At 44.6% G+C, this 60948-nt stretch overlaps 1 protein-coding gene across 3 annotated transcripts; it reads left to right on the forward strand.

Moving 5' to 3' along the window:
* Positions 1–20681: 20681 nt before the first annotated feature.
* On the forward strand, positions 20682–60439 carry LOC141048772 (methylcrotonoyl-CoA carboxylase beta chain, mitochondrial-like). Of its 3 annotated transcripts, none has more exons than XM_073544761.1 (12): positions 20682–20854; positions 26402–26598; positions 27387–27565; positions 28822–28902; positions 28996–29174; positions 41029–41221; positions 41909–42000; positions 46065–46221; positions 46324–46446; positions 53111–53253; positions 60055–60136; positions 60247–60439. In XM_073544761.1, exons 2-12 carry the CDS (start codon positions 26406–26408, stop codon positions 60328–60330), a joined length of 1506 nt encoding a protein of 501 aa, XP_073400862.1. In that variant the 5' UTR covers positions 20682–20854; positions 26402–26405; the 3' UTR covers positions 60331–60439. The 3 variants fall into 3 exon arrangements, with proteins under 3 accessions (XP_073400862.1, XP_073400860.1, XP_073400861.1); XM_073544759.1 differs by lacking the exon at positions 20682–20854 and adding an exon at positions 21473–21763; XM_073544760.1 differs by lacking the exons at positions 20682–20854; positions 53111–53253; positions 60055–60136; positions 60247–60439 and adding exons at positions 21473–21763; positions 51809–52008.
* The last annotated feature ends 509 nt before the right edge of the window (positions 60440–60948 follow it).

The raw sequence follows: 60948 nt of genomic DNA on the forward strand, positions 1-60948 counted from the left end.
TAGTAAACTTTTTTAAAATTTTAATAAACTTGTTTAATAAAGCTTTGAAACCATAAAACTGAAACCATAAAACTGGTCATTTTTATTTAAATACACACATTATAAATCTGTGTAGTGTGTGGTGGAAATACTGCTGGAGGGGCTGCGGGACACTTCGACACTGAGAGTGTGGAGAGAGGACTGGGATCGTGGTGGGGAAGGAACAGTTAGAGGTGAAGGTGTGGAAAAAACTACAGAATGGGTGGACATGTGGGAAGCAGAAGAGGTGGTGGGTGGTGGAGTGGAGGGTTGGGCAGGGACTGTAGGAGCAGATGATGTTGATGGCAAGTTGTATGGGGAAGGAGTTTGGTACGGGGCAGGTTGCTGGAAGTGGTGAGATGTCTGGTACGGGGCAGGTTGCTGGAAGTGGGGAGATGTCTGGTACGGGGCAGGTTGCTGGTACTGGGGAGTTTGCAGGTACTGGGGAGGTTGCTGGTACTGGGGAGGTTGCTGGTACTGGGGAGGTTGCTGGTACTGGGGAGGTTGCTGGTGCTGGGGAGGTTGCTGGTGCTGGGGAGGTGGATGGTGGATGGTGCTGGGGAGGTTGCTGGTGCTGGGGAGGTTGCTGGTGCTGGGGAGGTGGATGGTGCTGGGGAGGTGGATGGTGCTGGGGAGGTGGATGGTGCTGGGGAGGTGGATGGTATATAATAGGAGGGGGAGGATGGAAAGTGGCTGGAGGGGGTGTAGATGTAATAGGAGGGGGAGGATGGAAAGTGGCTGGAGGGGGTGTAGATGTAATAGGAGGGGGAGGATGGAAAGTGGCTGGAGGGGGTGTAGATGTAATAGGAGGGGGAGGATGGAAAGTGGCTGGAGGGGGTGCAGGTGGAGGAACTACTGTGGTGGGAGGAGGAGGTTGGGAGGTAACTTGCTGGAGAGCAGCGTGGCATGAATGCATTACATGCATCTGCTGGGCAGGAGAGAGCGTTTCCATGCGCTCCACAACAGACCTGAAAAAGGTGTGGTTTGGCGAAGATCTTGCTTCTGAATGCATGGTTTGCAGAAGTGTCTTCACCTCCAGAATGCTGGAGTTGATCTGCTGATAGCCTGCGGAGATTTGCTCTGACAAGACTTTTAGACAGTTCTGGAAATATGCATTCAGATGCAAGAACTCTGGCGCATAAGTCTTTTCCTGACTCCTCTGCTGCTGCCGCCCAGTACCCGCAGGTGTACTAGAGGTGGCAGGGGCAGAAGGGTGGGGTAAAGGGAAAGCGATCTCCTCACCAGCAGCTTCATGTAATGTAGGCGGCCACGATGCTCCTGTGCTGGTGGATGGGACAGATTGGTCGAATGTGTGGGAAGGCTGGGAAGGTGCAGATGTACCGGGGCGGTCGAAGTGTCCCTCGGTGCCGGTCTCCTCAGGGATCGCCTCAGAAGGGTCCAATCGTGCAGGCTCCCGAGTGCTGCTCACCGTGCTGTGGAATAAAGACAAAAAAAAACAATTAAAATACTGACATGGTATGGCCCTGGCTGAAAAAAAAAATTTACATCTAACATTTTTTTTCACATGTGGTGTGTAATATTTACCTTCTGGTGACCATTGTTTCCCGGAGGAACGACAGGGCTTCTGCGTACTTGTACTTGCTCCTGCGTCCTCCAGATCCACTCGGGGCCCGCATCTCTTTATTGAACTCCTTCTTGAAACGATCCCTCACAGACCGCCACCGATTCACAATTCTGTTCCCTGAAACGAGAAAGGACAAAGTGGTTAGTATACAACATCAGTGTTTCCCAAACTCCAGTCCTCATGGTCCCCAGGGGTCATGTTTTCAGGATTTCCATAGTAAATAGAAATCCTGAACACATGATCCGTGGGGACCACGAGGACTGGAGTTCGGGAAACACTGGTTTACATCAAGCAACCGGTACTGTATATACTTACGCTCTTTAATCTGGGCCCGAACATCGAGGTCCTCCCAGCGGCCCACAAGGAGCGAACAGATTTCCTCCCAGAGTCGTCGGGTAACGATAAGGTCAGCGTGGCGGCGGTCAGCCATATTCCAGAGCGGCTCCCTTTCTCTGACAAGATCGATGAGGTGGTCCACATCGAGTCCTCCATCCTCACCGTCAGAGTCGGGAGCACGCTGTGAAGGCTGTTAAAGAAAAAGACAAAAATAACATAATTAGCCTCCACAAAAGAAATGAAATAAAAAGTGCAAAAAAACAAAGCAAAAATATTTATACTTACACGCTGGTGACCGCCGCGTTGCTGTCGCCGACGACCCTGGGAGGCACTGCGAGGACCTCTTGGCCGAGCACCAGATTGGGAAGACTAGAGAAGAAAACAAAAAATGTTATGTCTTTGGATGTAGGCATTTGTTTGCTGTGTGTGGTCTGCAGAACATTGTTTTCTATGTGTTGTGTGTAGTGTGATGTTGTGTTTGATGCAAAAAACTTACCAATTGTGAGCCCACTCCAAGTGTCTGTCCACCCCTTCCTTCTTCTTCTGGGAGCTCCTCTTCATCTTGTGAATCCTGTTTTGAAATAAAAGGCAATGAATAGACATATATTACAGAGATGATGGATTTTGGAAATAAAAACTTACCGTCAAACGCTGACGATGCGAGGGAGGGCTCCCAGAAGATGATGTGCTGTCTTCCTGGTGGCCACACTCCATGCCTGTGGGTGGTGTTCCAGCTGCTGCCATTGCTGCTGCTGCTGCTGCTGCATCTATTGGGCGGCTGTTGAATAAAGAGAAACAAAGGGCCAATGAATATCTTGATATTCAATAGCCCTAGTTTGGAGGAATGGGGGATTTGATAATTACCGTCTCTCATCTGCTGCTGGCCTCCCCTCCTCAGCATGTTCCATTTGCTGCTCCATTTGGGGTGGTGGTGCTGATGGTGCTGCAGTGGTCTCCTGCCTTCTCCTGCTGCGCTTGGTTGCTTTCTTGGGTGGCATGTTGGGTGTGGCTGTGGGTCCCACTGTCTTGCTTTTATATATGTCTTGTGGGCAGAGCTACTGAGCATGCTCAGACCAAAAAAAACGGATCCGGCCACCGGATCCGGCTTTCGCCGGATCCGGCGCATTGCGGCGCTCATAGGCTTTCATTGTGTGAAAAAGCCGGACCCCCCGGATCCGGCGAGTCCGGCTTTTACGCCGGAGACAAAAAACGTTACAGTAGCCGTTTTTTCCAGACGCCGGATCGCGACACATTGCCGGATCCGGCGAAAACCGGATGAAACGCATGGCCATTCGGCGCGATCCGGCGCAAATGCAAGTCAATGGGGGGGAAACCGGATCCGGCATTGCATTTCGCCGGATCCGGTTTCTGTCAAAAGCGCCGGATCGCGCCTGACGGCGAAAACCTGATGTGTGAAAGAGGTACTGATCATGAGTTACATCCTGTATTAAACTCCAGAGCTGCACTCACTATTCTGCTGGTGCAGTCACTGTGTACATACATTACATTACTGATCCTGAGTTACATCCTGTATTAAACTCCAGAGCTGCACTCACTATTCTGCTGGTGCAGTCACTGTGTACATACATTACATTACTGATCCTGAGTTACATCCTGTATTAAACTCCAGAGCTGCACTCACTATTCTGCTGGTGGAGTCACTGTGTACATACAGTACATTACATTACTGATCCTTGCTGTGGAGTCCCTACTATAATTTTGTAAATACTTTTGCAATCAAATGACTCTTGTAGTGTTACTCGGGACATAGAAGGAAGTCTGAATAGTGACCAACACAAACATTGTGGTTTTAATTGAGCACATCTTTATTAAATTAATAAATAGAAGTTTTATCATAATGTCATAGAATCTTTAGTTAGGGTTTATTTGCTTTATGGCAATTTGTAAATAAACAATATTATCCGCCCTGCGTTGCTTCCTCTGAACAGCTGAGGTCTAGTTTATTTTTCTTCTCCCTTTCTTCTTAGACATTTTTCATTGAAAATTAATGGCATAGATCATGAAAGGGAGGGTGCACTGGTATTTGTAGTACACACTGACTGGCCAGGAAGCCACCAGGGCACAAGTGTTCCTAGAAGGTGTAGTGCACTGATAAATATATATGATGGATACATGCAGCTGATTTACACCGACGGCTGCAGGTTTTCCTTCTTGCCATATAATGAGGCACAGCCCCAATTCCTGTGAGTTCAACAAAGCAACTATCACAATTATGACACAAGATTCCCCAGATTCAATGAACTAATGAATGTTTCCTCACTACTGCAGTGATGTCATGTCTGGGATATATAGCTCACTGTTGCACAATATAGGGATGAAGTCTCCTCTGGACGCCCTTTTGACAACTGCACGACAGTGAAGTAAACACTAAGCCCCATTACACCACTGATAAAAAGCCGAAATACGATGGGTCTGTAGAATTGATAACGTACAGGCTGAGAGTTTTTAAAGCGTTAGTCTCATTTTCAGCAGGTTATCACCTATTCATCTATCTACTGGATGGGTGATAACTGTCTAGGGGTCCGAGCTCTGGAGTCCCCACTGATGTCACAAATAGGGCTCTGTACTCACCATGTAACCCTATTACCCCACATGCATGCCACCTTTCTATTCACTGTCTATGGGACTGCTGAAATAGCTGAGCATTGCACTCGGCTATCTTCGTCCTATAGACAATGAATGGGGCGCTGGAGGGAAAGCTGCTTTCTTATTAGACATTTTTCTATTTTTTAATTCATCATACTGTTCCATAGATCTCGGCCTTGTTATTTAGGGCTTATTTTTATGGTCTTATCCAAGGGGGTAAAGCTGATAGGATTCTATGGGGGGACATCTTTAGACTTCTCTGCATAGTTATCCTGTTAGTCTTGCCCCCTTGTAAAGACCATCAAAATTAAAAAGGTCCATAGCTCCAGAATAAAAAAAAAAACAGTGAACAACAGTTACAACTGGTACAATTAATATACGGTGTAAGATTAATCTTTAATTACTTGGTGCCACTTATTCCCAAGATACTTTACAATCCAGAGAACAAATGTACAAATCAAATCAGACGTTACTGAGTGATCAACAATCTAACAATCCACTGGCGGATTGACAGAAAAGGGCCCCTATGCAGCAACAATATATGGGCCCTTACTGTTTGTTTCTCTTATTCATTCTCGTCTGGACTATTGTAACTCCCTTCTAATCGGTCTCCCTCTTACCAAACTCTCCCCCCTCCAATCTGTCTTGAATGCTGCTGCCAGGATCATATTCCTGACCAATCGTTACACCGATGCCTCTACCCTGTGCCAGTCATTACACTGGCTACCCATCCACTTCAGAATTCAGTGTAAACTTATTACCCTCACCCACAAAGCACTCCATGGCTCAGCACCACCCTACATCTCCTCCCTCGTCTCAGTCCACCACCCTACCCGTGCCCTCTGTTCTGCCAATGACCTGAGGTTAACATCCTCATTAATCAGCCGCGCCAATTCTTTGGAATGTACTACCCAAGCTAATACAATTAGTCCCCAATCCCCACAGTTTTAAGCGTGCCCTAAAAACACATTTGTTCAGCCTGGCCTATCGCCTCAACGCACTAACCTGAATATTCCTGTGTGGCTCATTTAAAATTTTTTACCATATCCAGGTTCCTTGCATCATGTTCTCACACGCTTTTTGCATTTAATAGCCCTCTGTGTCTGTACTGTTACATATTTAGGCTGTTCATGCAGCAACAGGAACATCCGATTCTTACACTAGGGAAGGTCCAAACAACAAAAACAATAAAAGCAATTGTAGATTGTAAGCTTGCGAGCAGGGCCCTCATTCTTCTTGGTATCTGTTATGATCTATGTGATTATTGTTATGCTGCAATGTCTATTGTTTGTACAAGTCCCCTCTATAATGTAAAGTGCTGCGGAATATGTTGGCGCTATAGAAATAAAATTATTATTGTTATTATTATTATGGGCCCTTTACAGCCCAAGAGCTCTGAAAAAATGCAAAATTGACCTGCTGTGGAGGTAGAAATGGGCCCCCTTACTTCTTGGGACCCTGTGTGGCTGCACAGGTTGCACCAATGATATGTCCGCCCCGTAATAATCCAGATATTTACAATGTATGAAAAACTACAGAATACTATCCAGAAAGGAGTCTAAAACACAAAATAGGGGTGAAATTATTTTTTTGTGTGTGTGCATTTGATTAAAAATAAAGAAATATTGTAGTAATTGGGACTTAGCTGCAATACCACCCATATCCAATAAACAGGTGTGGCGCTGATTTTTATTTATAGATTTTTTTTTAGAAAGTCATGTTTTCTAATCCTGGATAACTTTTTTTTACTGGGCACAATCATGTGTGTTTGCATATTATACTAGACTGAGCAGCTTTGGAGGACCTGGCTTGTCCTGCAGTCCTCAGACATCGCATATGGTATGAATGTCTGTAATGTCTGTGGAAATAATGGCACCATATAAATGAGTAAAATAAATAACTAAAAATATATTGGATGAACTGATACTAATGCTTCCTATGCCCTGTAAAATAGATTACAGGTGATTAGTGGGGGTCCCAGCAAGGTGATGGCAATACTTTAAAATAACTTTATTTTAATGGGAACCTTTTCTTTACTTTTTTTTTATATAGCGCTAGCATATTCCGCAGCGCTTTACAATCTGCACACATTTATTGTTGCTGTCCCCGATGGGGCTCACAATCTAGATTCCCTATCAGTATGTCTTTGGAATGTGGGAGGAAACCGGAGTACCCGGAGGAAACCCACGCAAACACAGGGAGAACATACAAACTCCTTGCAGATGTTGTCCTTGGTGGGATTTGGACCCAGGACCCCAGCGCTGCAAGGCTGCAGCGCTAACCACTGAGCCACCGTGCTGCCCCCTTCCAACATGAAGGCTTTGTCCCCCTCTAAATTTGTGCGGCGTGGCCCCCTTTTTGCTATGCATGCTCCCGACTGCAGACAAGGCGTCACAGTTAATTCTCCTCAATGTGAGATTTGCAATAAAGCAATTCTTGTGCTATAGAGCTGAGGATCCGGGGCAAAGTAAATGGCATAAAGGGCGAAGAAATCCAAATTGATAAACGTTTGTAATGAGTCCTTGGAGTTTGTCTATGTGACATCACAGAGGAGGATGCAGTCCTGATGATACATTGTAGCACATACATGCAGGTGATGTTACATCAGGACTCACTGAGGCTGATGGTGGCTTTTTGCCCTTTGCAGGGCTCCCTATGGTGGTGCTTTGCAGGCTGCAGTCTCGCTAATGACCTGTTTGCATTACACAACCCTCCAGTGTCTGTTAGCATTCCGGACCTGACTTTGCAGATGATGAGAGAATTCCACACAGTTGGACCCTGTCCAGTATTTCAGAGGACACTGTGTATATTCCTGCCAAACATTTGCCATCTAGCAAAATGACTCTTTTGTTAAATTAGGAGCACCGGCTTTAACCCCTGCTGGCCAGTAGATAATCAATTCTGATCAAACAGGGCAGAGTTTTTTTATTTTATTTTTTTTTGGTTAATGAGCAGGAATTGGCAGCGCAGAGCTTGTTGTTGCAAACGCTACTGACAGCAACCAGACCAATTAGACGGGTATCTTTGTTATGCCTGGGTCCTGTCGCTACTCAATTTAATTAAGTCATGAATATTCCAAGTCAATAAGCTCGACGGGAATAATTACTGCCGAAAACACAGACTCACAAAGCGATTTATGGAAAAATATGTAGAAGCGATTACCCATCAAGTGGTCAATTTACAATTCTGATCACTTATGGAAAGAACTTTAATATTTATAGAGCTTTTCCCCCTTAAAAAAAAGCAATAAGTCCTTCAGTTGCTTCCTTCAGTTTCTGCGAATGTAAGATGACAACCAATATGGCGGCCAATACGCCTCTCCCTGGACTTTCTGGCAAAGTTTCAATCGGTCGTTATATTAAATATTTTAGTCACAGTACAATCAAAATACACCAAAAAGTTTCCTTTAGTTCTGCTGAAATGAATTTGTTTCATCATAGGGTTATATGGTGAAACAAGTTTATGCAGAACAAATGTGGCCCCTAAAATGTGACTCCTGCCATGGGCTCGTCTAAAGGCCCCGTTACACATAACGATGTCCCAGCGATCCCACCAACGATCCGACATGATGGGATCGCTGGGACATCGTTACGCTGATCGCTGGTGAGCTGTCACATAGACAGCCCCTCCAGCGATCAGGACCAGCGAGCAAGCTGGTATCCAATGTAAACAGCGGGTATCCAAAAGCCGTGCAGCTCTTAGTTACCCGATGTTTACGTTGGAAACCAGCGTCGCTGATCGCTGGTCTCTCGCTGCCACACGCAGCGATGCGTGCTGGCCAGCGGGAGACCAACGATCAAAAAATGGCCCAGGACGATGGCGCGCGATCAGCGATACCCGGCAGGTGGGCCGGTCGCTGATCCCCGTCACACACAGCGAGATCACTCTGTGTGATGGGGCCTTAAGTCTTCATCCACATGTCACAGACTTGATGACGTTACTGTCTGGTGGGGATGTCAAGTTCTTCCTTTTCCGATCAAGTTTTGGTTGCACTTCTGTAAAAAAACAAGTTGTAGTCTTAGGGTATGTGCACACGTTGCGGTTTTTGCTGCGGATCCCCAGCAGATTTGGTCCTGCGGATCCACAGCAGTTTCCATGCGGTTTACAGCACCATGTAAACCTATGGAAAACCAAATCCGCTGTGCACATGCTGCGGAAAATTCCCCGCAGATTCGCTGCAGTTTATTTTACGCAGCATGTCACTTCTTTTTAGCGGAACCGCAGCTGCATTATACGTTCCAGGACATACAAATAATCTCTCTCTCTGGATTTCTAGATGGGAAAATTAGACCTTTGTGTAGAAAACATATTAGGTTGTGTATAGATGGTGGTGGGGGGTGGATGGAATAAAATAAAGCACTTTTTCTGTGTTAAATCCCCAGCTGCTCTGGTGGTCCCACTGTATTTTAGCTGCAGCAATGATGCCACTTTGCTACATGGCCCATCACTGCCTTCAGGGGTCTCACCCTCCATACAAGCAGCATAGCTATGGATATTGCAGCGTGGAGCCCAAGTGGTTTCCATCTTGTATGAAGGAGACGGTTTTGAAGAATTGCACTAAGAAAATACCAGTTTTCTAATGGTTGCAGGCAGAGATCTTACATATTGCACTTTGAGTGGTGGTAGACGGACTCTTTCTCAGGAGTCGGGGGGCTCGGGGTACTTGTTCCCTGTGCTGAGGAGCATTAAGAAGAGCCGAGGACCATGCATGATTTTTTAACAAAACCTCTGAGGCTTGAAGCTGAGCCCCGATGAGTTGCCAACAGGTTTTCTCTTTTTCTAAAACCTCATTGATAAAACCATTGTGAGTTGGTGTCATAGTCAGGAGTGAGGTCTGTGCGGCGGCGGCGGCGGCGACGACCTTGTGTTCATCATTAAATGTGCAATCAATCCTGGAAGGTTTTATAAGGGCATTGTTGCATCTGGCAGGATGCCGTCATCCCTCATTGATGTGATGTAAAGTTCCGCTGTCTGGCTCACGGTTTTCGCTCTTCCTCAGCTATTATGGCTTCTTGTGTCCTGGTGCGGTCATGTAAGGTAACATGCTCCTGATTTCTAAGCAAAAGTTCATAGTAGGAAAAAAAAGCAAGAAAAGAAGTTCAGAAAAATCCATTCACATGAAAATTGGTAAATCCCACAGCATCAATATCAAGCACTGCTACTCAGTCCATGAGTTGTTCAAAGTCTTAACATAATGCCCCTAGAAGTGCACAGAGCTTTCAACAAATGCCTCCTAGATACAGACAGGCCTACAAAGTTTTTTTGTTTTCAACTGCATTGGTACCTGCCTGCTTTACAACTTTCTCCATTTATGTAGCACATTACATATATTTTTTTGAGATAGGGTGATTTAGGGGTTAATGTTTGTAATTTCCCAGGGAATCTAGAGTGACTTAGCAGCTAATATTTAGTACTCCTGGTGGACTTGGGTGATGCTCAATGGCGATTTGGTGGCTATGGTTAGACTCTAAATCCCTGGAAGTCTAGAGTAGCTTAGCAGTTAATACTTAGTAGCCCTGGTGGTCTAGTGTGATGAAGATGTTCAAAATGATGTAAATTAGCTGTTGTGATGTAGAGTGATTGTGGGTTTAACTCTAAATCCATAGGAAACTAGATTGGCTTACAGGTTAATACATAGTATTCCTGGTGGTCTTGGGCGATGAAGAGGTTAATATTGATATCTATTAGCCGTGGTGGTCTAGAGTAGTTATGAGTTACACTCTAAATCTCTGGGGGGCTAGACTGTTAAGAAAGTTGATACTAATTGTTCAAATTATCCATGGTGATATAAGTTGATTATTGGTTAAAATTGAAATACCTGGAGGTCTAGAATAATTTAGTAGTTAATACTTACTATTACTGGAAATCTTGGGAGATGAAGAAGTTAAGAGATTTATATTAATTATGCATGGTGGACTGGGGTGGTCATGGGTTAAAATCAAAATCTCTGAGGGTTTGGAATGGCTTACCTGTTAAGACCGGGGTCAGACATGCGAGAAACTCAGACGAGTCTCGCATGTCAATACCCGGCACTGCCACCGCAACTCGGATCGAAGCGTGCAGCTGCATAGAAATACATGCAGCCGTACGCTCCTGTCTGATAGTATTGAAGTGCGAGACTCGTCCGAGTTTCTCGCATGTCTGACCCCGGTCTTAATGCATAGTATCCCTGGTGGTCTAGTATGTGGAAAAGTTTCATGCTGATATTTAGTCATGGGGATCTAGTGTGATAGTGTGATCATGGGTTAAACTTCTAATTAAAAATAAAAAAAAGAGTGGAAGTAACACAGCACTGCTGAAGAAGACTCAGTGTTAGTCTTGTAAAGTATTTATTTGTGATTACGGTATATTAAACAGGGCTTCATGTTTCGGCTTGAAACTATGCCTTCCTCCAGCCGCTTTTTTTTCCTTTTCTTTTCTACTACTTTAAGGCCATGTGTGCACGTTGCGGATTGTGCTGCGGATTTTTCTCCTCTCGGATTTGGAAAAATCCACAGGTCAAAAGACCTGCGTTTTACCTGCGGATTAGCCTGCGGTTTTCCCCTGCGGTTTGACACCTGGACAATGGAGCAGGTGTAAAACCGCTGCGGATTCCGCACAAAGAATTTACATGCTGCGGATTTAAAACTGCAGCAAATCCGCGCAGCATGTGCACAGTGTTTTTTATTTTCCATTGACTATAGTGGTACTGTACACCGCAGCTTTCTGCTGTGGATCCGCAGGGCCAAAAACGCTGCAGATCTGCAGCAGAATCCGCAATGTGGGCACATGGCCTAAATCCTTCAGGGTCAAGAGTGGCTCAGCTGTTTATACATGCCGCCGCTGGTTGTGGAGATGAAGAGGTTAACATTGAGATCAATAGTCCATGGTGGTCTAAGTTGTTTTTTCTGTTGATGACTGAATACCTAGATGTCTACGCTCATTTGGTGATTAACAGTTAATATTATCCACGCCTCAACACTGATTTTCAACTTCAAAAAGGAAAAGTTGTAGAATTATGGAAATCACAAGACGGAGACATGTTACTGATCAGCAAATGATTAAAAATTGAAAACGAAAATGTTCAAAAATTTTGGATTTATTTAACACCAAAAATGACCACCACGTGCAGAAATCCCGGCACTTCCAGCCTCGTCTGCCGTCACTGAGGTTATTAATGGTCGTCTGAGGAAGGTTCTGCCGCTGAATACACTTAGGTAAATCATCAAGATCAGCTGCTGGCAGCTCCTGAGTAATCACCGACCAGTCACTTCAGAGATGTGCTCGATGAGAGACGAGTCTAGAGATGCTGCAAGCATGTTTAGGCCACGCAGGATTCTGACAGTAGCTCCAGCAACATGCGGCCTTAAGTTGTGTTGCAGAACAGCTCATGGGACAGTTTGGAGAAACGGCCATAACTTCAAGGAGTGGCCTCTAAATGGAGGCTAGAATGGAGGTCTGTCTTATTCAGCAATGAATCCTGCTTTTGTCTTGGACACAACGATAGCCGAAGATTGGACTGGAGACCACGTGGGAAACGCCATTTCCATTATTCCAAAACGTTTCCTTTTTGATGTTACAACTTCAATGTCATGGAGTGTACTGTATATGTAACTCAATGTTTTCTCTAAGGCCGGCATCACACTTGAGATTTAAACGGCCGAGTCTCGCATGGTAATATACGGCGCTGCCGCCGGGACTCAGGAGCGGGGCGTGCAGCTCCATGTATTGCTATGCGGCTGCACGCCCCGCTCCTGAGTCCCGGCGGCAGCGCCGTGTATTACCATGCGAGACTCGGCCATTTAAATCTCAAGTGTGATCCCGGCCTTATGCTCGTAACTGGGTACTAGGAAATGTCCCTAAAATGTTCCCCTAGGAAAACCCCCCAAAGGGCTCAAACTAAAGACACCTCTGAAGAAATGTGTACTAATGGTAGCAATTTTTTTTTAAACCAAAAGTATCAAAAAGGCTCATTCACTCGTCAGTATTTTCCATGTGCGAGAAAAACTGATTATTCTTATCAGACTTTGACCAGAGCTTGGTCATAGTGTGGTCCGAGTGTCATCCGTCTTTCTCATATGTGGAGAGAAAAAAAGAAAGCTTCTCCACCTCCTCATTTGTGACAGTCCGTGAAAATCAGACCGCCTTCGTATGAAATCCGATTTTTTTCACAGACCCATTGAATTGCATGGCCGATTTCCATCCAAACCTCGGGTTAAATTCGGACATAGCTCCGATATTTTCCGCTGACTATTTATGAAAACCACGGATAGCACTCGTATGAGAAAATCGGTAGTGTGCACAAGCAATTAGGGTGCTTCTTTTCGACTTTAGGTTTGGCGTTAACTGAAACATTCCCCAGACTGGCACAGTGATAAATTCTGAGCTCAAAAAGCAGAACTTGAGGTTGGTGGCGAGAAGAAGGGTGATGTGTGTTTAAGAAGAGGGAGGAGGGGAGAGAATAGTAAAGTGCAATTGACTCTGCAGGAATGCAGCAGTGCAAGTAATGATGGGGAGATCTGAGGCCTCTGCTTTCATGTACTGTAGCTATATCCTCACCACCCGCTGTGAAGCTGAAAGGAGAAGCTTTCTCTAAAATTCACAGCACTCACCCTGATTAATCCCCAGACTTCCTGCTGCGACTGAATACATTGAGCTAGGTATTCTGGGCTTTAGTGTGACATATATTCTGATTTTCTTTCAAAACCCCTAAAGGAAAGTGATACAGACGGTGAGGTTCTGGCGCACAAACAGTTTTGAAGTGTTGGAATGAACTAGGACACAGACGTCACTTTCTTAATTTGTCCCCATTCATGGCAGTCTCACATTCAGGCTGGTAAATCAAGGGCACGAAAAAGGTCCTCAATTAAAATTAGTTCTTAGGTTTCCTGGAAGAAAAGGAAAATTAGATTTACTTTTTTTTTCAGAGTATTTTTTATTCACTCTCAGTTAAACTTCGATACCAGGTGAAGTATCCTTTAAATAAGGGCTTTGGGAAAAATAATAATAATGGGATTTATCAAAACTGGTGCAAGCAACAAATGGAGCAATTGTACTGTATTTTAAGAAAGTACCAATGTAATTATAGCTTGGCCTTTACTCCATTATTTTTTTCTGCTTTTTGTATGAAATTGGGCATAACATTATTTTAAAATGTTATACATTGTTTTATATTTTTTACTTTTTTTTTTACTTTTTTTAATTTAACTGTCAGCTGCTTCTGATCTGGTCATTACCTCTCCCTATATAAACTGGTCAGACCTTCTCATCCCTGCCGGTGAAAGATTTGTATTCCTGTGCTGTGTGCTAAAGCTATGTGGTTGGAGTAGAGTTGTTGTAGAAGTGCTCTGCGGCTTGCTGTAGTACATGTGTGTTTATCTGCTGTTCCCATTTACTTTATTTCTGGACCTTCTGCAGGTGACTTCCTCAATTTGGGCTGAAAATCACAATGTCTTTCAGGTAAGTTGCAGCATACTTTTTGCGAGGAGCTAGGATCCGGTCTATGGCTCTCTGGAAGGTAGCTGGAACTCCTTGAAGCCTGAATGGCATCCTGGTATACTGGAAGCAACCATCAGGTGTCAAGAAGGCCATCTTGTCCTTGGCACTTTGGCACAGGAGGATTTGCCAGTACCCTTTCATTAAGTCCAGGGTAGTGATGTATCTGGCTGACCCTAGCATCTCAATGAGTTTATTGACCTGCGGCATCTGATATGCCTCAAATTTAGACACCTCATTCAGCTTTCTGTAGTTGTTACAGAAACGCCACTCTCCATCTGGCTTCGGTACGAGGACAATGAGACTGGATCAGCCGCTCCTTTGTCTCCTCAACGATGACGCCCAGGCTCAACATTCTTCTCACCTCCTTCAAGATCACCTCATGGTGGGCTTCGAGAATCTGATACGACTTTTGGTTCACCCACACTTAGGGTTCCATCAGGATTTCATGCTCCACAACCTGCGTACATCCTGGCAACTCCGAAAACAGGTCCTGGTTCCACTGAAACAATTCTTGGCACTGTTGCTTCTTGACTGGTGACAGTGTGTCTGCCACCGTGACATCCTCGACCCTGGCTTCAGGATTGGCCTCCTGGCGCGTAGCTTCCACTGGTTCCCTGTCTCGCCACGGTTCAAGCACGTTGATGTGGTACACCTGGGACGGCTTTCTTCTCCCTGGCTGCTACACATTGTAGTTGATGTCACTCAGCTTTTCGACCACCTTGAATGGCCCTTGCCACTTGGCCAGAAATTTACTTTCCATCATGGGGATTAACAACAAACTCGGTCTCCAGGTCTAAACTGTCTCAGTCACGACGATCGATTGTAGACCCTTGCATGGGCTCTTGTGCTTGAAGGAGGCTCTTCCCCACAATCGGCATCATGTTCGTGATCCTATCCTGCATTTGGGCCACATGATCAATGATCCGCTGGTGGGGTGTAATCTTTACTTCCCAGGTCTCCTTCATAATATCCAGAGGTCCCTGAGGGTGCCGTCCTTATACCAGCTCGAACAGTGAGAACCCTGTAGAGGCCTGTGGAACTTCCCTAATAGAGAATATCAGGTATGAGAGTAGGCAATCCCAGTCTCGGCCATCCTTCTCCAAAACCTTCTTAAGCATGGACTTTAGGGTTTTGTTGAACCTCTCCACCAGGCTGCGGATGGTACATTGATGTACTGAGTTGTGCAATTTGGAGAGTCTTACACAACTCCTTCATCACTTTGGACATAAAAGGAGTTCCTTGGTCTGTCAGGATGGTAGTCTTGGCCGAGGACACCAGGGTCTTGGTGTCCTGGCCTCCTCCCACAGAAAAATTGTCAGCTTCTACCGGCGTACCTGTTCGGGGTTTTGGCTCACAGTCAGGGATTCCAAAGCGGTGCAGCCCAGCTCCTGTACACTTAGCTTCTGTGCATAGGGTAGAAAGAATGGACACAGATACTGGTTCAGATGCCAAACAAACGATTTTACTTCTTTCTTCAATGGTCCCGGACACATCAGTTACATTACAGTCCACACAGCATTCCTCCTGCACTTTCCCTTTCTTGCTTTCTTTGTGCTCACGCACATTACGGGGTAGTAGCGCCCTTGGCGGTACCGCAGCATTCCTTCTGTAGAACCTCAAGACATAGGGGATCCCATTCATCCGTTTCGCCCCGGACTTACAAGCTTCAGCCCTATTTAAGATCTGCCACATGGTGAATATTCTGCGCCCTGCACGGCTTTTGGACCACGTATTCCTTCCCGTTCCTGCTGCTGTCTTAAACTGCAATTTCCCAGATGCTCCAGCCTTATCCAGCACCCGTCTGACTGTGCCCGTGCTTTTCTTCTGCAAAACGTTGCGTATCTGCTATGGCGTCCTGGGCCTAGAGCCCTTGTGGACTTGTCGGGCAAGCTCGGCCTTCTGAACTGTTCCTATCTCCTACACTTACTTAACCCATAGCATCTCCTCCTACAATTAACTGTTATGAATGGGAAACCAAGGAGGAAAAACAAGACAACAAGCGAAGTCTCAGAATACCAGAGAACTTGGTAACTATGCAGATTGCAGATCCCTGATCTTAACCGCACAACTAGCAGCAGTCGTGGAGCGTTCCCACGTTGGTCCTAGACGCCTCGTCACAACCGGAGAACTACATAAGCCTAAAGCAGGAAAAGAGGAAAACTAACTACCCCAGAGCAGACCCCAAAGGAAAGACAGCCCCCCACATGTATTGACGGTGAAACAAGATGAAAACACAAACAAAGGCAGGAAAAATAGGCTAAGCAAACGATGGGGCCCGGCTAACTAAAAAGTACAGAAAAGGAAAGACACTGTCTGCAATCTGCCAAAAACAACCTACAAAAATATTGTCCAACACTTCTGATAGCAAAATTAACCCTGAAGTCACTAGACTTCTAAACCTATATCAGCACTCTGGAATATTCTGAGACAGAGCAAAAAAGAGGCCAATCTAATAAGGGACAAAAAGCAGATTGGCAAATACTGATTAATAGGAGTAGAATTTCAGCATAGCCCCAGCAGGGGCAGGCTGATTACACAACAAACTGAATTGACCAACAAGCGCAAGTGTGAACATTAGCAAAAAACAAACTTAACTTGAGAAGACTGGAAGAGAGCTGAAGTCCAGGACCTGAGAAGCAGACTGAATCACCAGCACCCGGATAGGGCGTCGGCTGTCTTATATCCAGTCTGATACTCCAGAGATCCAATCGCTATCTTCCTCATCAGGTGGCAGATCACTACCACTTAAACCAACCGCACTACCTCCTGTCACCACCAGAGGGAGAACGGAAGGGGAACTCTCAACTGGTGGAGCAGAAAATGAGTTCATGACAATTAACCCTATATGAACTTCCTATCAGCTATACCTAACAAGGCCCACTAGTATATCCCCATCTAGTGGCCCACTATAGAACTACACTTACCCACATCTATGAACTCTATACTAATAGTGCCCTCCTCTAATGACGCCAAAGAATGCACTAGCTTACCCTAATCTATACATTAATATACAGGGTGGTCCAAAAGTAGGTGGACAGAAAATAATAACATTTATTTTGATTTATATATAAAATTATATTTACTAACACAAGCATAACATTGACAATTAAATTTTATTCTGAACAATAATACAAAAGCCCTTAAATTTTATCAACGCGGGTGATCAAACTGTTTTCCATCACAATTTGCACAGCTTTGAATTCTGCCTCTTACGCTTCAACAAACATTTTTGCACAACTCTCTTTGGTTATTAATTTCTTGAAATGCATCTCTTATGTAATTTTTCAAATCACTGACGCTTTTTGGTTTTCGACTATAAACTTTGTCCTTGAGTACTCCCCAAAATAAAAATTCCATTGGGGTTAAGTCTGCTGAACCTGCCGGCCAATCAAGTGGGCCTCTTTGGCCAATCCATTTATTAGGAAATGTTTCATCAAGATACGCGCGGACTACTCTTGAATAATGTGGAGGGGCCCCATCTTGTTGGAAATAAAGGTCATTTGAATTAGGCTGTTACTGTAACTGGGGAACAACTTGATTCATTAGAATTTCGAGATACTTATCTCATGTGACTGTTCCAATTAAAAAATTGGTCCAAAAACACCAAAACTTTAAATATCATCCCAAACATTGACACCAGGCACATACTGTCCACCTACTTTTGGACCACAATATATTACAGTCTTGACAGATGGTAACACATATATATTGTGGCAATACCAATGAGAAAGGCGGTAATACATGTACTCGTGTAGCAGTACCGCTAGCATTGTACACATCAAATAATTACATATATACAGAGAACTTCTTATAGGGGTGATCTTAAGGGCATTTTCCCTCTATCCCCTACAGCCCACCCAAGACATGAGAATGGGCGAGGTCTAGTACCCTATGCTTATAGGAACCCGGTACAAACAACTGCTCTATCACTTCCCCTCTCAGCTTAGGCCTCTTTCACACTTCAGTTTTTTGGCGTCAGTCAAAATCCGCCCTTTTGAGAAAAAAAAATGGATCCGCGATTTTTTGGGCGGAATCCGTTTTTTTCCATAGACTTGCATTAGTGGCAGATTGCGACGGATGGTCGTCCGTTGGATCTTCCATTGGATCCTCTCCTTTTGCAGAGTGCTGTTCCTTTAAATTTCATACACTGGCAGCTGCAATGGATCCATCCAAAAAACGGATCCGATACATCAGTTTTTTGCAAATCTGCAACGGATCTGTTTTTTTTCACACTTTGACGGTTTGGAACTGAAGTCGAACGACTTAAGTGTGAAAGAGGCCTTAGTGACCCGATATAACAGCTCCTCATTTAAGGCCAAATAGGGAAACCTGGTGTCTGCCCCTGGCTCTTGAGCAACCCCATTTATCTCAGTCACATTATCAAATGCACCATTTAACGTAAGAGTCTGCATTTGAGCAGTCCCAAAATTCCCCCCAGCAATTCCCAACTCAGTAATCTCTGCCTCATTGGTCACTGTTTCGTCCTTGTCACCAGCAAGGACACAAAGGGGGAACTCATCTGCTTCCGACTGCGATGGGGATTCATCATGGTTGACGCGGCTCCTGTCTGAGTCACTTGGTACCCCTGCCTTCCGCCATAAGTCCCAAAACTAGCTAAAGTCCCGCCCTATTTTCACTGGGTGTAGCAGGTCCTTAACCACTCTGATCTCATGGGTTTCAGCCCCACAGTTAGTTTTTATAGTCACTCTGGCAACTGAGTAGTCCTTGGCGTCCCCGTAGATATAAATCAAATCAAATCAATCAAATCAAATTTATTATCGTCAAGTACATATTACATATATACAAGGAATTCTTTGTGGCAAAGAGGCAACATAATATATAACAACAGATACAACAAGTAACATCTAACAAGACAGATACAGTATATAGTCTACACATGACGATTTAATTGTTGAACAGAGAGTGGATAGAAGCTGTTCATATGGCGGTTGGTGCTGCATTTGGGGACTCTGAAGCGACGTCCTGAAGGGAGTAGTTGGAATGAGGAGTTTCCCGGGTGAGAGGGATCGGATGAAATTTTCAATGCGTGGGATCGAATACTCTTATCATAAAGATCCTGGATTTTAGGCAGGGGGGAGCCTATAATTCTCTCTGCTGTTCTGAAAGTCCTTTGTAAGCGGAGTTTGTCATGCGCAGTGGCTCCCCCATACCAGACTATCAGAGAGGAACAAATCACAGATCTGATGACAGCATTAAAGAATAAGATCAGCAGATTCTTAGACAAACCATATCTTTTCAGCTGACGCAGGAAGAACATCCTCTGTTGTGCTTTTCTTATAACAGCATCCATGTTTTTCCCCCATTTAAGATCATGAGAGATGATAACACCAAGGAATTTGGTCTCTGTGACCCTAAGAACCACTTCGTCTTGGTTGTAGATTGGAAGTATCTCATGTTGATCTTTCCTAAAATCCACAACCATCTCAGCAGTTTTTTTAGTGTTGAGTACAAGATTATTGGCTTTACACCAGTCACATATTCTTTCCACCTCACTCCGATACAAGTCTTCAGCATTTCAGCATTTTTTCAGCATAACGGATGCCCACGTGTTTTCCAGGATCAACCGGTGGGGGAGTGTTACCAGGGTCACTAAACTTTGAGTCCAAGAATCTTGACACCAGTACCCCATGTATTGTTACAGGACATGCCGGTGGCCCATCACCGGGCTGATAGTCCACACTGCAGGCGGGGTAGGCAAAGTACGAACAGCGTCTCCCTATGCTGCAGTCCATCTTTTTGTAGCACATAGGACAATGGGCGGCTGTATGCCCAGGACCATGCAATCTCCAGCAGAGCAAGACTTTACCAGCGGCCTTTGGCAACCCTTCAGCGACCTCCTTGGGACCTATGACTCCCTCAAGAGTCGCTTTACTACCCCTCTTTTGGGATTCGGGATCCCTCTGGATACCCTAGTATAGGGATGTAATACCACATGGCTTCCTTAGGGTCCTCTCGACAATCTGGTACCTTTCCACTAGACCAACCAGGTCGTCCGCATTTCGAGGGCACAAGGAACGGAGTGGATAACATGTCCATTACAACCCGCAGCCCAGTCTGGGCTGGGGTTGAGATCTCCGGCTGCAACAACCTCTGTACCAGATGCTGCAACACACCCAAGCTGACTATTAACCTTCTAAACCCCACCCTTGGGAGGAGATATGGTGAACAGACTCCCACAGATCTTCAGCTGTTCACTTAAAAGCCTAACTCTTAAAATGGCCTATTAACCCCTCTCAGTACTTAGTGTGCTGGAGCAAACTTCCAGGTTTCATATCACTGAAGCTAATGGCCTCAGTGAAACATATCTCTCTTCCAGTACCTTGCCAGTAACTTTGTCCCTATATGTATTCCATGGGTTGGAACTGGAGGCATACGTACCATACAAACGTTCAGTATTTGGTCAGTATTTTGCATCAGTATTTGTAAGGAAAAACCAGGAGTGGAACTTTCAGAGGGAAACTCGTCACCACTTCTGTATTTATCACCCATTCATGGTTTTAGCTTACAAATACTGAGGTAAAAAACTCCCAAAAATACTCATCGTGTGCACGTGGCCTAATACCTTCTTATTTTTAATTCTGCCAAACAGTTATATATATATATATATATATTTATAATTGTAGAGATGAGTGAATAAACAACTAAGAAACTGAATTAATTGGAAATTTCTCACAAAAGTTGCCTGTATTGTGCATGGTACCCAGCATCACTTTGGGTAAGGGGTCGACACGCGATTGACGTGACCATGTGAGACCTGGTCAGCACTGGAAGATCCGGATTGAAGACTGGTGCGTAGAGCAGTAAACTCGGGTGAGTAGCTGCAACAGCTGAGGGGTGACTCTAAGATGGACGTGCAGAACTTTTTATTATTTTTTAACCCCTTCTCAGCCCCCTGGTTATTATTTTCCATTGATTCCAAGCGAATTGAACCTGGAGTGAATCTTCCTGAAAGCCCCCCGGCCCCACTTTCCCCCCCGAGATCCATAATAAAAAGTGGTGCAGATTTTTTTTGTTGTATACTAAAATTATGACAGAACGAGTCATTGAGACTTGTTAGCAAAAAATGTGTGCAGCTTTCAATTTATTTATGTGTCAAAACATTCATGGTGAACTGGTGTTGTGCACACTGCAACTTGAGCAGCGTTACAGCTTTTCAGGAAAGACGCCATAGTGGTTGCTATGGGCCATTGTACAATTTCAGCAGTTGCCCATAGCAACCAATCCGGACACTGCTTTCATTTTCAAACCAGCCTTAGAAACATGTAACTTTCGATCTGATTGGTTGCTGAGAACGAACGCATCACTTTACCGCTGTAGTTTCACAGTTTGCTCAGCGCATCTCCTGGTGGTAATAACGAGAACTACAACAACGTGTTGCGTGGTGTCGAATCTGCCGGCGTGAAAGTGCAGCCGGCGCCGAATGTGCGTGTGTGAGCTGGGCGCTGAGTGTTTGCCCTTCAGACTTTGCACAGTTGCGCCGCCGGTGATCTGCACTTTGTTCTCCATGGCAGCACTGGGCTTCCATAGGTTCTGGCCACGTGTGCGGGGACGGTGCCACCCTGCGCTCTGCAGCTCACAATGCTCCCAGCTCAGTGCCCAGGCTGCATCAGGGCACAGGAGGGCGGCACAGTCCTTCCCTGTCATACCAGGGGGTATCCTGCCCATCCACAGGCATGTCTATGAGGCCAACACCAGGAACAGTGCCAGGTGCAGTCACAGGTGAGACCTCGCAGGTCCCTCCATGACACCTCCTGTCAATCACAACTTCTGAAACTTTTTTTTTTTAATTTTGTGCATTTATTTCTATGGAATATTGTTTGTGTATTTTTTTGTCAAAGAAAAAACCCCAAAACTCTTTGAATAATTTCATTTATAATGTACAGCTAGATTTATTATTTCAGGCTTCCCCTCAGCCCCGTCCAGGCCAATATTAATTTTTGCGCTTTAGGTTTTTTTTCCTCCCCTTATTCCAAGAGCCAGAATTTTTTTATTGTCCCATCCACATCGCCGTAGGGGGGGTCTTGCTTTTTTTTTTTTTTTTTTGGGTTGGGCAAGTTGTAACTTTTAAATGCACCAATAATGTTCTAAAAAAAACAAAAAAGCAAGTGCTATGAAATGGTGAAAAAAAGGCAATTCCATTGTTGTCTTTTTTGGGTTTTGTATTTACGGGATTCATTGTGGTATTGCAATAATTTGCTGATACGAGTCTCCTTGTCAGGATGATTATGATGATACAGGGATTTTTCTTCCTTTTTTTTTTTGACTGTTGAAAAACATTTCAGAAAGACGTGAAACACAAAAAAGCGGTTTGTGTCTATTTTTCTGTGGCCTGTAGCTTTAGTTTTCCATCCACAGAGCTGCATGAAATGTCGTTTTTCTTTATTGCGAAATTATATTTTTGCTGCGGTACGTAAGATGTTTTGATTTTTTTTTTTGTGGTGAAGAGCGGAAATGGCAAATCTGGGGTTTCCATCTTTTTGTTTTTGTTTACTTTATGGGTAATGTTATATTCTGATACATCAGACATTTACAGATTCGGCGAATTTTTATTTAATTTCTGTTTTGTTTTTTTTTTAAATTAGACTTTTTTTTAGTATACATATGTATTTTTCTTTTTTTAACTACTTTTTTTCCTTCAGTTTTTAGTTCCTCTAGTCAACTTAATTTGTGATAGTTTGATCGCGTTTTGCATAAATATATATTCATTAATCATTGCTTATATAGCGCTATCTTATTCTGCAGCTCTTTACAAACATCATCACTGTCCCCATTGGGGCTCACAATATAAATGCCCTATCAGTATGTCTTTAGAGTGTGGGAGGAAACTGGAGTACCCGGAGGAAGCCCACGCAAACACGGGGAGAACATACAAACATTATATAGTCAGATTGATGCCAAGCTGGTGGTGTTGAGGGTTTTAAGCAGCTCCCCGGTGCCCATCGCAGCTCGTTTGCACCTCATAATTGCTTTCGTGGTGTAAGGCAATGGGCTCTATAATGAACATCTGGGCGGGATCACATCCCTTGAATGTTACTGTCAGAGACATTGGTATATAAGTGGTTAAACAGCTCTGATTGGAGCGATTACTGCTCGCTGCTGTTAGATTGCGTTCCCTCTATGAGCTTTTGATGTTGCCGATTTTCGGCACCCGTTAATTAACATAGGTTACTTGCGTTTTTTCCTTAAATACACAACAGGAAAATCTCACCAAAAACTCAGTGTGAACGTAACCTTAAAGGCGGGATCTGTCTGCTTCATACACTTGCACCTGATACAGCTATAATGGGTTGAAGGGGTTGAACCATTAATGCAAGTCCCCCCCCCCCCGCTCTGTGGATAGGTAATAACTTACAATTGTGGAATAATGCCTTTAAATGCAATATGAATGGAGCGCCCTTCCTTCTTGAAATCAATAATATCTGATCCTGGGAGAGTTTAGTGGCCACTAACATGGCCTCCATTCCTGTTCCATTAGGGTTAGCAGCACTCTCGTTCCTAGGAACAAGGAATTTACCATTCAGGAGCCTGGGACAGTTGTGACTCCTTGTTTTTCATAGTCCTTCATTCCAGTTTCCTCCATGTGATGAAATCAGGACCTGTGATTGTTTTATAGGAGACCACATCCCTATGGAGTCAGATTTAATGTGGAGATGATGGATCTGACACTGATCCATCTCTGAGATAATCCTTCTGAACCGGCGAGTGAGCGTCATAACGGATAATAATGTGCAAATCTAAGAGACAGATAGGAAACCTTAGGGAAAATGCAATTTATTGCGGTGCCAGGAATTAAACACTAATAAAAATAAAACTGTTGGAGCTGGCTATTTAGGGGATATGCTTTAAACAATCTGTGTTCGCCACTGACACAAAGATTGCTATAATTAAAGAGTAACACAGAAGCTCAATATATACTTATTGGTAATTAGGTACCGTATACAGTATACCTGTTCAAGGCAGATGATTAGATTATAAATCTTTGAACTGGCAGAAGATTACAACATGAGTGCTGAAAAATCTAGACAGCAGGTAAGATATTCAATCAATCCTATGAGGTATGTAACCCACACCCTGCAGTTGCACCGTTCAGGTGAGATTCTGTGCAACCTCTGAGAAAAGCTGTCCTGTCATAGCGATCCAACATGGCAATGGCACGTGTAGAGCCAGGGACGCTCCAGACGGTAGTGTCCCTGAATATCCGGCAGGAAGAAGATGCCCGACAGTGATGGAGACGGAGTGTGACGGAGTGTCGGGAAGACTAAAAAGCTAACCGATGCGTTTCGGGGAATACACGGTTCCCATTCCTCAGAGATTCCCTGTTTGTTTATCCATTGGATTTATCACGCAGAATCCGAAGTTTGCAGATCTCTGCTTTCCTGTATCATTTCCGTAGTAGGGGGGCACTAGTGTTTTCTGCTTTATTCCTTTAAGGAATTAAACATAAGACACACAGGCTGTCAGCTTTCCGAGACTCCTGAACGGCAGCCCTCACTATTTCCAGTCCGCTTCCAAAACTTTTTCCCCACACTAATGTCAGCAACCCATGCCATCTACACGGGCAGTGCCGATGAGCTCAGTAATTGATTGGCTGCAGTGATGTTGATGTGCCGTTATGTGATGCAGAAAAAAACGGAACCCTAGGTAGTAGACGCTGATTGCTGGATCTGGGGAGGGTGAGAAAAGAACATTGTTGTTTTTTTTTACAACCAAGTGTGCAAATAGGAAAACATTTCTGAAAGGAGACACCCCCTTTATCATCCCTTTTTCGTTTTTGCGTTTGTTTTTCGCTCCCCTTCTTCCCACAGCCATAACTTTTTATTTTTCCATCAATATGGCCGGCCATGTGATGGCTTGTTTTTTTGCAGAACGCGTTGTACTTTTGAACAACACCATTGGTTTTAGCATGTCGCGTACTAAAAAACGGGAAAAAAATTCCAATTGCTGTGAAATTGCAAAAAAAAAGTGCAATTCCACAATAATTTTTTGGATTTTTTTACCATGTTCACCGAATGCTAAAACTGACCTGCCAATATGATTCTCCAGGTCATTACGAGTTCGAAGATACAGTAGCAAATATGTAACAATTGTTTTTTATTTAAATGGTGAAAAAAAAATCCAAAGTTTGTTTATTAAAAAAAAAAAAAAAAAAAAATTGTGTTATTTTCCAAGACCCATAGCGTATCCATTTTTCGTGATCTCGGGTTGGGTGAGGGTTTGCTTTTTGCGTGCCGAGCTGACGTTTTTGATTATACCATTTTGGTGTATATATGGTCTTTTGATCGCCCGTTATTGCATTTTAATGAAATGTTGCGGCAACAAAAAAAAACATAATTCTGGCGTTTTTACTTTTTTTTCACTACTGCGTTTACCGACCAGATTAATTCCTTTTATATCTTGATAGATCGGGCGATTCTGAACGTGGTGATACCAAATATGTGTATTTTTTAATTGTTTTTTTAATGTGGCGAATTAATTTTTATTTTTTTTATATATTTTAAAAACGTTTGGCATGCTTCAATAGTCTCCATGGGAGACTAAAAGCTGCGATAACCCGATCGCCTCTGCTACACACAGGCGATGATCGGATTGCCTGTGTGTAGCAGAAATGCTCACTTGCTATGAGCGCTGGCCAATGGGTGGTGCTCATGGCAATCTGGCTAAAACAACCGTAGAGGTCTGCTGGAGACTTCTGGTTGTCATGCCAACCCCCATCGGTGACCCGCGATCATGTGGCGAGGTCACCGATAGGCGGGATTAGTGATGTGCTGTCGTCGCGATCACATTAAATGCTGCTGTCAGATATTGACAGTGGCATTTAACGGATTAACAGCTGCGGGTGGATCGCGATTCCACCCGCAGCTGTTAGGGGCACATGTCAGCTGTTCAAAACAGCTGACATGTGCCAGGAAAGATATGGGCTCAGCTCCACAGCCAGGAAAGACATGGGCTCAGCTCCGGAGCCCACATCAAAGGGTAGGACACGAAATGTGCAGTACATGTACGGGGCATGTCGTGAAACGGTTAATGTGGGATTAGAATACATTTGGATGTTTTTTATTAAATTTACAGAATTAAATTAATTGGTCAGGGGTTGTCTTGGAAAAGATTAATTTCTCTTAGGGATCATCAATGCTAAAAGAAAAAAAAGTGGGAAAAACTTGACCCAAAGATTTACAGGGATTGGAAACCTTTTTAAACTCTCAGCGCTGAGAAGTAGTCGGTCTTTGTAGTTGGGGTTTCAGCAGGTAACAAATTTTCCATTCACCAACATCAAATAAAGATCAAATTCTATTAGAAAGTTTTTCCCACATAAGATTGGACTCTCCCTTGTGACGTTGTGCTGATTTTTTTCTGCAGGTACATGGAGTTACTTGAAAAGGTGAAATTAGGAGGCGGCGAGAATGCGATTCTACGGCACACAAAGAGGAATAAAAAGCTGCTGGTGCGGGAAAGGCTGAAAAGGCTCCTGGACGATGAGAACTTCTTAGAACTGTCTCCATTCGCAGGGTTTGGTCTGCCGTACGGTGATGTCCCCTCTGCAGGGTGCTTTTCTGGTGAGACCCTGTGTGTAGTGTCTTGTCTCATTGAATATGAATCCTCCCGTTTGTTTTAGATTATATTTGGGCAGGTAGGATAAGAAGGTTGAGCGATAACCAATATGGCCACTCTTGTGGTTCCCATAGGTCTTAAAGTGTAGAAAAATGGATCCAGCACAGGTGGTGCCAGTGGTTGGTACCGGACCCAAAAGTGGTGATTGTGCATGTCGCTGTTACAGGACCACTGATTAGCTGCAGCGGTCAGGTCACATTGAACGTGTTTCAAAAAAGAGAAGGAGGCAGTACTCAAATAACCAATAGTCAAGAATACGTTTCCAACATTTCGGGCTTTCAGGATTTTGTTAATGATATCTGTACATAAGTTATGACATATAGAGCTTGTGTTAAAATATATCTAACACAACAGCAATACAGATATTGAGAAAACATTTAATAAATGTCTGACTATGTGGTTCGTATAGATATCTGAGCTATATCCTATAAATATTCTTTAACACTATAAACCAATGTATCCGGATACAACTTGACATTCACCATGCATTATCGTGTACAGAAAATTAGATTTTTGATACCCTAGTCATACTAGAAACATGCAGCAGTAAATAATCTTTCTCTAGCTCCGGAGTCTTTAATTGATGCCGGGGGTCTGGGTAGTGTGGACCACCATGAGATAAGCTAACAAGCAGCAACATGTCCAAACCGGACAGACCCTTTAAGTTGTCACTGCAAAGTAATTTCCAGATATGATCTTATCTTTTGTTATGGCTTTTCTCCTTGTCTTGCAGGTATTGGGAAGATCTGTGGGATTTGGTGCGTAATTACTGCTAATGATGCCACAGTGAAGGGCGGCACGTCTTATCCCATATCGGTGAAGAAGCAGCTGCGAGCTCAGGAGATTGCCATACAGAACCGGCTGCCCGTGGTGTACCTGGTGGACAGCGGAGGCGGCTTCCTGCCCCTTCAGGTGTCGTCATTGTCCTAGAAAATGCGAGATGTAAATCCGTCGTAGTCGCAATATAATAGAAAAGTTTTGCAATTTTCCAGTTTACTTTACATTTCGATCTGAGAGTTTGCTACAGTTGTGTTCATTCAAGACAATCCCCTGCAAGGATCCTGATTAGTGATGAGCGAACGTGCTCGGATAAGGTGTTATCTGAGCATGCTCGAGAGCTAACAAAGTGTCTTCAGCGTGCTCGAATAATATGTTTGCGTTCCCGCTGCTGAAGGTCTCGCAGCTGTTAGCAGCAACACATGTAGTGATTGATGAACAAATCAGCAATTCCTGCATGTGTTGCGACTGTCTAACAGCTGTGAGACATGCAGCCGCCGGGAATAAAACATATTTTTCGAGCACGCCGAAGACACACGGTTAGAACCCGAGCATGCTCAGATAACACCTTATCCGAACACGTTCGCTCATCACTAATTCTGATACATTGTAGCAGACTGTCAGAGAGACTGATGTATGGCTTCCTACGTTCATCGGGGCTTCCTCGCCTCTCGGAGTCAGAATATGGAGCTAGGAGGAGAGGCCGAACTGTGCTCTGGCATAGGAAAGCTGGGAGTTTTAGTGCGAAGGGGACAGAAGCTGGCAGCGGGCAGAAATGACTCTTGTAAACAAACTGACATACGACAGGGGCATCAAGATTTGAGTTATTTGGAGGAGAACGTAGAAGGAAATGTAAAAATGAGTTTACAACAATGGAAAGAGCGCGTTTGAAAAATGGAGATCGGTTCTAGAAAACCCCTCTAGACTCAAACTAAATGTGCGGGGATCACAAGCAAGAACGTGTCCAACCACTGGCAGGAAACAGAGATCTTTTTTTCTGTATTTATTTCAGTGCGTCTCCATTGTCTGGAAAGCACAATAATTCTGAATTCGCCTGGTAAAGTAGCATTAATCCAGTCCGAGGTGGTCCACAAAAACAGCCACCGACATCATTTACCAACATATGTGTGTAAACCTTGGCTAAAATGGCTGATAAAAGAGGACAATAGAGTACATTCAGCTGGTCAGGAAATAATAGAGTGGAGTATTATTAGGGCAGTATTTCTTTAATAATGGAAGTTACCATTATATACCACTGCCCAGTTGTTTATTGCAGATGTCCATGTAGATCTATTCCTAGGGGGCACAGGTCTTGGTGGGGGGGACGTCACGGTGCTGCCTGATAATTGCTCACAGAAATCTGAACTGTGCATGTCGCTTTCTGTCCACAGTCTGAGCTGTTTTGTGACAAAGAGCACGGCGGGAAGGCGTTCTATAATGAAGCCATAATGTCAGCGCTGAAAATACCTCAGGTACGAGCGGCCGATTGTGCACAGATAGACGTCTTATAGCGCTGGACGTGTCCCATCTCATATATAATACCGCCATGATGTGATGTGCTGCAGGTGGCTGTAGTGTGCGGCTCATGTACAGCCGGAGGCGCTTACGTCCCAGCAATGGCAGAGGAGTCGATCATCGTAGATCAGATCGGAACTATATTTTTAGGTGGACCCCCACTTGTTAAAGCAGCTACAGGTGAGGACGTCACTGCAGAGGACCTGGGGGGAGCGAAGCTGCACGCAAGGTAAAAACCCAGACACTTTTAGACACTTGGTTTCTGTTTTTTTTTTTTATATTGGTCAGTTTGTCCGTTTGGAATAGAACCAAATTGCACCTTCTGCCCCCAGGATGTAAAAGTGCGGGTTGTATGGAGTGGGCTCAGGGTCTGTATTATGCAGCCTGCATCCGCCATTAACAGCAGTGATCAGAGCTCGCTCCGATCACTGATGTTTAACCCCTTAACGACCATTGATGCACATTAAATGGCAATCGCTATGGGGCCTTATTCCCTCATTGCCATTTTAAAACATTTGATCGGGAATAAGGGAGTAGCGTCCCCCCCAGAGTTATAAACTCTCCGGGGTTTCCGCTATTGGGTGTAGTGGAGACCGGGGGAACACGATCAGAGCTGTTTTTTCCATGAAAAAACAGCTGTGATACGGTTAAAAAATAATTTCTCTCTCCTCTGACATGATAAAGAATGTCAGAGGAGAGAGAATTGATGTCCATTCTGAATATTTTTGAAAAAGTGAGAAATTGCTGCTAAAGTTTTAACCCTTCTAACATCCTAACAAAAAGATTATCAACTAGATGGAGGCCGGATGCTACCGCATCGGGAGGGCGGTAATGTCACGATGGTGACAGTCTTTGCAGCGTTGAGAATCTCTCCCCCCATGTGCTCACCCACTTATCCACTCTCTCTTTCCCCATGTGCTGACTTCTCCCGTCTGTGCTCTCTTCTTTGACCTGTCTACCCCATGTGCTATCCCCCTTGTCTGCTGTCTCTCTCCTTCCTGTGTTCTCCCCTCATGTGCTGTCTCCCCCCCTGTGCTCTGTCTCTCTCAGCCCTGTGTCTGATCATGTACAGAGCATACCACAGCTCCTGGGGAGGGGAGGAAGCAAAAGGCAATACTGACATTACAGCAGGAGATCGCAGAGGATACATTTTGTGAGGTAAAATATTGTTTAACCCCTTCCTGACATGAGACGTACTATCCCGTCCACGGTACCCGGGCCCGTATGACCGGGGACGGGATAGTACGTCTACCGCGATCAGCGGCGCCCACGTGGTGAGCGCCGCTGATCGCGGCCGGGTGTCAGCTGATTATCACAGCTGACACCCGGCACAATGTGTCAGGGGCGGTCACGGACCGCCCCCGACACATTAACCCCTTGCACACCGCGATCAAACGCGATCGCGGTGTACCGGGAGTTAAAGGGAAGCATCGGCAGGGAGGGGGCTCCCTCCGTGCTTCCCTGAGCCCCCCACGGCAGCGCAATGTGCAGCGCTGCTGCGGGGGACTCCTATCCTCCAGGCCCCCGAATCCAAGATGGCGACGGGGGCCTTCGGGGGCCTGGGGAAGCTGGCTTCCTCAGTGCCTGCAAAGCGCAGGCATGAGGAAGCCTTGTGCACTGCCTGTGACAGATTGCTGATCTGTCACAGTGATCTGTGATGTGACAGATCAGCGATCTGTCACAGGACAGTGATGTCCCACCTGGGACTATGTAATAAAGTAAAAAAAAATTTAAAAAAAAGTGTAAAAATAAATTAAAAAAAATCGCCAAATAAATTAGTAAAAAAAAAAAAAAATATTCCCCAATAAATTCATTTTTTTAAAATAATAAAAAAAAAAAACAATAAATGTACACATATTAGGTATCGCCGCGTCCGTAACGACCTGCCCTATAAAACTGTCCCATTAGTTAACCCCTTTAGCGAACCCCTTAAAAAATAAAAATAAAAAACGAAGCAAAAAATAATGATTTATTATCATACCGCCAAACAAAAAGTGCAATAACGCGAGATCAAAAAGACGCATATAAATATCCATGGTACCGCTGAAAACGTCATCTTGTCCCGCAAAAAACAAGCCGCCACACAGCATCATCAGCAAAAAAATAAAAAAGTTATAACTCGCAGAATAAAGCGATGCAAAAATAATTATTTTTTATATAAAATAGTTTTCATTGCATAAAACCGACAAAAACATAAAAAAACGACCTAAATGAGGTATCGCTGTAACCGTACTGACCCGAAGAATAAAAGCGCTTTATCAATTTTACCGCACGCGGAACGGTGTAAACGCACCCCCCCCAAAAGAAATTCATGAAACGCTGGTTTTTGTTCATTCTGCGTCCCAAAAATCGGAATAAAAAGCGATCAAAAAATTTCACGTGCCCGAAAATGGTACCAATAAAAACGTCAACTCGTCCCGCAAAAAATAAGACCTCACATGACTCGGTGGGTCAAAATACGGAAAAATTATAGCTCTCAATATGTGGTGATGCAAAAACTATTTTTACAATAAAAAGCGTCTTTTAGCGTGCGACAGCCGCCAAACATAAAAACCGCCATAAATAGTAAATCAAACCCCCCGTTATCACCCCTTTAGTTAGGGAAAAATAATAAAATAAAAAAAATGTATTTATTTCCATTTTTCCATTAGGGTTAGGGCTAGGGTTAGGGCTAGGGGTGTGTTGGGGTAGGGTTAGGTTAGGGTTAGGGCTAGGGTTAGGGTTAGGGCTAGGGTTAGGGTTAGGGTTAGGGCTAGGGTTAGGGCTAGGGTTAGGGCTAGGGTTAGGGCTAGGGTTAGGGGCGTGTTGGGGTTCGGGTTGGAGTTAGAATTGGGGGTTTCCACTGTTTGGGCACATCAGGGGCTCTCCAAATGCAACATGGCGTCTGATCTCAATTCCAGCCAATTCTGAGTTGAAAAAGTCAAATGGTGCTCCTTCCCTTCCAAGCTCTGCTATGCGCCCAAACAGTGTTTTACCCCCTCATGTAGGGTATCAGCCTACTCAGGACAAATTGCAAAACAATTTTTGGGGTCCAATTTCTCCTGTTACCCTTAGGAAAATAAAAAATTGGGGGCAAAAATATCATTTTTGTGGAAAAAAAATGATTTTTTTATTTTCACGTCCGAGTGTTATAAACTTCTGTGAAGCACTTGGGGGTTCAAAGTGCTCACCACACATCTAGATAAGTTCCGTGGGGGGTCTAGTGTCCAAAATGGGGTCACTTGTGGGGAGTTTCAATAGTTTAGGTACATCAGGGGCTCTCCAAACGCACATGACAACCGCAGACCATTCCATCAAAGTCTGCGTTCCAAAACGTCACTGCTTCCCTTCCGAGCCCCGACGTGTGTCCATACAGTAGTTTTCTCCCACATATGGGGTGTCAGCGTACTCAGGACAAATTGGACAACAACTTTTGGGGTCCAATTTCTCCTGGTACCCTTGGGAAAATAAAAAAAATGGTGACTAAAAGATCATGTTTGTGGAAAAAATACGAATTTTTTATTTTCACGCCCGGGCGTTGTAAACTTCTGTGAAGCACTGGGGGGGTCAAAGTGCTCACCACACATCTAGATAAGTTCCTTGGGGGGTCTAGTTTACAAAATGGTGTCATTTGTGGGGGGTTTCCACTGTTTAGGTACATTAGGGGCTCTCCAAAGGCAACATGACACCCGCAGACCATTCCATCAAAGTCTGCATTCCAAAACGTCACTACTTCCCTTCCGAGCCCTGACGTGTGCCCATACAGTAGTTTTCTCCCACATATGGGGTAGCAGCGTACTCAGGACAAATTGGAAAACAACTTTTGGGGTCCAATTTCTCCTGGTACCCTTGGGAAAATAAAAAAAATGGTGACTAAAAGATCATGTTTGTGGAAAAAATACGAATTTTTTATTTTCACGCCCGGGCGTTGTAAACTTCTGTGAAGCACTGGGGGGGTCAAAGTGCTCACCACACATCTAGATAAGTTCCTTGGGGGGTCTAGTTTACAAAATGGTGTCATATGTGGGGGGTTTCCACTGTTTAGGTACATTAGGGGCTCTCCAAAGGCAACATGACACCCGCAGACCATTCCATCAAAGTCTGCATTCCAAAACGTCACTACTTCCCTTCCGAGCCCTGACGTGTGCCCATACAGTAGTTTTCTCCCACATATGGGGTAGCAGCGTACTCAGGACAAATTGGAAAACAACTTTTGGGGTCCAATTTCTCCTGGTACCCTTGGGAAAATAAAAAAATGGTGACTAAAAGATCATGTTTGTGGAAAAAATACGAATTTTTTATTTTCACGCCCGGGCGTTGTAAACTTCTGTGAAGCACTGGGGGGGTCAAAGTGCTCACCACACATCTAGATAAGTTCCTTGGGGGGTCTAGTTTACAAAATGGTGTCATTTGTGGGGGGTTTCCACTGTTTAGGTACATTAGGGGCTCTCCAAAGGCAATATCACACCCGCAGACCATTCCATCAAAGTCTGCATTCCAAAACGTCACTACTTCCCTTCCGAGCCCCGACGTGTGCCCATACAGTAGTTTTCTCCCACATATGGGGTATCAGCATACTCAGGACAAATTGGACAACAACTTTTGGGGTCCAATTTCTCCTGGTACCCTTGGGAAAATAAAAAAATGGTGACTAAAAGATCATGTTTGTGGAAAGAATACGAATTTTTTATTTTCACGCCCGGGCGTTGTAAACTTCTGTGAAGCACTGGGGGGGTCAAAGTGCTCACCACACATCTAGATAAGTTCCTTAGGGGGTCTAGTTTCCAAAATGGTGTCATTTGTGGGGGGTTCCACTGTTTTGGTACATCAGGAGTTTTCCAAACGCGACATGGTGTCCGATCTCAATTCCAGCCAAAAACGTCAAATGGCGCTGCTTCCCTTCCGAGCTCTGCCATGCCCCCAAATAGTGGTTTACCCCCACATGTGGGGTATCAGCGTACTCAGGACAAATTGCACAATAACTTTTAGGGTCCTGTTACCCTTGGAAAAATAAGAATTGAGGGTGAAAAGATCATTTTTGTGGAAAAAATATGATTTTTTAATTGTATGGCTTTATGTTATAAACTTCTGTGAAGCCCATGGGGGTTCAAAGTTCTCACCACACATCTAGATAAGTTCCTTAGGGTGTCTAGTTTCCTAAATGGTGTCATTTGTGGGGGGTTTCCACTGTTTTGGTACATCAGGGGTTTTCCAAACGCGACATGGTGTCCGATCTCAATTCCAGCCAAAAACGTCAAATGGCGCTGCTTCCCTTCCGAGCTCTGCCATGCGCCCAAATAGTGGTTTACCCCCACATGTGGGGTATCAGCGTACTCAGGACAAATTGCACAATAACTTTTAGGGTCCTGTTACCCTTGGAAAAATAAGAATTGAGGGTGAAAAGATCATTTTTGTTTAAAAAATATGATTTTTTAATTGTATGGCTTTATGTTATAAACTTCTGTGAAGCCCATGGGGGTTCAAAGTTCTCACCACACATCTAGATAAGTTCCTTAGGGGGTCTAGTTTCCAAAATGGTGTCATTTGTGGGGGGTTTCCACTGTTTTGGTACATCAGGGGTTTTCCAAACGCGACATGGTGTCTGATCTCAATTCCAGCCAAAAACGTCAAATGGCGCTGCTTCCCTTCCGAGCTCTGCCATGCGCCCAAATAGTGGTTTACCCCCACATGTGGGGTATCAGCGTACTCAGGACAAATTGCACAATAACTTTTAGGGTCCTGTTACCCTTGGGAAAATAAAAATTGGGGTGAAAAGATCATTTTTGTGGAAAAAATATGATTTTTTAATTGTACCGCTGTACGTTATAAACTTCTGTAAAGCCCTTGTGGGTTCAAAGTTCTCACCACATATCTAGATAAGTTCCTTGGGGGGTCTAGTTTCCAAAATGGGGTCACTTGTAGGGGGTTTCCACTGTTTAGGTACATCAGGGACTCTCCAAACGTGACATGGCGTCCAATCTGAATTCCAGCCAATTTTGCATTGAAAAAGTCAAACGGCGCTCCTTCCATTCTGAGCTCTGCAATGCGCCGAAACAGTCGTTCCCCCCCACATATCAGGTATCTGCGTACTCAGGACAAATTGCACAATAACTTTTGCAGTTCAATTTCTCCTGTTACCCTTGGTAAAATAAAAAAAATTGAACCTGAAGTATTTTTTTTATGAAAAAAAGTTAATGTTCATTTTTTTTTAAATATTCAAAAAAATTCCTGTGACGCACCTAAAGGGTTAATAAACTTCTTGAATGTGGTTTTGAGCACCTTAAGGGGTGCAGTTTTTAGAATGGTGTCACTTTTGTGTATTTTCTATCATATAGACCCCTCAAAGTGGCTTCAAATGTGATGTGGTCCTAAAAATAAAATGGTGTTGTAAAAATGAGAAATCGCTGGTCAACTTTTAACCCTTATAACTTCCTAACAAAAAAAAATTTTGGTTCCAAAATTGTGCTGATGTAAAGTAAACATGTGGGAAATGTTAGTTATCAAGTTTTTTGTGTGCCTTATCTCTGTGATTTAAGGGCATAAAAATTCAAAGTTGGAAAATTGCGAAATTTTCAAAATTTTCGCCAAATTTCCGTTTTTCTCACAAATAAACGCAAGTTATTTGAATGAAATTTTACCACTAACATGAAGTACAATATGTCACGAGAAAACAATGTCAGAATCACCGGGATCCATGGAAGCGTTCGAGAGTTATGACCTCATAAAGGTACAGTGGTCAGAATTGTAAAAATTGGCCCGGTCATGAACGTGCAAACCACCCTTGGGGGTGAAGGGGTTAAAAACAGTCAGTGAAATATTTTACCTCACAAAATGAATCCTCTGTGATCCCCCCGCTGTAATGTCAGTATTTGTCTTTTTCTTCCTCCCCTGCCCAGGAGATGTGGTATGCTCGTACACGGTCAGACACTTTTTACAATGAATTTTCGTTCGTGGTAAAACCCCTTTAATGTGACCGGCTTCCTCTGCCTGTAGACACGTTGCGCATCTGCTGCCGGGATCAGCCGAATGATTCACTTCATCTGCGCGGAGTTCGCGCAGGCGCAGTGCGACGGTGTTCCGCTGGTGGTACGGCGTATAGAGAGTGTGTGGTGTGTACGGCGTATAGAGAGTGTGTGTGGTGCGTACGGAGTATAGAGAGTGTGTGTGGTGTGTACGGCGTATAGAGAGTGTGTGTGGTGTGTACGGCGTATAGAGAGTGTGTGTGGTGTGTACGGAGTATAGAGAGTGTGTGTGGTGTGTACGGAGTATAGAGTGTGTGTGTGGTGTGTACGGAGTATAGAGTGTGTGTGTGGTGTGTACGGCGTATAGAGAGTGTGTGTGGTGTGTATGGAGTATAGAGAGTGTGTGTGGTGTGTACGGAGTATAGAGAGTGTGTGTGGTGTGTACGGAGTATAGAGAGTGTGTGTGGTGTGTACGGAGTATAGAGTGTGTGTGTGGTGTGTACGGCGTATAGAGAGTGTGTGTGGTGTGTATGGAGTATAGAGAGTGTGTGTGGTGTGTACGGAGTATAGAGAGTGTGTGTGGTGTGTACGGCGTATAGAGAGTGTGTGTGGTGCGTACGGAGTATAGAGTGTGTGTGTGGTGTGTACGGTGTATAGAGAGTGTGTGTGGTGTGTATGGAGTATAGAGAGTGTGTGTGGTGTGTACGGCGTATAGAGAGTGTGTGTGGTGTGTAAGGAGTATAGAGAGTGTGTGTGGTGTGTACGGCGTATAGAGAGTGTGTGTGGTGCGTACGGAGTATAGAGTGTGTGTGTGGTGTGTACGGAGTATAGAGAGTGTGTGTGGTGTGTACGGAGTATAGAGAGTGTGTGTGGTGTGTACGGAGTATAGAGAGTGTGTGTGGTGTGTACGGCGTATAGAGAGTGTGTGTGGTGTGTACGGCGTATAGAGAGTGTGTGTGGTGTGTACGGCGTATAGAGAGTGTGTGTGGTGTGTACGGAGTATAGAGTGTGTGTGTGGTGTGTACGGCGTATAGAGAGTGTGTGTGGTGTGTACGGCTTATAGAGAGTGTGTGTGGTGTGTATGGAGTATAGAGAGTGTGTGTGGTGTGTACGGAGTATAGAGAGTGTGTGTGGTGCGTACGGCGTATAGAGAGTGTGTGTGGTGCGTACGGAGTATAGAGAGTGTGTGTGGTGTGTACGGCGTATAGAGAGTGTGTGTGGTGTGTATGGAGTATAGAGAGTGTGTGTGGTGTGTACGGAGTATAGAGAGTGTGTGTGGTGTGTACGGAGTATAGAGAGTGTGTGTGGTGTGTACGGAGTATAGAGAGTGTGTGTGGTGTGTACGGAGTATAGAGAGTGTGTGTGGTGTGTACGGAGTATAGAGTGTGTGTGTGGTGTGTACGGCGTATAGAGAGTGTGTGTGGTGTGTATGGAGTATAGAGAGTGTGTGTGGTGTGTACGGAGTATAGAGAGTGTGTGTGGTGTGTACGGCGTATAGAGAGTGTGTGTGGTGCGTACGGAGTATAGAGTGTGTGTGTGGTGTGTACGGCGTATAGAGAGTGTGTGTGGTGTGTATGGAGTATAGAGAGTGTGTGTGGTGTGTATGGAGTATAGAGAGTGTGTGTGGTGTGTACGGAGTATAGAGAGTGTGTGTGGTGTGTACGGAGTATAGAGAGTGTGTGTGGTGTGTACGGCGTATAGAGAGTGTGTGTGGTGTGTACGGCGTATAGAGAGTGTGTGTGGTGTGTACGGAGTATAGAGTGTGTGTGTGGTGTGTACGGCGTATAGAGAGTGTGTGTGGTGTGTATGGAGTATAGAGAGTGTGTGGTGTGTATGGAGTATAGAGAGTGTGTGTGGTGTGTACGGCGTATAGAGAGTGTGTGTGGTGTGTATGGAGTATAGAGAGTGTGTGGTGTGTATGGAGTATAGAGAGTGTGTGTGGTGTGTACGGCGTATAGAGAGTGTGTGTGGTGTGTACGGAGTATAGAGAGTGTGTGTGGTGTGTACGGAGTATAGAGAGTGTGTGTGGTGTGTACGGCGTATAGAGAGTGTGTGTGTGGTGTGTACGGAGTATAGAGTGTGTGTGTGGTGTGTACGGCGTATAGAGAGTGTGTGTGGTGTGTATGGAGTATAGAGAGTGTGTGTGGTGTGTACGGCGTATAGAGAGTGTGTGTGGTGCGTACGGAGTATAGAGTGTGTGTGTGGTGTGTACGGAGTATAGAGAGTGTGTGTGGTGTGTACGGAGTATAGAGAGTGTGTGTGGTGTGTACGGAGTATAGAGAGTGTGTGTGGTGTGTACGGAGTATAGAGAGTGTGTGTGGTGTGTACGGAGTATAGAGAGTGTGTGTGGTGTGTACGGCGTATAGAGAGTGTGTGTGGTGTGTACGGCGTATAGAGAGTGTGTGTGGTGTGTACGGCGTATAGAGAGTGTGTGTGGTGTGTACGGCGTATAGAGAGTGTGTGTGGTGTGTACGGCGTATAGAGAGTGTGTGTGGTGTGTACGGAGTATAGAGTGTGTGTGTGGTGTGTACGGCGTATAGAGAGTGTGTGTGGTGTGTATGGAGTATAGAGAGTGTGTGTGGTGTGTACGGAGTATAGAGAGTGTGTGTGGTGTGTACGGCGTATAGAGAGTGTGTGTGGTGCGTACGGAGTATAGAGAGTGTGTGTGGTGTGTACGGCGTATAGAGAGTGTGTGTGGTGTGTATGGAGTATAGAGAGTGTGTGTGGTGTGTATGGAGTATAGAGAGTGTGTGTGGTGTGTATGGAGTATAGAGAGTGTGTGTGGTGTGTACGGAGTATAGAGAGTGTGTGTGGTGTGTACGGAGTATAGAGTGTGTGTGTGGTGTGTACGGCGTATAGAGAGTGTGTGTGGTGTGTATGGAGTATAGAGAGTGTGTGTGGTGTGTACGGAGTATAGAGAGTGTGTGTGGTGTGTACGGCGTATAGAGAGTGTGTGTGGTGCGTACGGAGTATAGAGTGTGTGTGTGGTGCGTACGGCGTATAGAGAGTGTGTGTGGTGTGTATGGAGTATAGAGAGTGTGTGTGGTGTGTACGGAGTATAGAGAGTGTGTGTGGTGTGTACGGAGTATAGAGAGTGTGTGTGGTGTGTACGGCGTATAGAGAGTGTGTGTGGTGTGTTCGGCGTATAGAGAGTGTGTGTGGTGTGTACGGAGTATAGAGTGTGTGTGTGGTGTGTACGGCGTATAGAGAGTGTGTGTGGTGTGTATGGAGTATAGAGAGTGTGTGTGGTGTGTACGGAGTATAGAGAGTGTGTGTGGTGTGTACGGCGTATAGAGAGTGTGTGTGGTGTGTACGGAGTATAGAGTGTGTGTGGTGTGTACGGAGTATAGAGTGTGTGTGTGGTGTGTACGGCGTATAGAGAGTGTGTGTGGTGTGTACGGAGTATAGAGTGTGTGTGTGGTGTGTACGGCGTATAGAGAGTGTGTGTGGTGTGTATGGAGTATAGAGAGTGTGTGTGGTGTGTACGGCGTATAGAGAGTGTGTGGTGCGTACGGAGTATAGAGTGTGTGTGTGGTGTGTACGGCGTATAGAGAGTGTGTGTGGTGTGTATGGAGTATAGAGAGTGTGTGTGGTGTGTATGGAGTATAGAGAGTGTGTGTGGTGTGTACGGCGTATAGAGAGTGTGTGTGGTGCGTACGGAGTATAGAGAGTGTGTGTGGTGTGTACGGAGTATAGAGAGTGTGTGTGGTGTGTACGGAGTATAGAGTGTGTGTGTGGTGTGTACGGCGTATAGAGAGTGTGTGTGGTGTGTATGGAGTATAGAGAGTGTGTGTGGTGTGTACGGCGTATAGAGAGTGTGTGGTGCGTACGGAGTATAGAGTGTGTGTGTGGTGTGTACGGCGTATAGAGAGTGTGTGTGGTGTGTATGGAGTATAGAGAGTGTGTGTGGTGTGTATGGAGTATAGAGAGTGTGTGTGGTGTGTACGGCGTATAGAGAGTGTGTGTGGTGCGTACGGAGTATAGAGAGTGTGTGTGGTGCGTACGGAGTATAGAGAGTGTGTGTGGTGTGTACGGAGTATAGAGTGTGTGTGTGGTGTGTACGGCGTATAGAGAGTGTGTGTGGTGTGTATGGAGTATAGAGAGTGTGTGTGGTGTGTACGGAGTATAGAGAGTGTGTGTGGTGTGTACGGCGTATAGAGAGTGTGTGTGGTGCGTACGGAGTATAGAGTGTGTGTGTGGTGTGTACGGCGTATAGAGAGTGTGTGTGGTGTGTATGGAGTATAGAGAGTGTGTGTGGTGTGTATGGAGTATAGAGAGTGTGTGTGGTGTGTACGGAGTATAGAGTGTGTGTGTGGTGTGTACGGAGTATAGAGAGTGTGTGTGGTGTGTACGGAGTATAGAGAGTGTGTGTGGTGTGTACGGAGTATAGAGAGTGTGTGTGGTGCGTACGGAGTATAGAGAGTGTGTGTGGTGCGTACGGAGTATAGAGAGTGTGTGTGGTGCGTACGGAGTATAGAGAGTGTGTGTGGTGCGTACGGAGTATAGAGAGTGTGTGTGGTGCGTACGGAGTATAGAGAGTGTGTGTGGTGTGTACGGCGTATAGAGAGTGTGTGTGGTGCAGCGGTGTTCCGCGCAGTAGGTTGGTACCAGCAGCAGTTTCCATATTGAGACGCCCATCACTTGGGTGTCCCAATATGGCGGTCGGTGAACTTCCTCCGCTTGGAATTCTGGGATATGGTGACATCTGGACAGAACAGGAAATTAAAACATTACATGGCAATTATATAAATAAGTAATGAAGCAGATGTAAAGTAGACATGTGGAAAATGTTATTTATTAATTATTTTGTGGTGTTTAATTATCTGATTTAAGGGCGTAAAATTGTAAAGTTTGAAAATTGCAAATTTTTTGTCAAATTTTTGAAATATACGCAAATCATATTGACCAAAATTTATCACCAACATTACTGACAATATGTCACGAGAAAACTGTGTAAAAATCAGTGGGATACGTTGAAGCGTTCCAGATTTATTACCCCATATAGTGACGTTGATCAGATTTAAAAAATTTGGCCTGGTCATGAAGGCTGCTGTGCGGCGTTACAAACTGGAGGGGGCGCTGTTAGATTATCATAAAGTATTTATATACTGACATTCATTTGTTTATCATCCCTCTGCGCAGAGTCAGCGGATGTGTCGATTATTTTGCTGCCACCGAGTCTGACGCCTACAGCTACACCCGAATGATTATCTCCACCTTAAATTTAGACCCTGAGCCTGAGGGTCCAGTGCAATTTGAGGATCCTGTGTACAATACTGAGGAGTTGGCGGGACTGGCGCCTCGCGACTACGGTCACACTCTGGACGTTAAACTGGTGAGTTATACAGAAGCAGCAAGTTTATAAAGATGTCCATGTGTACTGAGAGTAAAAGGAGACCCCTCGGCCCCGCTCCATCCGCATAGGGTACCGGCTGTGTATACAGCCGACAATCTGCTGCAACAGCCGGGATCAGAGATGACACCGATCACAGAACTATAAGATGCTGTGTTTAGACAGAAGAAGGGGCTTCATCACTGGGGGATCCTAAACAAAAATGTATTATAAGCTCAGTCCCATAGTGAGACCTAAAAATATAATGTCAGTAAAATGTTACAAATTACAAAAAATGAAAATTTTAAAGGATTGTTTCGAAGGAATGAAGTTATATCCATAACTTGCTGGTCACTGGGACCCCCTTCAGATTGCAGCCAGATCCCCAGAGATCAGCAAGTTAACGTTTATACTATTGATAGTTGATCATTTTTTATGTAGCTGGAAAACCCTAGAATAATCAGTCTGTTAACAGATTTCTGCTCCGTAGGACCCAGCAGAATTAATGCAGCGCTGGATGTGTAATATAGATCAGAGCCACTAAATACTGCAGAGCTACTCGGTAATATCTCTAGTTCATCACTTTGGTCTTTCTCTCCTACGCAGGTTGCCATGATTAAAAGTCTTTATTTACTAGTGAGTAAGTGTCTATATAGTGTGTGATATCCTTTAATACTAGTTTCTTTCCAGATACTCAGCCGACTGGTCGATGGCAGCAAGTTCCTGGAGTTCAAAGCTGAGTATGGGACTACACTAGTAACTGGATTTGCTTCAGTTGAAGGGTACGTGTAATCCCGAATATCTACTAATACCCAAACCTATCAGCCAGGCAGGAACTCGTATTCATTCAGAACCAAGTTCCAAACAGTTAATAATAATAATAATAATTTTTATTTATATAGCGCCAACATATTCCGCAGCACTTTACAATTAAGCGGGGACATGTACAGACAATAAATTCAATACAAGTTAAGACAATTCAAACAGTGACATTAGGAGTGAGGTCCCTGCTCGCAAGCTTACAATCTACAAGGAAATGGGGGGACACAGTAGGTGAGAAATGCTTGTTAATTCAGGTCTGGCAATTATAATAGGGATTTTCATATAAAGCTGCATGATCCGGTCATCAGCCCGTGTGTTTAAGTGCAATAGACAAGTATCAAGTGCAGTTATCATGTGCATGAAGGGTGTGGAGACAGATGAATAGTAGGGTGCAGATTCAGAATAATATTTGGAAGGAGGGAACAGGGCAAAGTTAGCTTGCTGAGTAGTTGATGTGGTAGGCTTGTTTGAAGAGATGGGTTTTCAAAGCGCGCTTGAATAGGTCAGGGCTAGGTATCAGTCTGATCGTCTGGGGAAGTGCATTCCAGAGAGCTGGAGCAGCACGAGAGAAGTCTTGGAGACGGAGGTGCGAGGTTCGGATTACGGGGGATGTTAGTCTTAGGTCATTTGTAGAACGGAGGGCACGTATAGGGCGATAGACAGAGATGAGAGAGGAGATATAAGGCGGTGCAGAACAGTGGAGAGCTTTGTGGGTGAAAGAGATGAGTTTATACTGGACCCTGTAACGAATAGGTAGCCAGTGTAATGACTGGCACAAGATGGAGGCATTGGTGAAGCGGCTGGACAGAAATATGACCCTGACTGCCGCATTCAAGATGGATTGGAGAGGAGAAAGTTTGGTAAGAGGGAGACCGATCAGAAGAGAGTTGCAGTAGTCCAGACGAGAATGAATAAGAGCGACAGTAAGAGTCTTAGCAGTTTCAAAGGTGAGAAAAGGTCGGATTCTGGAGATGTTTTTAAGACAGTTATATTCCTTGTTAAACAGTTATATTCCTGTACATAGGGGGCAGTATTATAGTAGTTATATTCCTGTACATAGGGGGCAGTATTATAGTAGTTATATTCTTGTACATTGGAGCAGTATTATAGTAGTTATATTCTTGTACATAGGGGCAGTATTATAGTAGTTATATTCTTGTACATTGGGGCAGTATTATAGTAGTTATATTCCTGTACATAGGGGGCAGTATTATAGTAGTTATATTCTTGTACATAGGTGGCAGTATTATAGTAGTTATATACTTGTACATAGGGGCAGTATTATAGTAGTTATATTCTTGTACATAGGGGCAGTATTATAGTAGTTATATTCTTGTACATAGGGGCAGTATTATAGTAGTTATATTCTTGTACATAGGGGCAGTATTATAGTAGTTATATTCTTGTACATAGGAGCAGTATTATAGTAGTTATATTCTTGTACATAGGTGGCAGTATTATAGTAGTTATATTCTTGTACATAGGGGCAGTATTATAGTAGTTATATTCCTGTACATAGGGGGCAGTATTATAGTAGTTATATTCTTGTACATAGGTGGCAGTATTATAGTAGTTATATACTTGTACATAGGGGCAGTATTATAGTAGTTATATTCTTGTACACAGGAGCAGTATTATAGTAGTTATATTCTTGTACATAGGGGCAGTATTATAGTAGCTATATTCCTGTACATAGGAGCAGTATTTTAGTAGTTATATTCTTGTATATAGGGGCAGTATTATAGTAGTTATATACTTGTACATAGGGGCAGTATTATAGTAGCTATATTCTTGTACATAGGAGCAGTATTATAGTAGTTATATTCTTGTACATGGGGCAGTATTATAGTAGCTATATTCTTGTACATAGGTGCAGTATTATAGTAGTTATATTCTTGTACATGGGGGCAGTATTATAGTAGTTATATTCTTGTACATAGTTGGCAGTATTATAGTAGTTATATACTTGTACATAGGAGCAGTATTATAGTAGTTATATTCTTGTACATAGGGGCAGTATTATAGTAGCTATATTGTACATAGGAGCAGTATTATAGTAGTTATATTCTTGTACATGGGGGCAGTATTATAGTAGCTATATTGTACATAGGAGCAGTATTATAGTAGTTATATTCTTGTACATAGGGGCAGTATTATAGTAGCTATATTGTACATAGGAGCAGTATTATAGTAGTTATATTCTTGTACATGGGGGCAGTATTATAGTAGTTATATTCTTGTACATGGGGGCAGTATTATAGTAGCTATATTCTTGTACATAGGAGCAGTATTATAGTAGTTATATTCTTGTACATGGGGGCAGTATTATAGTAGCTATATTCTTGTACATAGGTGCAGTATTATAGTAGTTATATTCTTGTACATGGGGGCAGTATTATAGTAGTTATATTCTTGTACATAGTTGGCAGTATTATAGTAGTTATATACTTGTACATAGGAGCAGTATTATAGTAGTTATATTCTTGTACATAGGGGCAGTATTATAGTAGCTATATTGTACATAGGAGCAGTATTATAGTAGTTATATTCTTGTACATGGGGGCAGTATTATAGTAGCTATATTGTACATAGGAGCAGTATTATAGTAGTTATATTCTTGTACATAGGGGCAGTATTATAGTAGCTATATTGTACATAGGAGCAGTATTATAGTAGTTATATTCTTGTACATGGGGGCAGTATTATAGTAGTTATATTCTTGTACATGGGGGCAGTATTATAGTAGTTATATTCTTGTACATAGGTGGCAGTATTATAGTAGTTATATTCTTGTACATAGGGGGCAGTATTATAGTAGTTATAATCTTTTACATGGGGCAGTATTATAGTAGTTATACTCTTGTACATAGGATCAGTATCATAGTAGTTATATTCTTGTACATAGGCGGCAGTATTATAGTAGTTATAATCTTGTACATGGTGCAGTATTATAGTAGTTATATTCTTGTACATACGGGCAGTATTATAGTAGTTATATTCCTGTACATAGGAGCAGTATTATAGTAGTTATATTCCTGTACATAGGAGCAGTATTATAGTAGTTGTACATAGGGGGCAGTATTATACTAGTTGTACTCTTGTACATAGGATCAGTATTATAGTAGTTATATTCTTGCACATAGGAGCAGTATTATAGTAGTTATATTCTTGTACATAGGAGCAGTATTATAGTAGTTATATTCTTGTACATAGGGGCAGTATTATAGTAGTTATATTCTTGTACATAGGGGCAGTATTATAGTAGTTATATTCTTGTACATAGGGGCAGTATTATAGTAGTTATGTTCTTGTACATGGGGCAGTATTATAGTAGTTATATTCTGGTACATAGGGGCAGTAATATAGTAGTCATATTCTTGTACATAGGGGCAGTATTATAGTAGTTATATTCTTGTACATAGGGGCAGTATTATAGTAGTTATATTCTTGTGCATAGGGGGCAGTATTATAGTAGTTATAATCTTGTACATGGGGAAGTATTATAGTAGTTATAATCTTGTACATAAGGGCAGTATTATAGTAGTTATATTCTTGTACATAGGGGCAGTATTATAGTAGTTACATTCTTGGATCTGGTGGGTGGGATTGAACTGTGAGCTAGTCAAAAATGTTCAGTCTGCCATTAGATCTCTGTCCATGATTAAGACGCACAGTTTTGCGTTGAAATGCGTTTGATTTTAATGTTTTGGACTACGACGTAATTGCTTTTATACTACTGGAAGTGATGGAATAAAAGAAAAATTGATTTTATGGACTTACAGCGCTGGACTTATTTTTTCCCAGTATTATAGTAGTTATATTCTTGTACATAGGAGCAGTATTATAGTAGTTATATACTTGTATATAGGGGGCAGTATTATAGTAGCTATAATTTTGTACATAGGAGCAGTATTATAGTAGTTATATACTTGTATATAAGGGGCAGTATTATAGTAGTTATATTCTTGTACATAGGGGCAGGTTTATAATGTATAGATTTTGAATGTTCCTCTTTTTATTCCAGTAATTTGGTTGGAATTGTGGCTAGTAACGGAGAACTGACCCATGATGCCTCTCTAAAAGGAAGCCACTTTGTACAGATATGTAACCAGCGGTATATTCCTTTGCTGTTTTTTCAGAACACAACTTCTCAGGATCTCTTACCTCCTTGTGTGTATAAGGTAAGTTCTTGAGGTGACATGCAAAATAAAACTGCTCTTTACACTGATCTGAGTATTTCTGGGAGAATCTCCATATTACATTGCTATTCCTTTATTTTCTAGGCAGAACAGCAGACAAAAGGATTAAAAGCTCAAGCCTCAATGATCGCTGCTGTATCTTGTGCCACGGTGCCCAAAATAACGGTAGTAATCGGCGGGTGCCACGGGGGAGAGAGTTTTGCCATGGTAGGTATAACAATGATATGAAAAACCATTAATGTTAAAGGGAATCTGTCACCCTTTTTTTCGACTATCAACTGCTGACACCGACATCAGGGGCTTATCTACAGCATTCTGTAATGCTGTAGATAAGCCCCCGATGTAACCTGAAAGATAAGAAAAAAGAGTTAGATTATACTCACCCGGGCGTCCGGTCCGATGGGTGTCGCGGTCCGGTCCGACGCCTCCCATCTTCATACGATGCTGTCCTCTTCTTTCCTTCCTGTTGTGGCTCCTGCGCAGGCACATTGCTCTGCCTGTTGAGGACATAGCAGAGTCCTGCAGCGTGCAGGTGCTGGGAGATGTCCGGTGCCTGCGCACTGCAGTATTCTGCTCTGCCCTCAACAGGGCAGAGCAGTGCGCCTGCGCTGGAGCCACGACAGGAAAGAAAGAAGAGGACGCCATTGTATGAAGATGGGAGGCGCCGGACCACAACACCCATCGGACCAAGACCGGACCGCCCCTGGGTGAGTATAATATACCATATATACTCGTGTATAAGCCCCCCCCCCCCTAATTTTGTCACAAAAAACTGGGAAAACGTATTGACTCACGCATAAGCCTAGGGTGGAAAATGCCGAAGCTACTGGTAAATTTCAGAAATAAGATGCTCCATAGAGTTCATGATGGTCCCATATAATGCTCCATTAAGTTCATGATGGGTTCCATAAGATGCTCCATACAAAAATATGTCTAATAATGCTTCACAGTGAATAATGGTGGCCCTATGACATGCTCCATAATAACATATGCCCCTTATAATGCTGCACAGTGATTAGTGGCCCCTTATAATGCTGCACAGTGATTGGTGGCCCCTTATAATGCTGCACAGTGATTGGTGGCCCCTTATAATGCTGCACAGTGATTGGTGGCCCCTTATAATGCTGCACAGTGATTGGTGGCCCCTTATAATGCTGCACAGTGATTGGTGGCCTCTTATAATGCTGCACAGTGATTGGTGGCCCCTTATAATGCTGCACAGTGCTTAGTGGCCACTTGTAATGCTGCACAGTGATTAGTGGCCACTTACAATGCTTCCGCTGCCTCAATTAAAAAAACAAAAAACTATATACTCACCTTGTCGCTGCTGCTCATCAGAGTTGCCGGCTTTGCAGTGACTGTTCAGGCAGAGGGTGCCTGCTAACTACGTCATGGCGCCCTCTGACCTGAACGTCACTGCCAGAGGAAGCAAGACAGCAGAGCGACGCGCAGCGGTGGAACGGGGGACAGGTGAATATGGCTCCCCCCGTTATTATACTCACCTCTCCTGGCATGTTTCTGCAGCCCCCCGTGCTTGTTCCATCTTCTCGGCGCTGTTCTTCCTGCTTTCAGCGGTCACGTGGTGCTACTCATTACATATGCGCATATTCATGAGGGTAATGAGCGGTACCACGTGACCGCTGAAAGCAGGAAGAACAGCGCCGAGAAGATGGAATAAGCACGGGGGGCTGCAGAGACATGCCAGGAGAGGTGAGTATGATCTCCGACACCCCTCGCTCCCCCTCCCCGGCCGACCCCCAGTATATGACTTGCGTATAAGCCAAGAGGGGGACTTTCAGCCCCAAAAAATGAGTATATACGGTAACTCCTTTTTCTTCTCTTTCAGGTAACATCGGGGGCTTATCTACAGCATTACAGAATGCTGTAGATAAGCCCCTGATGGTGGTGCCGGCAGCTGATAGTTGAAAGAAAGGGTGACAGATTGCCTTTACTCCTTCTGTCCTCACAGTTAAATCTGTTTTACTTTAATCTTTCATCACCAAGGATGGATTAGCGACTGATATTCTGGATTATCAGACAATCAATGGAAAGTATATAACATTTAGAAACATTTCATCATACTTTTTTTTCTCAGGTCGTTGTTAGCATCTTGCCTCGTGAAGTTCCACAATACTTTGTCTTTTTGTGTGTGTGTGTGTGTATATATATATATAACATTTTCTAAGTTCTTCGAAGTAGCCACCTTTTGCTTTGATTACTGCTTTGCACACTCTTGGCATTCTCTTGATGAGCTTCAAGAGGTAGTCACCGGAAATGGTTTTCACTTCACAGGTGTGCCCTGTCAGGTTTAATAAGTGGGATTTCTTGCCTTATAAATGGGGTTGGGACCATCAGTTGTGTTGTGCAGAAGTCTGGTGGATACACAGCCGATAGTCCTACTGAATAGACTGTTAGAATTTGTATTATGGCAAGAAAAAAGCAGCTAAGTAAAGAAAAACGAGTGGCCATCATTACTTTAAGAAATGAAGGTCCGTCAGTATGAAAAATTGGGAAAACTTTGAAAGTGTCCCCAAGTGCAGTGGCAAAAATCATCAAGCCCTACAAAGAAACTGGCTCACATGAGGAACGCCCCAGGAAAGGAAGACCAAGAGTCACCTCTGCTGCGGAGGATAAGTTCATCCAAGTCACCAGCCTCAGAAATCGCAGGTTAACAGCAGCTCAGATTAGAGACCAGGTCAATGCCACACAGAGTTCTAGCAGCAGACACATCTCTTCAACAACTGTTAAGAGGAGAGACTTTGTGCAGCAGGCCTTCATGGTAAAACAGCTGCTAGGAAACCACTGCTAAGGACAGGCCACAAGCAGAAGAGACTTGTTTGGGCTAAAGAACACAAGGAATGGACAATAGACCAGTGGAAATCTGTGCTTTGGTCTGATGAGTCCAAATTTGAGATCTTTGGTTCCAACCACCGTGTCTTTGTGCGACGCAGAAAAGGTGAACGGATGGACTCTACATGCCTGGTTCCCACCGTGAAGCATGGAGGAGGAGGTGTGATGGTGTGGGGGTGCTTTGCTGGTGACACTGTTGGGGATTTACTCAAAATTGAGGGCATACTGAACCAGCATGGCTACCACAGCATCTTGCAGCGGCATGTTATTCCATCCGGTTTGCGTTTAGTTGGACCATCATTTATTTTTCAACAGGACAATGACCCCAAACACACCTCCAGGCTGTGTAAGGGCTATATGACCAAGAAGGAGAGTGATAGGGTGCTACGCCAGATGACCTGGCCTCCACAGTCCCCAGACCTGAACCCAATCGAGATGGTTTGGAGTGAGCTGGACCGCAGAGTGAAGGCAAAAGGGCCAACAAGTGCTAAGCATCTCTGGGAACTCCTTCAAGACTGTTGGAAGACCATTTCCGGTGACTACCTCTTGAAGCTCATCAAGAGAATGCAAAGAGTGTGCAAAGCAGTAATCAAAGCAAAAGGTGGCTACTTTGAAGGACTTAGAATATAAGACATATTTTCAGTTGTTTCACACTTTTTTTTGTTAATTATTTAATTCCACATGTGTTAATTCATAGTTGTGATGCCTTCAGAGTGAATCTGCAATTTTCATAGACATGAAAATAAAGAAAACTTTTGGGGATAGATATATATATATATATATATATATATATATATATATAATGTGTGTGTGTGTATTTTATTTTTCATTTTAGTGACTGCAATGCAAAAATATTAAGTGATCACTCCGGGATAAGTTCCCTAGTGGGATAAGTAAAAAAAGTGAGAAAATTCTATTATTAGTTTTGTCACAACCATAATGACGCATAATATAAAAGGATTACATCTATCCTGAACTCTGAAAGCCAGAACCTCCCAGGGATATAAAAAAAAATGGACGCATCATTGGGGGAATACAGGAAAGTATGGGACGTCTGCTGCCATCTGAAGGCTGACAACAAGAATACATCTTAAGAAGAAAATTGATTTCTCCCCAACACTCTACTCCTGACCTGCTGACACCCAACTATTCAGTGCAGCTTATTGTCACATTGGAGGCAGACACATTTTGCCTATGTGTTTTTGCTGCCAGAGCTCCTACCTTGGCGTTGGTTGACGTAAGCCTTGACAGAAGGGTACTGCAAGCTGCAGGCGCTCGGGTGGTAACCTGATCAATTGCTATTACTCCTTTTGCAATATTATCAGTTTTCCCACACCAGGGACTGATTTTGCACATCCCATGGTTTCCTGTGTCCCCTAATGAAGCGTTTAAGAAAAGAGGATTTTTGGTACTTACCGTAAAATCTCTTTCCTGTAGCCTTTATTGGGGGATACAGCTCCCTCCCTTGTTTGGATAGTTTTGTTTTTTTCCCCGCCTCCTACATTAATAACTAAAAGTGAAACAATAAAAGTCCTACGTAGCCCTAAAAATTACCATTAAAAACTCCAGCTCATCCTGCAAATAACATGCTGCCACATAGCACTGTTGATGGAAAAATGATAGATTTTGGCTTTCCAAATGCAGCAACAAAAAGAAAAAAAGTTTTCTTTCTTTGTGCAAAAAGCATAAAAACATATAAATTTAGTATCGGCATTATCATATCCATCCTCAGAATAAATATAACATGTCAGTTTTACCAAAACCGCAATGACAGATTAGCTGTTTTCCTTCTTTTACCATTTTTCCTGTTAAAAAAGATAAGAAAAGTTTTTTTAATAAATTGTGTGCCAATAAAAATACAACTAATAGTAGAAATATGTGTATACAGGAGAAGGAAGCGGAATGACTGAATCCAACAAATTTTTTAATATGAAAATATGAAAAGTTTTTATTATAGTAAATATAAAGAGACAAACAATAATCATAGTATAGTTACACATAGAATATGACACCAAAAAGCCAGGAGGGGAAATAAAAAGGAGTAATAAAGAACACCATCATCATGAGTTACCTCTAGTAATACCGCCTTTATGTGGTGCGATTTAAATGTTACTGCCTATATAGGATTCCATCATGGCCATAGTCATAATAGGAATAGTGAAAGGCTCCCACGGCAGGTATCAAATGATAAAGAGGAACACAGCGGTGAGGATTCAGCGGTACAAAGTTATGCCACAATGACAAAAAAATCCATGATAACGCTCACCTGATGGTGCCTGCTACCCCTGGTTGTGCAAGAGATCTCCAACGCGCGTTTCGCGCTCTACAACTAGCGCTTTCTCAAGGAGATGCTACTAATACTGGCACAGGACCTTTTATAACCATAACAACCGTCACATGTCTGACCATGTGGTATACGTGGACCAATCACAAGCGGCTATATCGGCGCATGCGCCATGACACCCAACCAGTCCTCTAACATGGAAGCAGGCGCCCGGCATCGGACGCGCGCTCAGAAGGGCGCTGACGTCACAAATGCTTGTGGGGCACCGCCCTCATGAAGAGAGACACGGGGACATGCAGCGCATGCGCACCACCGCAATAAAAAGAAACAAGTTGTATAACGATTATACCAACATAGTCCCACCCCACTTTCCCCTGTTTGTATGTGTTTTTTATTGTTTTTAATCTTTATTTGTTTTCATTTTTTATTCTTTAGTTCTACCGTTCCTGCTACTGTACTGGTGCATATGGATCTACTGTCATTTTCCTCATGGGCTCCAACCACTCAGCCGCTACTGGATGCATAACTATTTGGACACTGCATTTGAATCTTTTCCCCCATTATATCTGGCAATTATTCTGGCTATTATTGTATTTCTTTGGTTATACTTGTTAATTAAATAGACTATTTTTGGAGACAGGGGTTTTTAGAGACTCGCGTATGCAGTTTGTATTCCAAATTCCACTGGCATTCTGTGTGGGGTGGGACTATGTTGGTATAATCGTTATACAACTTGTTTCTTTTTATTTTATTTTATATAACTATACCTGTGGTCATCATGCCTTTACTGCTTCCTAGCGGTGGTGCGCATGCGCTGCATGTCCCCGTGTCTCTCTTCATGGGGGCGGTGCCCCACAAGCATTTGTGACGTCAGCGCCCTTCTGAGCGCGCGTCCGATGCCGGGCGCCTGCTTCCATGTTAGAGGACTGGTTGGGTGTCATGGCGCATGCGCCGATATAGCCGCTTGTGATTGGTCCACGTATACCACATGGTCAGACATGTGACGGTTGTTATGGTTATAAAAGGTCCTGTGCCAGTATTAGTAGCATCTCCTTGAGAAAGCGCTAGTTGTAGAGCGCGAAACGCGCGTTGGAGATCTCTTGCACAACCAGGGGTAGCAGGCACCATCAGGTGAGCGTTATCATGGATTTTTTTGTCATTGTGGCATAACTTTGTACCGCTGAATCCTCACCGCTGTGTTCCTCTTTATCATTTGATACCTGCCGTGGGAGCCTTTCACTATTCCTATTATGACTATGGCCATGATGGAATCCTATATAGGCAATAACATTTAAATCGCACCACATAAAGGCGGTATTACTAGAGGTAACTCATGATGATGGTGTTCTTTATTACTCCTTTTTATTTCCCCTCCTGGCTTTTTGGTGTCATATTCTATGTGTAACTATACTATGATTATTGTTTGTCTCTTTATATTTATTTACTATAATAAAAACTTTTCATATTTTCATATTAAAAAATTTGTTGGATTCAGTCATTCCGCTTCCTTCTCCTGTATACATTTATTCATGGAATGGAACCATTGATTATGGCAGACCATATACATAGGTCTCTGCCATGTGTTTTTTGTAAGGTACTGGGCTTTTTTGTTTTATTAATAGTAGAAATAGTGCTACATCAATAGAAAAGTAACTTATGGCTCTGTAAAAGAGATGATTAAAGAAAACGAAAAAATTGCCATCTATGATTATTGTTACGTTTTCAATTATGGTTTAGTGCGGGAGATCTTATGAGCCAAATTTCTTGTTCCTGTGGCCAAATGCAAGAATTGGTCTTGTGGACGCCGGGAGGTTGTCATGGAGCGAACAGAAGGATTACGGCTGGACGGACGAGACAGAATTCAAATCTCAGCTGGACAGGTATGAAGGGTGGGGTCCTCGTATTATATCGCAGGTGGCGACCAATCACATCAGATCTTATTCCATAAGTTAATATTGCGAAAAAAAGTAATAATCTGAGCCTGTTTTCTTAATATATCAGTAATATTTTAATCAGCAATTCTGTTTATTCTTTCAAGTTTTTTTTTACGGAATTTACTGTACAGATTAAATTTTATATTTTGACAGACTTGACTTTTAGCGAGTCGGCAAAACCAGATTTGCATTTTTTTTTTTTTTTAATTTAAACTGGAGTAAAGAAGTTTTATTCAAATGTTTATCTTATTACTCTGTCGCCTAATTGGGGGACACAGAACCGTGTTATGCTGCTTTCCATTAGGAGGCGACACTATGCATAATCTGAAAAAGATTAACTTTGGCTCCTCCTCTGCAGTATACACCCGTGGACGGCGTCGGCCTTCTCCAGTTTTTGCTTAGTGTCGCAAGGAGGCACACCTAAGATTTTTTTTTTTTAATCAGTTTTTTCCTTGATTTTTTTCAACGGACTACAGATGAAGAAAAGCGGGTCTCCAGCGAGACTCCCGGCATGGCTCCCTCCTCGGTCCCCTATTAAGGGGTACCCGGTTGAGGTCGAGATGGCTCTTCCCCATGTCGCTCCTTCCCCAGTCCCTCGGGTACTGGTTCGAAGTCGAGATCCCCCTCCTTCCCCAGTTCCCTTGGGCTCTGGGTTGAGGTCGAGGATAGGATGAAGCCCCCTGACGGTGACAGCAGCACCCTCCCTAATCCCCCTCTGGGGGCATTAGGTTGAGACACCGCAGGTAGGGCCTGTACCAGGCACCATTCGGCCACTTACAAGTCCAGGGGCCCCAGCTCAGCTGCGGGCTCCTGATGGGACTGTGGGAGGTGCAGGCAGGCATGGCACTTGTCAGAGACAGGGCTCCCTGCGCCCCTGTCTCTGCGGCAGCACCAGCTGCATAGCGTCTCAAAGGGACCCCCCACAGGGCCCAGGTTGCGCTCATGACCCCACCGCTAGCCTACCGTTAAATCCGGGGGGGGGTCTGGTTTGAATCCGACCCCCCCCCCCCCCCCCGGACAACCGCGCCGTCCTGGAGCCCTTCTGGGTATGAGGTATCAAATTTAGGCCGCGGCTTCGGCCTAGCCGAAGTCGCCGCCTTATTCCCGCCCCCCGGATGACGAAAATGACACTCTGCAGTGTCATAGAAGGGGTGGATCGAGACAGGAAGGGCACGCTTTTACATAGCTCCGCGCGCCCTTTTCAGCTCTCCGCCCCCTTCCCCCTCCACTTCAGAATTCGGTGGCCATCTTGCTGCACCTGAAGACATAGCTGAAGGCAGCACAGCGGCCTCTGGGGGGGCACAGGACTGGGATTTATCGGCGCTGGACCTAGGGGGCGCACCGGTGGGGTAAGATCACAGCTGGGTTCTCTGTACTCAGCTGTGAGTTCATATAACCTATAACGCTCCCCTATTCCTTTTCTCTGCGTAGATACCCCTGTAGGGCCTCTGCTAATCAGCCTCTAAGCACTATGTCGGGCTCAAGGAAAAGGACCAGACAAGACTGCTTTTATGCAGTCTGTACAGCCTTCAAAGCCACTCTCCCAAGCGGCAGCACGTACCCGCACTGCCGGGACTGTACCCAAAACACAGGATCAGAACCCCAAGAAGTCCCTACCAACGCTTCTTCGACCGCTACTGCGCCGGAATGGGCGACTCAGATGTCGCAGTCTATGACACAGTCTATAGATAACCTGACCTCCACACTACTACAGGCTCTGCAGGGTCATGTCTCGGCTATGAACGTTACCCAGCAAAGGGACATCCGGTCTCAGGGGCAGGCCGCTTCCGACAGTTTGAGACGTAAGCGGACCCACAGGTCGTGTTCATCTGCGTCCTCACATAGCACTAGGTCGTCCCCCTCCAGGGAGAGACACAGTGGCTCCAGGTCACCGAGACCGTCCCCTGATAGAGAAAGACAATGTGGATCTCCACAGCGATCCCAGACCACAGAACACCTCCGCCCTAGTTCGCCCGCTAGGGAGCTCCTTAGCGATGCACAAGACTCAGAGGGCATATGTGACTCTAACTCAGATAATGAAACAGAGAACACTCTGGTCCCTTGTCCCCCTAGCAATACGGCGCTAGTTGAGGATATAATCTCTTCCATCCTTCGGGTGCTGGACATTTCTGATCCAACCCCGGAAGCACCAAAACACAAGATTTCCTTTGAAAGTGTTCAGAAACCATCTCAGGTCTTCCCTAATCACCCAGAATTTCAAAAAATACTTTCTAAGCATTTTTCGCAGCCTGAGAAAAAATTCGCCAATCGCAAATACTTGGAAGCAAAGTATCCCTTCCCACAGAAGGACACTAAGGATTGGACAGATCCGCCTGAAGTGGACCCCCCAGTCTCTAGGCTGGCAGCACAAACGCTTCTCTCACTGCCGGACAGCTCAACCCTCAAGGACGCAGCAGACAGACAGGTAGAATGCATGGCTCGTTCAATCTTCGAAGCGGCTGGTGCCTCTCTGGCTCCTGCATTTGCTTCAGTTTGGGAAGCCAAGGCCATTATGGCCTGGGCTAATTTTTTGCAAAAGGGCCTCCAAGCTTCAAACCCTCAGCTGGCGGACCAGGCGGTGCAAATTGCAGTAGTGGCAGATTACGTGTTCCATGCAGCGTTGGATTCTGCAAGAGGGGTAGCGGGAATAGCATCAAACGCCATGACAATGCAGCATATTCTCTGGCTGAGAGAATGGAAGGCGGATGCGGTCTCAAAAAAGTCCCTAACAAATCTCCCGTACTTTAGTGGACGTCTTTTCGGTGAAAAGCTGGATACAATGATATCCAATGCTACCGGGGGTAAAAGTACTTCTCTCCCTCAACTAAAACCAAAACGCACGTTTAAAAGACGTAATCAATATAGTTTCCGATCCTTTCGGATTTCTTCAAGCTGGTCCGTCTCGCGCCCAGCACAAAATCGTAACCGCTCCCCCCGCAGAGACAACACACGGGCGGCACAGAGGCCAGACAGGAACAGGCAGTCAAAAGCAAGCCAGGCAAAATCCAAAGGAGGAAAAGCTTAGACTTTCCCCTCATCATGACTCATGCCCTCCGGAAGACACCCCACTTGTAGGCGGACGACTGCTACTCTTTCAGCAGGTCTGGCTGCCTATTACAGAAGACGAGTGGGTCAAGGAAATAGTGACTTCAGGATACAAGATCGAGTTTACTACCAGCCCACCGCACAGGTTCTTTCTCTCCATTCTCCCAAAACTTCCACTCAAAGCTCGAGCCTTCCATCAAGCGGTTTCTTCCCTCCTGCAAGCAGGAGTCATAGTACCGGTTCCAGCAGACGAGCGCTTCCGAGGGTTCTACTCCAATCTGTTCGTGGTTCCCAAGAAGGGAGGCAGCGTCCGACCCATACTAGACCTCAAGCAACTCAACAAGTATGTTCGAGTTTGTCACTTTCGCATGGAATCCCTCCGGTCAATCGTTGCGTCCATGGACAAAGGAGAATATCTCGCCTCCATAGACATACAGGATGCATACCTGCATATACTGATTGCTCCCGCCCATCAGAGATTTCTCAGATTCGCAATTAACCAAGACCATTACCAGTTTGTGGCCCTCCCGTTCGGTCTCGCCACGGCTCCCAGAACATTTACAAAGGTCATGGCAGCTGCCATGGGCGTTCTACACTCCAGAGGCATAGTAGTCGTTCCATACCTGGACGACCTTCTCATCAAGGCCCCCACCCTCAAGGACTGCGAGGTCAACGTCTCAATCACAATCGACACTCTGAGTCGCCTGGGATGGTTAGTCAATTTACAGAAGTCCTCGACTACCCCGAGTCAGTCTCTGGCTTTCTTGGGGATGCTATTCGACACCTCCAGGGGTCTGGTGTTCCTCCCCAGGGACAAGGCACTGGCCCTCCGTTTGGGAGTTCGCACTCTCCTCCGCAAGTCCCCCCGATCTCTCGTATGCCATGAGAGTACTTGGCAGGATGGCAGCAGCAATGGAGGCGGTACCATTTGCCCAGTTTCACCTCAGACCCCTTCAACTGGCTATCCTCAAGTCCTGGGACAGGAATCCGTTCTCCCTCGACAGGGAGTTCCGGTTATCATCGAAAACCAGGAGGTCCCTGCACTGGTGGCTCAAGCCAACCTCGCTTGCAAGGGGAAAATCCTTTCTCTCCGGTCAGTGGAAGGTTTTGACCACCGAAGCAAGCCATACGGGTTGGGGCACGGTGAACCTACATCACAGAGCTCAAGGCAAGTGGTCACCAATGGAAGCGACCATGCCCATCAACGTCCTGGAAATCCGGGCCATCTTCCTGGCATTGAAAGCCTTTCATTACTTGCTAGCAGACTCTCATATCAGAGTACAGTCGGACAATGCCACGGCGGTGGCATACGTGAACCATCAAGGCGGGACCCGCAGCATCCAGGCGATGAATGAAGTAACACGTATCCTACACTGGGCGGAGGATGCGAGGTCGGTACTCTCTGCGGTCCACATTCCGGGTGTGGACAACTGGGAAGCCGACTGTCTCAGCAGACAAGGAATGGACTCGGGGGAGTGGTCTCTCCATCCCGAAGTTTTTCGTCAGATCTACCATCGCTGGGGGACCCCGGACGTGGATCTGATGGCATCCATCTCAATGCCAAGGTTCCCAATTTCATGGCCAGGACGCGCGATCCGCGGTCGCTCGGAGCAGATGCCCTGGTTCAGGACTGGACCCAGTTCCAGCTTCTGTGCATTTTCCACTCCTCCCCCTTATCTCCAGAGTCCTGAGGAAGATAAAACAAGAGGGAGTTCCCACCATCCTGATCGCTCCAGACTGGCCTAGGCGTACATGGTACGCCGACGTCGTGCAACTCACAGCAGACACTTCCTGGCATCTCCCCACATGTCCCGACCTTCTGTCACAAGGCCCGTTCTTCCACCAGAACTCAGGGGCTCTCAATTTGACGGCGTGGCCATTGAGACCTGGGTTTTGACCCAAGCAGGTTTTTCACCGGACGTCGTTAAAACTATGATCAGGGCTCGAAAGCCAGCTTCAGCCAGGATTTACTATCGTACCTGGAAGGCTTTCTTCACATGGTGCGAATCTCGTGGACAGATCCCACTCCCCTACTCTCTTCCAAAGGTCCTCGGTTTCCTTCAGTCAGGCCTGGACGCCAGGCTATCGCTGGGGTTGCTTAAGAGCCACGTGTCAGTGCTTTCAGTGCTCTTTCAGAGGCGTATTGCTAACAAGCCGCAAGTGAGGACTTTTCTCCAATGGGTTTCCCGATTGGTTCACCCCTACAAACATCCATTGGAGACGTGGGACCTCATCCTGGTCTTGACAGCATTGCAGACACCTCCTTTCGAACCCCTTAAGGAGGTCTCACTCCGCCTTCTATCACAAAAGGTGGTTTTTCTGGTGGCAATCACCTCGCTACGCAGGGTGTCTGAACTTTCAGCACTTTCCTGCAGGCAACCCTTCCTGGTTTTCCATCAGGACAAGGTGGTTCTCCATACAGTCCCATCCTTTCTTCCGAAGGTTGTGTCCAGCTTCCACCTCAGTGAGGAAATCTCACTACCATCTCTTTGCCCGGTTCCCGTTCATAGAGTGGAGAAGGCTCTGCATACGCTTGACCTTGTCAGGGCATTGCGTATTTACGTGTCTAGGACTGCTCCCTTCCGGAAGTCTGATTCACTTTTCCTTCTTCCAGAAGGCGTTCGCAAGGGCCTACCGGCTTCCAAGGCCACCCTTGCTAGGTGGATCAAGTCCACCATACAAGAGGCTTACCGCCTTAACAATTCTCCTCTTCCGGCCGGTATCACGGCACACTCTACGCGGGCGGTAGGGGCCTCTTGGGCCATTCGGCATCAAGCCTCGGCACATCAAGTCTGTAAGGCAGCCACTTGAACTAGCCTGCACACATTTACAAAACACTATAGAGTGCATACCCAGTCCTCAGCGGATGCGAGCCTGGGTAGACGGGTCCTGCAGGCGGCAGTACCCCAAATCTAGGGGACTGTCAGCACAATATTCGTCCACTGCTTCCCACCCAGGGACTGCTTTGGGACGTCCCACAGTTCTGTGCCCCCCAATTAGGCGACAGAGTAAAGGAGATTTTTGTGTACTTACCGTAAAATCTCTTTCTCTTAGCCTTTAATTGGGGAACACGGCTCCCACCCTGTTGCCCTTGCGGGCCGTTGTTACGGTTGGGTTCTCATATTGTTGTTGAAGCTCGTTTATAGTAGCCTTCTTACAGGCATGGTTATGTTTCTGGTATATTCCTCCTAATGCTTTTGCACAAAACTGGAGAAGGCCGACGCCGTCCAGGGGTGTATACTGCAGAGGAGGAGCCAAAGTTAATCTTTTTCAGATTATGCATAGTGTCGCCTCCTAGTGGACAGCAGCATAACACGGTTCTGTGTCCCCCAATTAAAGGCTAAGAGAGAGAGATTTTACGGTGAGTTCACAAAAATCTCCTTTTTTAATATTACTTCTCAGTTTATTTTTGGTCCTCTTAGGGCACTTGAACCTCCGATCGTTTGATCAGTTGTACTATATACTTCATGATTGCAGTAAATAGTGTAAATAACGATCTCCTATGAAACCTAGTCCATGGATGGGCATCACAGGAGTACCAGGATGGCAGCAGTGGAGGCCGCCATCAGATCCCCCACGTGTCATGGCATCCACTGGCACCCTGTGATAGGACGTCAAAATAGACACCACAACAAGATTGCACATCTTAAATGCCCCGGTTAGAGCAAGCTCCTGACCGACACTTTATTATATGTCTCTTAGACTAAAGGAGGAAGGTTCAGCGTTTTATTCATCTGCCAGACTCTGGGACGATGGAGTGATCTTACCTCAGGACACCAGACCGGTGAGTAGAAAGAAAAATCACAATATGATCTTGAGGGCTTGTCCGTGTCATCCAGGACACAGTACGCATATTTAAAGTTCACTAAAGGACAATTTTTTTTTTTTTTGCAGGTTCTTGGCAAATGCTTGAAAATCATTAGACAAAAAAAATATGAAAAAGTCAATTTTCAAAGTTCTCCGCTACTGAGGATGTGAAAAACGGATGTGACAACGCACAGAAAAGATGTTTTATTATGTAAATAGTCTATGCAGTAATCGTAGAGTGCCTTATAGTGTAGTATATTAAAATGCGACTCACATATAACAGGTGTCTGTGTAATTTAATAACTAGGGGACATTATAAGGAGAAAACTATTCGGTCGCCCGTCTTAAAGGCGTTGTCTGATATAGATCGTTCCCTATATTAATATCTATTCTAAAGCTCAAACAACTTTTGTAATTCACTTAATATAAAATTCCCGACCTTTCTTCCTATATAGCTATCGCCTAGATTACCTTTTTATTTTTTTCTTTAGTCCCTGATGGTTCTTAAACTGAATATCACAGGAGGCTGGGGCTGCTGTCACTTCCCTGGGGCTGCTGTCACTTCCCTGGGGCTGCTGTCACTTCCCTGGGGCTGCTGTCACTTCCCTGGGGCTGCTGTCACTTCCCTGGGGCTGCTTTCATTTCCCCACAATTGCTATTGCCCCTGATGAACAGGACATCCTCATGGAGCAGCGTTGTGGTCATTACCACGGCTTTGTTACTGCCATCCCCTGATAACATTCCAAATTAATTGTGGGGATGGAGGTAGCGAAAAGTGACCGCAGCGTC

The sequence above is a fragment of the Dendrobates tinctorius genome, unplaced genomic scaffold (assembly GCF_039654945.1).
Source record: "Dendrobates tinctorius isolate UK_male_01 unplaced genomic scaffold, ASM3965494v1 ptg000138l, whole genome shotgun sequence".
Lineage (NCBI taxonomy): Eukaryota > Metazoa > Chordata > Amphibia > Anura > Dendrobatidae > Dendrobates > Dendrobates tinctorius.

Excerpts from the sequence above, each read along its gene's own strand:
- LOC141048772 (XM_073544759.1), top strand. The coding sequence starts at position 21,549 with ATGGCAGCACTGGGCTTCCATAGGTTCTGGCCACGTGTGCGGGGACGG. Across the intron at positions 27,566-28,821 it reads GCGGCTTCCTGCCCCTTCAG|TCTGAGCTGTTTTGTGACAA; the intron begins GTGTCGTCATTG and ends TTCTGTCCACAG. Across the intron at positions 46,222-46,323 it reads TACCTCCTTGTGTGTATAAG|GCAGAACAGCAGACAAAAGG; the intron begins GTAAGTTCTTGA and ends TTTATTTTCTAG.